General features: G+C 41.9%; 3 protein-coding genes and 2 long non-coding RNA genes across 6 annotated transcripts; 4 read left to right on the top strand and 1 right to left on the bottom strand.

The window, feature by feature from the left end:
- Positions 1-5,771: 5,771 nt before the first annotated feature.
- Positions 5,772-10,676, bottom strand: metrn (meteorin, glial cell differentiation regulator). Its single transcript, XM_085465994.1, has 4 exons — positions 10,353-10,676; positions 9,274-9,707; positions 7,896-7,955; positions 5,772-7,493 (listed from the first exon to the last, which is right to left on the bottom strand). The coding sequence occupies exons 1-4, from the start codon at positions 10,457-10,459 to the stop codon at positions 7,180-7,182; spliced, it is 915 nt and encodes a 304-aa protein (XP_085322120.1). The 5' UTR covers positions 10,460-10,676; the 3' UTR covers positions 5,772-7,179.
- Positions 10,677-24,858: 14,182 nt separating this feature from the next.
- LOC146702929 (uncharacterized) lies at positions 24,859-28,921 on the top strand. The gene is made up of 3 exons (XR_014922088.1): positions 24,859-25,170; positions 27,015-27,051; positions 28,469-28,921. It is a non-coding gene; the product is annotated as an uncharacterized LOC146702929 (long non-coding RNA).
- A 3,741-nt stretch (positions 28,922-32,662) lies between these two features.
- LOC146702928 (E3 ubiquitin-protein ligase CHIP-like) lies at positions 32,663-39,983 on the top strand. 2 transcript variants are annotated; one of them, XM_085465992.1, is made up of 8 exons: positions 32,663-32,683; positions 33,753-33,968; positions 34,116-34,314; positions 35,488-35,653; positions 35,759-35,834; positions 35,970-36,026; positions 37,040-37,156; positions 38,197-39,983. In XM_085465992.1, the coding sequence occupies exons 2-8, from the start codon at positions 33,855-33,857 to the stop codon at positions 38,320-38,322; spliced, it is 855 nt and encodes a 284-aa protein (XP_085322118.1). In that variant the 5' UTR covers positions 32,663-32,683; positions 33,753-33,854; the 3' UTR covers positions 38,323-39,983. The 2 variants fall into 2 exon arrangements, with proteins under 2 accessions (XP_085322118.1, XP_085322117.1); XM_085465991.1 differs by lacking the exon at positions 32,663-32,683 and adding an exon at positions 32,832-32,992.
- Positions 39,984-41,031: 1,048 nt separating this feature from the next.
- Positions 41,032-44,465, top strand: LOC146702927 (C-reactive protein-like). The gene is made up of 3 exons (XM_085465993.1): positions 41,032-41,214; positions 41,329-41,404; positions 43,060-44,465. Exons 1-3 carry the CDS (start codon positions 41,047-41,049, stop codon positions 43,668-43,670), a joined length of 855 nt encoding a protein of 284 aa, XP_085322119.1. The 5' UTR covers positions 41,032-41,046; the 3' UTR covers positions 43,671-44,465.
- A 5,000-nt stretch (positions 44,466-49,465) lies between these two features.
- Positions 49,466-56,835, top strand: LOC146702926 (uncharacterized). The gene is made up of 4 exons (XR_014921928.1): positions 49,466-49,640; positions 52,210-52,242; positions 56,269-56,428; positions 56,648-56,835. It is a non-coding gene; the product is annotated as an uncharacterized LOC146702926 (long non-coding RNA).
- The last annotated feature ends 14,439 nt before the right edge of the window (positions 56,836-71,274 follow it).

The following is a 71,274-nucleotide window of genomic DNA, read 5'->3' as shown; positions in this document are numbered from 1 at the left end:
GTGCACTCTGTTGGAATATAAACACACCGCCCGACTGTCAGCACATCTGATGCATAAATGCTTTCACAAGTTACACTTTTTTTCCCCCTCCCCACCCTTTTCACTCCGTCCAGCGCGAGAAGTGTTCTCGGCAGCCACTTAGCATCGCTTTAACCACATTCCAAGAGTTAAAATTGTGATTTTATGAATGTTAAAAGCAGGCGTTGGTACTTCAAGAATTTCACGCTTTCAAATGTTTGGGTTTCACTGAATTCCAGGAGCAATTTTTAGTCACGACAAGTTTCTGTGTTACGTCTCTGAGTTTAAGGATGTTTGGCTGCTGGTGATATTGTTGAAAGGAATACACTGAAGCTCCAGTTTGGACTCGGGAGCTAGACAATGCAATAGGTCTAGGCTGCTTCCCATGATACAGTGATGAATGTTTCTTTTTCATTCAACCGTTTTTTCTCAGCATGTGTTTATACACCACTCTGCATTTAATCGTTAGTTATTACTCATCTCTGGTTCTTCTCCACAGTGTGTCTCACCCCCAACTGGTCTCTCTGAGCCTTGTTTCTGCTGGAGGTTTCTTCCTGTTAAAATTGAGTTTTTCCTTCCTACTGTCCCCTAAAGCGCTTGCTCATAGGGGGTCTTCCCAATGTTGGGCTTTTCTCTGTATTATTGTAGGGTCTTTACCATACAGTATAAAGCACCTTGAGCCAAATAAATAAAATAGTTAAAACTGAATTGAATTATTGCTATAGCAGCAGAGGTATGAGAAGTGATTATGTCTCAATATCAGATTTCAAATACATTTATTTGCAAATTAGTCTTCATTTTGTTACAATAAGAGAAACAGTGGTTGGAGACCGTGGAGTGACCAAAATAATGGGTGACTGACTGTATTAAGGCTAATGATTATACAGGTGGAGGCCAATACAGGCAGCTGTAAGCGATGTCTGTCTGCGATGCCTCACCTCAGCTAAACTGATAACCAGACCTCCCGACTGGGTTTGTGATGTTGGTACCTGTGGTTGGAGCATTCTTAAAGCAACTAACTGACAGGTGGTCTGACTAAATAACAATCTAAATAAATCGAAATATTTGTTCTAGTTTTGCTGAATAGTATTTTTTTTGTACATTAGATTAATTACAGTAAATAAATGAGGTCTCTGCTTCTTTTTTAAAATATCACAGTAATTAACTTCTTTAAAAATCTATTGTTAGAAAGTGGGTTTTTCAGCTAGCTTTCAACTAGCGAAATGCTAGAAGTGCTCATAGTAAGACTAGTATAAGATGGTAAGACTAGATTTTAGTGAAGGATTGTACGTATGAAAAAATGATCACTTGGTACTAGACTCAGTGTTTTATAATGAACCCCCACCACACACGCACACACACACGCCTTTCTGCTGAAGAACCTGTGCTTTCTGCAGGTTTAGTTTTTAAAGCATGACGTTTACATTCACACCTACCTTGCATCGTGTCTGGCTGATGGTGCAAAGGTATTAGTGTAAGGAGGCTTTGAACTTCTCTGTCAAGCTTTGATTTAATTTTTTTCCCTCATTTTAATCAATACTCAGCTGTTTCTGCTTGTGGAACACAATCGACCCCTAACATGAAAGCGTCTGAGGGTGTGCACCACTATTCTCATTTTTTGGATTATTTTGTCTACTGCCTCTCACGTGATGGCCGGCTTCACCCTTCCCTCGAGGAAGGCTGTTCTGAACAACTATAAACACCATTCAACTTAAAGAGACGACCTTCTGACTTTTAGCTTTCCAAATACTAAAACATAGAAGATGTAACATTATGTATTAATATGCCCTTATGTTAAAAGCTGGCTATTTTCTGTGACATGCAGGACAGAGGTTGGAAATCAAAACCTTACACCAAAGCTAGAGAACCTCGAGAAGCAAGACAAAACGACAATTTTTCATTATTTTTTGACTGATATCGACTAAATTTCTGTGTCAAGCTACTTGTTTTTCCTCAGTGAAAATAGACAGGTTTTACAGCCCTGTGCACCAAATGTATCTGCTGACAAATCCTGCCTCGAAGCTGTGTTGGGCAAGAGAACATTGCAAGGAGATACTAGTAACACAACAAAACTGCAGTTTCGCTCCTGCCTACCTCTTTCCTTAATAAACAGTTCGAACAATAGGTATAGTGCAATACGTCTCTGAGGAGGTAACCCAAGACAGCTACTCCACAGAGCAAGATAACAGGCGAAAAAAGCCCAAAACAAAATAAAGAGCAAAAGGAGAGGCAGGCAGTGCTGCGCTGCAAGATTAGATGGGAGAAAGATAGAGTGGGTGGGCACTTTGTGAGAGAAGAATTCAGCTAATCTTCTGGGGAAGTTTCTCCCTTTTGTGTTGACAATCAGAGAGGTTTTTGTCAGAAAACCATAATCCTGTTGGTTAATTGGGAGCGTTTAAAGGCCCGGCTGAAAACAGGTGTATTTGTCTTTGGTGGGTCGACCCTCTGTCTGGAGTTTGTTATGAAGAAGGCTGACGTCAGCTGCACGAGGAGGAGAGACAAAGACATCAGTCGTCCTCGCCTAACACCGAATTCTGCTGCTATGTGAGGTTATTCCAGGAAACAACTGTGCAGAAATGCAAGTCACACCTCAAGCATGATCGCATCATAGTGAGAATATTTCAAAAAAGGACACTGTGATGTCATCTGCTGCTTGGCGCGCTCTTGGTTTGAAGCTGTAAGGCTGTCTTCCTGTATAGACTTCGTGCCATAGGACACCAGTCTCAGAATAAGCCTCAAGTGGCCATTTGAGGAACTGCAGCTATTAGCTCCGGCGCTATAGTGATTTGAATTCAGATGTGAATTTTGTTCAAGTGCAGCAGAGGATGAATCCTAATCAGTCCATCTGCCATGTTTCTCGTCTTCCTTGAGCACTGAGTGACCCTAAGTGGCATTATTAAGGTGTGATGTCAGTGTGTGGAGGTTTTTGTGGTTGTACCCCCTGCCGGCGATGTCAGCCCCAGCTGTGTTCAGCTCGACGCGGTGCTAGCGAGCCTTCGCTGGAGGGGGTTGCAATTCATTCCCTCTGTCTTTTCTTACAATACTTTCTTTTTTGGCGGGAAAGCACCAAAGACGCTTCTTTGACCCAACTTGTGTTTCTTTGCGGCAGGGCCCGCCTCCAACCTCATACACCATGTCCACCCTGTCTTGATTGATTTTCAGTGCACATTTTGGAAGGGATTAAAGCCATCTGCAGCCTCTCGAGGAACAAAGGGTGCTACTCGCTCTCCACCCTTTAGCACTTCAGAGGGATAACATGGGCAGAAAAACATGCTCTTGCACTGCTAAACACTTGTTCTCTATTTTGCTTTGACCTCTCAACCCACCCAAACTGCCTACTCTACGTTTTGTCTCCCAAATGTCGCTCCGCTCTGTGGACTTACCAGTTTTTCCAAAGTGCTCAGTGCAGAAAGATCGTGATTTAAAAAACACTGTTGCATGTTGCTGTAGAGGTTTTTCCATGCGTATATCAGCATGGCATGAAGTGAAGTTTCCTTTTGGAAATCACCTCTTCCAGCTGTTACGGGGTGTTATGGGAACAAGAAATTGTCAGCTGGGAATCTGGGAAGCCAAAATGTGGTCATAGAAGTCTACAAGGACTCATCCTCAGCTGGTGCCGAGCTGATGGAGAGGCAGCAGGAATCACAACCACCGAGTCAAACAAAGAGGTGGATGGACCAAGTTTTGTACGAGCTAATGTTCAGTTACCGTGAACTATGGAACAACCATTTGCATCTGTGGGAAAATAAAGCACATTGAAATCCCTGGCTGTGTCTTCATCACTTCTTTGACCACCTAACCTGTGCAACAGTGTAACTCATCACCTCAGCTTATACACCAGATAAAAAATGTAACAGCCTTTGGGATAGAGGCCGAAGAGCTTCAGAGGTCATTTAAGAGCCTTCAGCGCCGTTTGGCACAAAGAGACTGAGGTTTGAGATCGCTGTCAAGTGTGTGTCAGAGCATCGCAACCACTGTTTTAGATCTACGACAGCACAACAACCAGCAGCTGTGGACCCAAGTTATGGAAAAGATTAGATGACGAACCCGTGAAAAGACAGCTCCAGCGAGGGAAAAAGGATCCAGATGAAGGATTAGTGTGAGAAGCCGCACTTAGAGATCTGGCAGCGAGCGTACCGAAAGTTTGTGTAAGAAACGCAGCTGATGATCTGGCAGTTACACAACCACAGAGAGAGAAGCAAAGCTGGTTTCAGCTCTAATAAATAGCCAAAAACAAAACAAAGAAACAAGAAAAAACTACGTTATAACGCCGAAAGCAGTGCTGTTGCATATATTTAGGCCTTATGTTGCGATTGTGTCAAAAATCCCCAGAATCATTTCACATTAGGAAAACTGCAAAACTACCTCCGGGTTTATTATTAAGTTTGAGTCATCCTCAGATTTTTTTTTAAAGCTGGATAACAGGAAGAGCTTGTGCTGAGCCTCAGCAGTGGGTGGGGTGTTCTGCTGTGCCGTGTTTGGGCGCACCTTTCCCCCCGTCTGCACTCTCATCTCTGGAGCTTTGTCTCCGGCCACTTCCCTCTAAAGTCCGCACCCTGGAACACTCTCCCACTGCTTTGGATTCTCCTTTCTTGAGTGCTTCCTGCTTTGCTAAGCTGAGCATTGAAGGAGTCGCTGCCATCAAAAGAGGATATTTGACGACAATCCCCAAAGTCTTATTGGGATTTTTTTTCTGTTTGTGTGCATTTAAACTGAGCAGTGTAACTGTGTTGTGTAACTGTGTCCTTTTAAGGGGTTCAACCTGGGGTCACAGACAAGTGACAACAATGCAGGAAATTGAGCTTTGTCAAAATGTCACATGATGTATAGGTAGGGAATATAATTTGAGTGCTCTTTGTTTTGGCTTATCAGCTCTGCAGCAGTAAGCTCAGATGGACTGAAGGGGAGGGGGCTGAGTATTTTTATGTGTGTGTGTGTGTGAAGAGCCTGGCAGCTCGAGGCCACCCAGCCAAAGGATGTTATAAAGGGGCACTGAGGCAGTAAATGGTCGGGGAGGCTGGAGGTTCACCCACATCAGCTCCTGAGACAGTGGCGCCAAACCTGTGCCTTTCTACGGGAGTGCAGCCAGACATGGGAAGCATTCTTTTCAATTAAACTTAAGCACCAGGTTAATTCCCCCAGCTGCTCTTTTCCACATGGCTTTACAGCTCACAGTAAATCTGAGAGTTTTCTGGAGGTGTTTATGCAGCAGTGATCACAGTGATTCCTCATCTATCCATGTTCCAAGCAACTCGACCTCTGAGCAGAGTGGAAAACACATTGATTCAACTGTCTCCTCGTGCACACGCGGTCAGGATAAAGCAGGCGACTGTGTGGCACCTCAGCTCAGCCGGGCCTGCCGTGCCACTCCCTTAATGGCAATTTATTGCTTCCTGTCCTAAAAACGGGAGGCCGAAGACAACAGAATTCTTCTCGCTGTTTTTCGACCTTCCCTTCCCTTCCCTGTCCAAATACCCTCAGGGTCCCAAACAGTCCCTAAATCTCTCCACCCTTTCAGGCCCTCTCGCTCTCTTCGGCCACGCCATTTGTTCTGCGCTTTCAGGAATCTGATTCATGAGCACTTGGAGTGACTTATGTTCTGAGAAAAGGTAGCCACGGAAGAAGCCTTACATGCTCTAATGGAGGCTGACCAGTTTTAATGATTTGGTTCTAAGAGGATTAGGGAGCACGAAAAGCTCAGTAGAGTAAGAAAACCTTAAAAAGTTAAAGAAAAACACTCAAACACACACATCTGAAATCTGTTTTTTTAACAGAATATTTTAATAACACAGACAAACATAAAAATAATCCACAATACTGAGACAATACTTTTTTCATGCTTTTGTTTCTAGACTTTCTTATGAACATATTTACAATCACATTATATTCACATTTACACACAAAAATGGCAGTGTACGCATTAAAGGCATACCGTGTCAGCCGATTATGGTCATTTGGTACGAACCCCTCCTCCTTGGTGATATAGTGCACATCAGATCATTCTTTACAGAACTCATTTCACACATTAAATGCATATTTTATTGTTTTCTTGAGCTAACCTCGTCCAACCAGAGTAATGTCCTTCCAATGAGAGGTTTTTTACTTTTATCATCAGTGTATGAAGTTTGCTGATTATAAAGAGTCGAGTAGCATTTACTTTCCATCAGTATGTGAGAGCAGAAAGCAGAACGCGATAGGACAACAGTCAGATTTACATCTGCTTTGGCAAGACTCAAGCAGCTTTGCTCTTTACGTTTAAATACTCTTCAAAATCAAAGGCAGTCCAGTCAGCTGTAGTTTTGCAGAAATATTGCATGCAAATTAAACACGTCTTATCTTACATGACTTATAAAGTTTGCGTCTCCTCACGGAAGCAGAAACGAATCTCAGACAGGCTACAATAGGAAGGTGCTCTCAGCACTATATCGAGCTGTGAAACCTGCTTGGGTAGCCATAGCTTTGTTACTGTTGTACGTGCTCGCATTTATCTGAACATATATTAAATTCTCAGTTGTTTCACTATGCTACATATAGTTGCTTTTTTTTTTAAACATTTATTTGGTTTTCAGTGCTTGCGGCATCACACTTTCTAGATCATTCCCTTTCATTCAGTGCAAGTTGTTTTTAATGTTTCTCTTAGCGTGGACTTATATAATCTCCTTCATAAAACTAACACTGAAGACAAGTATCACATTGTCCTGTTATTATCTGATAAAAGACATTATGAATAGACCGCAGCAACACCTGTGTGGCGTACGCTCCACAGGATGTCAGCTGATAGCCTTGAGCTTTTTATAGAGCTTTTCTTTTTTTCCCTAAGTTTCAATGCGATGACTCTCAGTAGGCCTGAATTAATGGAAAGCTTTTTCATCATTACATCATTTTACTTTGACCATCTTTATGGCATCACTGCTTAAGCTTCGTTTCAGCCGTGTCCCCCCTCAGTGTCACGAAAACCACTGGGCTCTTTGCAACAAGTGACCGCGTATTGCACTGAAATGGTGTCTGAAAAGTCCATTTCACTCCTCAGGCCTTTGGGAAGGCTACGCGAGCCGACAGTCGCCCGTCTCGGCTTCTTCCCGAACGTGGAACAGGGCTGAGTTTGGCCTGGCGCTCAGCACAGCTTCCAATTTTGCGTAGCAGACGAGCTGAGTTTTTGTCTCAGTCTACGGGCAGCTCGCATGGTATCTGCTGGGCTGCTTTGGCTATGGTGTAAGCCCTCTGGAAGTCCTTGTAGCGCGGAGCGCAGCCCAGCCAGGCCTCGCCGAAGTGGACTCGGCCGGTGAAAAGGAAGCTCCCGGGTCCGGGTTTGACGCCACACTGGAGCAGAGTCCTGATCTCGCCCCGGCTGCTCAGGCGGCTGTTCCCGGTGAACAGTGTGTACTTCTGGCGAAACACGCGGGTGGCGCTGACCTTGATCACGGCCGCTCTTAAGTTCTCGTCCTCCTCCACTGACTTGATGTTGCCTCGCACCACTGCAAATTAGGAGGATATTCAGGTTAACATTGAAGCTCATTTCCAGAATAATTATCCAATGCATGTTTTAAGCCTTGGTTCAGAGTCTGCGAGCTACCAACAGATAAAAATCCTTAAGAAGTCCCTGACCTGCGTACTAATCAATGAACTTTTGTTCAGTCAGCTCTACTTCTCCTCAGCCCTTTACAGCTCAATCAGAGGCCTGCAGATTAGTCCACTACTCCTTCTCTAGGGGGGTGATGCTGGGGTTAGTCCACTATGGTGCCTGTGGGGGGGGGGGATTTGCTATTTCACCTTTAACCTTTCCTTTTTTTAAGGGAACATTTGGAGGCAACGTCTTTGAGCCAATCTCACGTCATTAAGATGCAGAGGTCTGGTTTGATGTATATGTAGTGACTTACCAAAATCACTGGTGCAAACAGCCATCAGAATCTCAGTGTTGTTGCAGGGTCTGCAGGCGTCTGGAGGGACAAAATAAAGAAAAGAAAGCTGGAGTCATTTGGTGACCTTAGACAAGACTCTCAACTCCTGAAAGAAACCTGTAGGCTAATGTGCTTGAAATCAGGCAGTGCATTTGCAGATCACATGCAGAGGAATGTGATCCAAACCATTAACTGTGCAAAAAAAAACCCCAAAAAAACCCCAGCAACAAAGGGGAGAAAAACCTGTAACAAACAGCTGCTACTTTTCCAGTTGGCAGCGGAGGTCCAGAGGAGCTGTAAGGTGTGAGGCTCTCCTACCCCAGGCCAAATGAAACTTCCCCCCGTAAAGCCTTTCAGGGTGTCTGCAGTCACATCTCATCAAAGCCTAGACAGAGGCCAGGGAGAGGGGGGAGGACTTCAAAGAAGCCCGATCCAACTTCTTAGAAAATCCTGTACTTTTCTGTGGAGGCTTGACAGCTTTTATTGAGAACTAAAAAATACTTTAAAAAATAGTTTGGCGCCTTACTAAGACACTAAGATTCATAGCGGGATTTACTGATCAGGCCCAGAAAAGCTTCAGACCAAAACTGTTTGCACTGATTCAACTGTGGAAAAAAAAAAAGTTCTGGCATTTTTTTAAAAGTTCTCCTTGTGGTTCTTTGGAAAACCTCTTGATAAATGAGATTCCTTCCTCTCCAGTCCACAGCACCCCCCACTTCCAAACCTAATCAGTGTGTGCCCGTGTGAGTGTGTGTGTGGAGGGGGGGGTAAAACTCCTACAGACAAGAGGCAACTCAACAAAAGAGGGGAGCATCTCAGCTGGGCAGAGGCCTCCCTGTTGCCTAGACAACGGCAGTAATCCCAGAATACTCATGCGCCAGCCATTCAAAGGGCTCTGGACTCTGGAGAAAGCCCCACATACTGGGCTTTTGTACCCCTCCTCCCCACTTCACCGCTCCCCTTCTCCTACTTCAAACCCTTTGGGGGAAAAGTTTGGCCACTTCCTTCTCTCTGCACGGCCGTGGAAAGTCCATGCAGACCGCAGAGGCCTGTTCCCAGTTATGAATCATCCTCAAAGAGGATTTTATGGGGTAATAATATCGTCAGTGGTGAATCACAAACTCGCATCTGCCAATTTTACAGAAAGGAAACAAAAGACCTTTTACAGATTTAAGAACTGCATGCAGCTAAAGTACTATTTTGGACAAACCTGTGAACTTTAAGGTGTTACGCAGCCACTCATGGAGGAAATGTTGATTCATAAACACAAATAATATGAAGAAAGGTTCAAGCTTAAGCAAGACCCTCTTCAGCACCAACACGGCAGACCTCGTGCAACCTGCTCTCACCTACTCACCTTCAGTGCTAATAGGGTGGGAGTCCAGGGACAGGCGAGCTGTCCAGTCCCCTCTCAGCTCGTAGCGAAATGAGGCGATCCTCCTGCTGATGTCCTGATGCGGTGTAGCCTGCAGGAAGAGGGCCACCCTCTCCCCAGGCAGGCGGCTGAAGCAGCGCACCCTCGGCGGGGGGGAGGATTCCAGGCGGTCTCCTACCAGGAGCTCGAGGACCCCATCTCTCTCCAGGTAGAGCTGGGCTCCGTGGAACTCCTCAGAGGGCTTGACGCAGGCAGTGATGAGCCCAGAGCTGCTGCCGCTGGGGCCCACCACCATGGAGGGCAGGCGCGGAGACAGGGTGAGGCGCAGGGCTCCTTTGGGATAAAGCCAGTCCAGTGTGCCCTCGGAGCAGTGGAGAGAGATCTGCTCCACGCTGCCCTGCTGCTGGGACAAACCGCTGTGAGCAGGAGGAAAAGGGAGAGGAGACAAGGTTAAATAAAGTTTTTTTATGAAGTTTGTTCAGGCCAAACTTTCCTGAAACATCTGCACACAGCTGCAGGATGGAGGGAGAGGGGATTAAATGTGATCACTGCACATCAGCAATAAAAGTTTGATGTCTGGTGAATAAATGTCATTAAAAGTCAACTTTAGTTTCAGACAAGGCGCTGCCTACTGGCAGATCTGCAGAGATGATGACCCTGAGTGGCATCTACACTCAACTGTAGTGTTTAGAATTTATAAATATATGTAAAAAAATTATATATATATATATTGAAAACATGTCTGTAGTAAAGAGCAGCCTCCAACAGCTGCACATGTGTATATTTTCTCCATGCATGTGATTTAATCTTTCAGTCTCCTGCCCGTCTGACCCTGCGTGCCTCCCGCAGACACCCCAGAGGCGCAATCGCAGCAGAGCCCCGCAAACATTTAAACTGCACCGCAGTGACAAGTCTCGACTTGTCGCATTCACTCAAACACCGACCACACGAACAGGAGGCACCTGTAAGCGTCTCTGAGCGGTCATTTTTAAATCCTCTTTTCCATCATGCCCAGTGAACACACACTCACACACACCACAGATCAAATGTGAAATACTTGCCTGCCTCTCCAGCTGCATTGGTCTTCGGAATAGTTTGAAAGGCTCACGTGGAAAAGGCAAAAAAGTAAAATCCACACTGCGTAAATCCAAACCCCAAAGCCGGGCATGTTGGATGGATGATGCAAAGTAAGGTGGAGGGGGAAAAAAGGATTATTCCAAACTGCCGATGTCCTAAATCTCAGTGAGTAAAAAAAAGTCTATAAAACAAATAATAATCTACCTCTGATAACCTCCATAACTTTGTACCCTCTTATCCTGATGCGTATGATAAGAGAATACAGCTTCTGCACTCTCCGGGGCCGATGTGAGCGTGGAGGTGCGGAGCTCTGAACTTATCCCCCCTCAGGAAAACTTCACGGACCAATCAGAATGCAGCGACAGAAACTTTAAACCACTCGCCCAGCAGAGGGGGCAGGGAGGGAGGTCTGACCCTGAGAGTGAGTAACTGTATGCAAGGATGGAACCGAGTAACAATTCACTATTGTGTCTGCATACAAGATACAAACGAACTGGCCTGAGTGAGGAGTGAGTGTACAGAAAGTACTGCAGTTTAAAAACACCCCACCCCTCCTCCTCCACACACGACTGAGAAGTTTTATGACCTCCATTAGTTTCACTTCATCCTACATCGTCACTTCTGCTTGTACTTCATTTAATATTTAATATTCTAAATATATATATATATATACATATGAATAAAGTAAGTTTTTAGTGTATGTGTAGCTCAGAACAATGCTCTTACTTTTAAAGAAAGCTCTGCAGTTTTATTTCTCGGCCGAAGAACAGACACAACTCATGCGAAGTAAAAGTCGGCGGATGGATACAAATATCGATCATACCAAAGCTGGTTTTGTGTTAAATTTTCTTTTTTGGAAAAGAAAAACTATACCTCAAACATGCACCATTAACCTTTTGTGTTGACTGCAGTGCCTATTTTATTTATAGCTTATAGCACATTTAAACAGCAGAAGAAGAAGTGACCCCAAATCTTTAGCGACATGCGTATTTACACAAAACCCAGTTTCAAACTGCACGGAAAGCTGAAAGGTGTGTTTTGTTGTGTTAACTAATTATTGTAAATTTAAAAAAATCACAGGGGTCATTAAAATGTGTTTGAATTTGAAAATTAATGATGATTTATAGATTAGAAGTATCGGTATACTGGCCCTGTTTTTACTTGGCACAGCACTGACGTTAAGGTCAAATATTTAAACGAGGCGGGATAAAAACTTGGCTAAAAGAAACATAGAAATAACGACTACTTTGTGAACGAGTTGAAAAGCTTGGTTTTGTGCAAAAAAAAAGAAAGAAAAATCCCACTTTGTGGTGAAGCCATGGTTGTAAGATTTAAGCAAACACAGAACATGTTTATTCAAAGTTATAATTAAGTATATTTGTCTACTAAAAGCTTTTCAGTGCTCTGATTTATATTGTAGTTCAACCCTGCCCTGGCCCACTTCAAAGACCTCTAAATGTGCAGCCAATATGTAACACCTACTATTATAGAAGTAAATATCAGTTCAAACAGGGCAAAAGGGCAGACGTGCAGAGTAGTTCAATAACGCTGCCCCCATTTTCACACATATATGATGGTGATGAAGATCTAGCCACCTCTGCTGGTTGTGCCCTCTGCCCTCACCGCCCCCCCGCCGTGCTTCTCTTTCATGTCGCGGTACTTATAACCAAATCAAATATTCTTTTGTGCCAGTGCTGCCATCCATCTCCCTGAGCGAGTAGCTTTCTGTGGAAGTGCATGCATTCTTGCGCCCCTGTGTGTGTCTGTGTGCGTGTGTGCGCGTGTGATAAATGTCTAGACCCCTCCGATGGAGTTATGACAAGGCCTCAGAGCAACACAAAGGCACATGTGCAGAAATCCAGCTGCTTTATTGTCTGTGGCAGGACGGAGCTTTGCTGTCTGTCGGGCATTTCAAAGGAGCAGAGTTTAAAGCACAAAGCGATGGTGGTGGTGGTGAGCTGGTGGAAGACACATGAATATATTTAGTACCTAAACTTCAAACTTCAAAGACGTGCCACTGCATCCACGTGTGCACAGTCAGGTTTGCACACTTCCACATGTACATGTCTGTTAAAACAAAAGCTACACACACGCCTCGTGACCTTGTTATGACCTCAGCTGGAGTTACATCCAGCCTGGATCACATTCAGCGCTTTTATGTGATGTGGCTATATGTGGTTTTCTTTTTTTCTTTTTTGATGTGCAGCACTAAAATAAAACCAACAGCGTGAAATAACTCGAGCTGTGTCCAAAGCTAAGATTTTGGCCTTTTGATTTTCATTCTGTCTCCATCACATATTTTTAAAGTAAGCACTTAACCTGTGCGGCAAAGATGTGGCATTACTCGGCACGCCGATTTCACAGGACCCTTGTGTTTGACGCACACAGCGAAAGAACAACAAATTACATAAGCTGCAATCAAACCGTGTGAGCGAGTTACGATTAAAGGTCACGTTGTGTACGTGAACCGACCGACCTGGTTGCTTCCGTCCTGCATCCAGAACAATGCCATCTTTGACTGTAATGAAACACTGCCTGTTTGTCCTCATACTTTAACCACTGAACCAGATTCCCGCAATGGTTCCTCTCCCTTCTCTCCCTCTCTCTGTGCTTCTGCTGCTGCGTTCTCACCAGCATGCCAATGTGAATGTCTTCAAACAGTGCTGTTGTATAGATACGAGACTTTGCGTGCATGTGTTAGTCCTGTGTCTGTTTGCTTGGTAATCCTGTACTCCTCTGTAAGGGGGGACTTCCCAAACACAGAGAGGATGTAGTGGCAGTGTGGTGTTAGTGGTATTTACGGGGCCTTGACATTCTGTAACTTTCTCTCACTGTCTCTTCTCGCTGCTACGGACATAATGACAGGGGTTTAAAAAAGAAGAAGTGAGCAAGAACCACGTAGATGATGTCATATTGGGATTCTAGTGTGAAAAAAAGGGGCCTACAGATTTACAATAGGAGGAAAGTGAGTGTAAAGTATGGATAAAGCCTGTATAAAAGCAGAAAGACACACAGCTTAATCGACATCTTACAAATTTATACAGCTTTATCACCACTTTCAACTCGTTTTGATGACTTTGATCATATTGGAGCACCACAAGAACCCTGAGCTTTGGACGTTGGTGGTAAAAGAGAGTGATCACAATAATGTTGTTCAAGTTTGGCGTAGCGGCAGTAGTCTCTGAAAAAGACTTGATATGAGTCGAAAAGTTAAAGCGTCCTTGTTCCCAGACTATTCTGCAGCTTCCCATGGCACCTTGGTTCTAATCTGGTTGATCTGAAATCATTGCTGTTTGTTTTCCTGCACAGCGCCTGCTGGTAATGAGATCTAAGACCTTGTCAGGATGCTCTGATAATAAGCCTACGCTAAGGGAGGCAGTACAAATATGCCCCTCTCTCCACAGGATTGTGCTGTGTGCTGTGTTTTGCCTGGAAAATTTGTTAGGTTAGTCATGGGAAACGGTTTTAACATAACTTATAGTCTGGGACACACGCTGAGAAAAACCTTGAGACGCCAAATGTCCAAATGGATGGTGGATGGAAACGTCAAGGTTACATTGTAATGAGGGAAAAGGAGAAGGAAGAGGTGAAGAGCAGCTAAAAAAAAGTGGGGTGATGGTAGCCAAAGAGTACAAGAATCAATTTATAATAAAGCGAGCTTGTCCCGAGCTAGTCCCAAGCTAGTCCCACTGATATATTATAAGCACAGTATTGAAATAGATGCTCTAGCACCAACCATCACAGAAATCACTCTTTTCACTGGTTGTGTCTCGCTGAGGAACTCCTCCACCATATTTGACACCAGTCCCACGGACAAGTCCAGGGCCAATCTCTTTGGTATCTGTCTATCTTCTCCATCCTGGTGCTTGCAACACTTGTGTACATGTTCTGTGACTCCTCTTCCATGACTGCCCACACCTCCCGTCTTTATGCAGTGTGAGCAGGTGTGGAGATTTTCTTTGATTAAGGTGTGGGTAGGAAGCCAAAAAACCCCCAAAAAACCAAATCTATGGAGCTTGAATGTCAATATTTAGTATGAACACCTTTACTTTTCTTTACAGCCTCAATTTGCTTCTTTTCTTGTAGTTCTACAGTCTTTTTGAAGGACATTTAAAGCTCTTCTTAGGATGTTTGCTGCCTTTTGATCTGCTTTCTGTCAAGATGATCCCACACAGTTCTGGAATCTGGGGATGCCAATCCATGACTGATAGTGCTCCACTGTGTGTTTTTCTATCCATCACTGTCATGCTGAAAAATGAAGCTGTTACTAATCAAACACAAAATCTGACCGAACGTTTCTGCAATGATGTTTCCATCAGGACGTGACATGACTCAGTGAGAGGACTCATTATAGTGGCGTTTCCCCACTTCTCTATGCAGGTGACGGGCTCCTGTTCTGGAGTCGGAGTCGAATTGCGGCCCGAGGCTGTGAGAAAAGCCGTCGCTCGGAGCTCAGAAAAAACTCGTGCTGATTTTTTAACCGTCCGGGCCCTCATGAGAGCCGCATGTGAAAACTGACACCTGCTCTCTCATTGCACTTTCTCAGGGTCCTGATTGTGTGTGTGTTTGTTTGTATGACAGTAAATTTCTCATTGTGCCTCTCATGTTGGTTGCATAGTGTGTGTGCGTGCTTGTGTGTTAGTGTAAAGCCCAGTGGGAAACAGAATACAAGAGGATCCTACACCACATAAACAAAGTCAGGCAGGGCTGATAGCAAACGCAGCTGGAAACGCACAGAGGCGCCCTGAGAACGCTCTCTAATGCTTCCCTAAACATGTAATAGATCACTTAGCTCCACTGTCACAATCCTCTCGTACTCTGTGTGCTTTAACGTTCTCTGTTGGGATCTCACATAACGTTTACATTAAGATAAGTATTGATATCATTTAATACTGAAACACATAATGTTTCAGAAATATGATTTTCCCTCTCCGCAGAAAGCTCTCACCTAAGAACTCCTTTTGATTCCCTCTTTCTTTTGTGACCAACGCACCCGACCCCCATGCTTTTATTTTAGCTTAAATACGCTTTTTAAAAAATCAGATGTATCACTGTCATCCATGTTTGTGTCTCTTTAAGGCACTTTCTGCAAATTCATTTTTTAAGTGCTTTTAAGATGTTTCCTTTTTTTCAGCAACTCCAAATATAACCTAATTATAGTGTCTGAGGTCAAAGGTCACAGCTGGGGCCCCTGGGGGACATTTCATTAGCAAAATGGAGGGAAGAAGCTGCTGCTGTCTAAAAGGGACGTCTCCCTCTATTGTGCCGAAATTTGAATTTTAGCTTTTGTTTCCTTTTTTTCAAATGAGTATTTTTTTAAGCAATGAGTAAACACTTACAAATAAATGCATTTAAATGGGTTCTTTTTTTTTTTTTCTTTTTTTTTCTTTTATTAATTTTTGATGCCAAATTTGCTAGTCATTATTACAGGTTTCTGAACATCCCGCTTTATATGTACCTTAAAATTATCTATAAGTAGAAATAATCTGAGTATCATGAGCTGGAACGTCAAGGGCCTCAATAATCCCATTAAGAAAAACAAAATATTGTCCTTTATAAAATCTAAGAAGTGTGACATTGCATTTGTTCAAGAGACCCACCTGTTGCCTCAAGATTCTCAGACGCTATGCGTGGGTTGGGTGGGATATGTAGGGGCAGCCAGTGGTACTAGTAAAAGCAGAGGAGTGGCCACTTTGATTGGTAAACATTTACAGTTTAAATGTATCCAAAAGAGTAAGGATGACGCTGGGAGAAGGATGTTAATGTTGTGTGAAGTTCAAGGGAAGGCGGTCATCTTAGCTAATGTATATGCTCCTAATGTAGATGATCCATCCTTTTTTGGACAATTAGAGAAAAAAATATCTGACATGGGGGATTACCCTATTATTATGGGAGGGGATTTTAATGAGGTTATGGACCCAGTACTGGATCGGAGTTCCAGATCAGTCTATGCTTCTAGGGCTCATAGGGCCCTAAAAGGGCTGACTGAAGCGTGTGGCCTCATAGATGTGTGGAGGTTACAAAACCCCTCTGGAAGGGACTATACTTTTTTCTCCCCCCCTCACCACTCCTTCTCAAGGATAGATTTTTTTTTGGTATCCCAATCACTAATGCCTGCTGTTGTATCGAGTAATATTGGTACCATAATCCTCTCAGATCATAGCCCTGTTTATCTCCTCATGCTACTATCTAATGATACAGCTAGGACGCCTAGATGGAGACTTAATTCGACCCTTCTATTAGATGCAGCATTCAGAGAGTCTCTTCGATTACAAATCAATCTGTATATAGAGACGAATGTCCCTACTGCCCCTTCAGCAGGAGTAGCATGGGAAGCACTGAAAGCTTTCCTGAGAGGCTATATAATACAGCATGCCTCATTTAAAAAGAGGGAAAATATTACTAAACTTCAAAATCTAGAACGTCAAATTAAACTTGCTGATTTAAAATTTAAAAATGATCGTTCTTCATTGAATTTGAATGAACTGACCAAGTTAAAATATGAATTTAATGCAATACTGTCACAAAAAGCTGAATTTTCTCTATTTCGTGCTAGACAAAAACACTTCGAGGAAGGGGATAAGGCCGGAAGGCTCTTAGCGAGATATATTAAACAGAGAGAGACTATGGCTATGATCTCAGCTGTTAAAGATAATAATGGACGTCTTTTCTTTAAACCTAAAGAAATTAATACAATATTTAGTAACTTTTATAAAGATCTTTATAGCTCGGAATCAAGCATTTCAGAGAGTGATATAAAGAAATTTTTGTTATCTTTAAATCTTCCTAGGGTGACAATGGATCAACTGAAATATTTGGACGCTCCTATTACCGTTGAAGAAATAGTGGGAGTTATTAAACACTTGCCCTCTTGATAAAGCACCAGGCCTGGATGGATATACGGCTGAATTTTATAAATCCTTTCCAGAAGATCTTGCGCCACTGCTTTTAAACACTTATAACGAATCTTTTCAAGAGGGTAGGCTCCCACCTTCACTATCTGAAGCCATCATTACACTTATCCTAAAGAAGGATAAGGACCCCACTGACTGTAAAAGCTACAGACCGATAAGTCTGACCTCCTATGATAGTAAGATTTTATCTAAAATTCTGGCTAATCGATTAAACTGGGTAATAACCTCTCTCGTACATGTAGATCAAGTTGGTTTCATAAGCTCACGCTCTTCAGCTGATAATATTAGGAGGTTAATTGATATTATGTGGGCGGTTCAGGACAGCCATTCTCCCATAGCTGCGATTTCGCTGGATGCCGAAAAGGCATTCGACAGATTCGAATGGAGATATTTATTCGCTACTTTAGAGTGTTTCGGTTTTACCAAAAGCTTTATTAATTGGATTCAGCTTATATATGTACACCCCAAGGCATCAGTACTCACAAATGGAATAATAGGGCCTTCTTTTGAACTAGATAGAGGAACCAGGCAGGGGGATCCCCTCTCTCCACTTCTTTTTGCTCTGGCCCTTGAGCCGTTGGCAGTGGCTATTCGTAGAGAGCCCAATTTTCCAGGTGTCAGTATAGGGAGAGACTGTCATAAACTGATGTTGTACGCCGATGACATTTTGCTTTTTATATCAGACCCAGAAAAGTCTTTAAACTCCTTGCAGGCAATAATAAATACGTTTTCAGCTATTTCTGGTTATAAGGTGAATTGGACCAAATCAAAGGCCCTTCCGTTAACTAGTTATTGTCCTAGGTCACTTTTTCAAACCGGTATGTTTTCCTGGTCACAGAAGGGCATTAAGTATTTAGGCATCACCTTCCCGCCTCATTTGTCAGACCTGATAAAGATAAATTTTGAACCTTTACTCAGCGATATGAAAATTAATATTGATCGTTGGTCTCAGATGTATCTCTCAATGTGGGGAAAGGTAAACGTAATCAAAATGGTATGTACACCTAAGTTCAATTATTTGTTGCAGGCTCTACCAATCCATGTTCCTTTGAAATACACCAAACAGTTTGACCAGCTCTGTAAGTCATTTATATGGAATAATAAAAAGCCTAGATTGAATCTGAGAAAACTGCAGAAACCAGTGGACAGAGGTGGGTTAGGGATGCCTAATCTACTTTTATATCATTATGCTTTTTCTCTTCGGCATTTGGCACATTGGTTCTTACCCCCTGAGAAAGCGCCTCCTTGGTTTTCCATTGAAAGTACTGCTTCCTCGCCATTTACACCATTATATAGCTTTTTTTTTTGGGGGGGGGGGGGGATGGAAATATGCATTGATGCTCAATTTGTTCTGTTGTTGTTACTGGGAATGTCCATTCTGCTATTTTTTGGGTGTTTTTTTTTTTTGGGGGGGGGGGGGGGGTCTGGGTTTTTTTTGTGTATATTAAAATCTAATAAAGTTTGAGTCATAAAAAAATAAATGGGTTCTTTGCTATAATTTTATAGTACTTGAATTACATGTTACCATTTTTTGCTACTTAATCCTTCTCATCTCTTACATTTCTAGAGGAAATATTCTTCTTTGTGCTACACTGGACATCTAAAGTTACTACTGTTGCGACCTGTGGGCTTTAAATTGTGTGAGATGGTCATTATGGGAATTTTTCCGCCTCCACCTGTATTTCCATGTTCTTAAATGGATCCAGATACTGGTCTAGAGTGCTGATTAAAGCAGTAAAGGCTTCATAATGATACCAGTACCATCCGGTGTTATCTAATAATAACTTTGTTTTCCATAACCATCATAAATGTTTCCAGACATTCGGTTTCACTGCTATTAGATAGCCTTTGTGCACCGCTGGGACAAAACCACCAGCCTATCATTAATTAATTTTATTCATTTAAATGAAATGACACGTGTAGTGGCTCCATGGTGTAGCAGTTTGCAGATTTGCCTGGTTTCATTTCAAGGGGATGGAAACAACATATGCCAGCTATAAATATGTGGACCTGCTGTGGTGAGTTATTGTGAATGAGGGAATAGCTGAAAGTGGTTTTTAGTGTCTTGTCCCTCCCAGCTCCTTCAAAGTGTTAACCTGTAAAAGTGTCAGGGTGATAAAGAGTGATTATCCTTAAAGCCTGATAAAGATTCCACCTCTATCCTTCCAAGCAGGTCAGATCCAGCTGCTTATCTTAGTGTAAATACATGACGATAGTGTCATTGGACTGAGAGTGATTTAAACAGGCAGAGCGTCACTGCTGCGGCCAGCCTCGATGGCCTTTGTGTAGATTCTCACATTCTTTAGTGCTCAAACGAACACGAGGGAATAGCTGAGCTTGGGGGTAAACAGATTCCTCTTTAAAGTGGTTTTTAACACAACGTCGCCGCTGTTAACTCTTTTCTTCTTTCTTTTTACTCTTTTGATTGTAAGCAGCAGGGAGGGAAGAAAAAGGGCCAAATAAAAACACATCGTAGCCACCGAGGAATCCAACAGGAAGTTTCCTGTGGTACGTGAGGTTTGGTGGTAATTTTAGACTACAAAGCTTTTGGAGACAGCGCCACAGCTTTTGATTGTAGCCAGATTAAAGCGAACTCCTTTACAAATACTACATTCCTTCATTAGATCACAGTGTGTGGGTGGGTGAGCTCGTCTTGATTGTTTGGCATTTATTGGCCAAATCAGGTCTGCAAATGGTTTGCTTTGCCTGTTTTTTGGAGGGAAACCCACGTTAGTTGTTAGCTTTTAGAGCACAGCATCTTCAGCCTCTTTCACTTTACGTTTATGACTCTCATTAGCTGCAATTACCAGTGCATCTCCCAATCCCATTCTTTGTAGTCCAGATGACAGTATTGTTATCAGCGGCCCAGTGGCGCTATAATAGCGCATCAGGCCAGGATGTGTTTGATGGGCAGTGTGTTTGCTGGAGCCCAGCTGGGGGTCAGACAGGGCAACCCCGCTGTCGGTGTTAGCGTGCCGATTCTCTACCCCCCACACTTCTTCTAATTGGCCGAATAAGTTTGGAGGGAAAACTTAGGAAGAAGCAGGATCCCTCCAAAATTCACAATACGTGTAGTGTTTTACATATGTCCACGGGAAAGACAGATGTTGTCCCACTTGGCCACATCCACATTTGAATACCTTTATTTGGATACAATGGGGGGAATATACAAAGGGGCTATGTTTTGGCGGTCAAGGCAGATGCATAGCAGTCGAGAAGAGTCCACGCTCCGAGTGGTGGGGATTGCTTTCACAGGAAATATGCACTTTTAGATTTTCAGATTTTTTGCTCCACCAGGTATTACATAGATACAACGTTGTCAGTAGATCGCAGGACAAGTTCCTAATTTTGAAAATGGGCTATATTCCAACATAAGACATGTATTTTTGTGTCCTTACATTAAGGAAAGTCATGGAAATACACTTTATAAACTACTTTAATATTAATATTAATATTTAATATTAAGGAAATAATATGTTTTAAAGTTTCTATAAGTAGTTAGCTCAGTAGTTAAGTAGTTAGTTAGCTTACCTTAGTTAGCCTAGCATAAATTCCAGAAAAAAAAGGAAAGTCTACTCTTTTTAAAGACATGAAACTAACACTCAGTACCTCTGAATCTTTTTAAACCTACCATAATCTGTATAAAGATCAAAGTATAAAAAATGATTAATTCAGCAGGAGTTTCTAGACTGTAGGCTAAGCTAAGCTAATTGGCTGCTGGCTCCAGTATAATTAGGGGAGGGTCATTCTTCTTTTCAAACTCTTGCCTCTGAAGCAATTAAGCATAGTCGAACTGTTCCTTTAATGGAACTCACAGACTATATGTGCGTCACCAACAAAGAAATGGCAACAAATATTGTCTTTACACCCCAGAATATCTCACTCTGCTTCAGTTTTATGCGATATTACGCATCAAAAGTCCCCGCTGTATCACTCTCAGCTCACTTTTACACAATCACAAGGTCTCAGGATATTTGAGCAGATCAGAAACACGTGTAAAAGGCTGAAAACGTCCAAACAAAAGAACTGAATGGTCAGGTTTTTTTTCTTTCTGCTGCTTGGCTGTACTTCAGCACCTCCTCCTCCTCTTCCTCCTCCCCTGCACTCCGTCCACTTCTGAATTGAGTTCGGTCAGCCCGGGTCATCCTTGGCTGGGCAGATTATAATTAGTCTGCCTGCACGCATACAGAGACACATACAGACTTTAAACTTTAAACCCCCTCTTACAATGGCCCTCTCAGACAATAGACACATGCCAGTACCACAACCCCCTCGGCTATCTCTCCGTGCACAAAAACGCCACGGTTACCCTAAAAAACCCTCCACCATCAGTGCTCGGCAGAAAAAGGCAAAGAGATGTGACAAGATTACATTTTCGTCTATCACATTTGACCTTGTAGCACTAAAAATAATGAAGAATTTAACAGGTGCTAAATCTCAGCTGTGAAATGTTGCCATCACCTCGATGTCTTAAGTTTCAAGTGATAAAGTTGATTAGGTGTCACGGTTTCAAAGCTGGGATGCTGTGAAGTTTGCACCCAAAGATTGTTTATTGAGCTTTACGTTCAATCAGCACTGATTATAATGATCTGAGGTCGCTGCTGTCTGCTTTTCCCCAGTGTTATCGAAATCCCGCTGCACGCACTGTGACATGCTGTGGTTTTATTGTGCATTAAAATGTGATTATTCACTCTGAGAAAAACATCAGAGGATGGCAGGTGACAGTAAAAGTGACCGCATCAAGTAACCGTAATTCTAAAAGAATGAAATTAAGTGATTTACGGATCAGTCGTCCAGCCTTAGAAGTAACTTGAGAATCTTCGCATTTCAGCCCCCAGGTGACAATTAAAATCTCTGAAAAGAGCCTCAGTAGGGGCATAACTGTGCACCGAATCAGCATCCAGAGTTTCCTTTATCTCTCACCATCTTTCATCAACTCCATTCAGACTCCTCGGTGACCTGCAGCTCGTCCCCCGAGTCCCTTTTGATCTAATTTTTTAAAAATGCCATTGCACATGGCCCTGCCCTCCCCTTTGCTCTCTCAGCACCTGCGCTACAGTGTCCTCCAACTCATCAATGAACCTGCCTTTCAACGATGTATACATCTGTTGCAAATGAGCTTGCCTTTGTTGAGGGGAGGAAGCCCTTGAGGGAACCGCCAAAAACAAAGTTTGGTGTCTCCCCGGCTCCAGTAAACCCCGACATCCCCCCTCCACGTCTCTCTCACATACACGCACACCTCTTACTTCAGGGGTATCATATCACCAGCCCCTCGGGGTATAGCTGTGCGCAGGCCTCGGATGTTCTCGTGGTAACAGGTGTATTTGAATGTATACAACAGGTGGCAGAAGGGTTCAGTTTTTTAGCTTTAACACAGTTTTTTCTTGGTTTTATTTTTTTAAAAAGTCTATTTTTATGTCAAATATTGGACATAATGAACAATATGTTTACACTTCATACAAGAAGATGGGAACTTTGGAGGATATTATGAATTCCACAAAGCATAGCTAAGGCGATAAATATTTATCTCACAGCTCCAAGTGGTTATTTGCCTGACCCGCCACTGATGAACAGTGGAAGCTGATGGAGGGGAGGGGAACGACCGAAGACAAAACTGAGTCTGTCCTCTCACTGAGTGACTCCTCAATAGACATGGTTTCTTTCTGCAGTCAACTGTGCAGGGCAGATAAGTGAGAAAGCAAAGAAGGGATCGAGAAGAGGAAGCGGGAACTTGCTGAATAATTAGAAGCGTGAAGTATGGTCCTGAACTGCCTGACACATTCATGCGTGCACGCATATGCATGAGCTCACACACTCACTCATACTATTCCTCTTTATGCCACGAACGCACCCACACACACAAACACGCACACTTATATACGCACTAAAACACACATTCATACTTGGTCCCAACTGAAGGATTTGGGCCCTATCTGCACATGTATGCGGGTTAATCAGGGGCTCTTAACAGACAGAAAGCAAAGGGTCACTCGGGGTGAGGTGTTTGTGATGGAAATTTGGACGGCAGGCGTAGGAAAACAAAGCTAGAGACAAGACGCCCCAGAGACGACATACTTTACACATGAGATAACACACAGTGAGAAGTTACAAAAAAAACCCAAATCTTCCCTTAAAATACGATCACAAAGGCTTTTTCATTCATTCTACTGATAAGCATCGCTGCAGTGGTGCTTATCAGTCAATCATTGACTGCAAAGCATCTCATCGGGTTATAAATATCTTACATTGGAATCCACACGGACAATTTTGGTGTGGCCTCCACGGCTCAATATATGACTATGAAACCAGGTTAGTTGCTCCCCAGGTTGCCACAGTAATTGCCACAAACTTTGCTGACTCCAGGATCTGTGCCGAAGCTACGATGTTGGCCTGCTCATTCCTTCACATACAGGCCACGTCTCGCCTTCGCTCGGTATAGATGGTGCATTGATTGGGGACGACCAGTCCAAGGCTGAGAAATTTCACAAAGATGGGATTTAATGGCCCTTCGATTGAGCAGTTCTGAAAAGGTAACCTCTGACCCTACCCAGCCTTAACCCCCAGCATCTCCGCCCATCCTCCAGGGTCCAGTGCTTGTCATCGGTCATTTGTCAAACTCCTCGCACTGATCTGATTACCGTCCAATTTAGGATCTGCCGACTACACACTTCTAGGATCAAGACAAGCTGCTTTTCAGCAACTTTACATGACAACAAATAGCTGGATTGTTATGGGAAGACTAAAGAGACGAGTATTTGTTCTATTCACACAGAAAACTTTAGATAGAGGCCAAACTCGGTGTCTGCTAATGGCCATGCATTCTTCATCTAATGAAGAACTGATAGGCAGTTTGTATTAACCTGGTTAAGAATGGAAAGTATTGTTACCACAGGTTAACAGAGAAAAGATGGATTATGTAAAAGATAGAGGGGGAAAACAAATCAGCCACTTAAAGAATAATCCAGAGTTTCTCACACTGATTCCATCCAAATCTAATGATTAACAGCTGACACAGGAACATGTTGTGTGTTCATCATTCAGCTATGCTGGTGTTTATATTAGTCCACACCAGCACAGTTAATTTTACACTCGAGCAGTTCTGAAATGACTCCCAGCATTTCCTGAGTGTCTGAAATGTATTTATTTTATGGTGTCATCCAAACTTTCCTCTATCACAGCAACATTCCTTTCTTTGTGATATCCACTTTCGGTTAAAAGCTGGCTAATTATTGTTGAATTCTTTTTTACTCAATCTTTATTTAAGTATGTAACTCTCATGGTGGTTGGTTATTTTGCAAGGGAGACTTGGTACGACTGTGGTACGTTTCAGGGCAGGAAAACAAATCATCAGGTGCATGAAAAAAACAATAATGAAAGCCTGGGGACAATGTGTAATGGCTGAAAGAATACATCATTAAACGTGTGTTTTTAAGGTGTGTCACTGAGGCTAAAGCCAATCACTGTAAACCATACTTTGGCTTCAAAATTTTTCTCTGTGACTCATTGTGGTTACAATCCTAAACTCTGAGCTTCCTCCCAAGTGTGTTGGTGTTCATTTTGGACATCATTTCTCTAACAATCAGATATGTTGGCTTGGGTTGCTGCATTGTTTGGCTCCTCAACCACTTTGTCTCAGATGTCCATTTAAAGAAACATTTTTTTTTTTTCAGGCCTCTTATTCTAATGTGCAAGTCTCTCACAGGATACCAACACTAAATAGTTTCATTTTTGTACCCAGTAAGCATTATGTAGCTTGCCACTAATAAGCTGATAGGCTTCAGTCTAAAGATGAGGTGTTTTTTTCTGTAGTGGTGAAAATGCACAATGAAAAACACAGCATGATCATAAGCTGCATTTCTGAGGTTCAAATGGGCAGCAATGCAAACCAGTAAGTAATGCGAGTAATGCTCCCTTTTACCATTTTTAGTTATAGTGTGTGACTTCAGTGTGTTCATATGATTTAAATCAAAAACATTAAAATATACTTATATACTTTCCAAATTTTTTCAACATGTATATATCAGTTTTCCATAGGAGAAACTAATTTATCCATCTTAATGCCTACAACAGCATAAAAGCAATCGTGTATACTTTCAGGGTGAGCTAATATTATGTTGCTAACAAGCTAATAACTAACATGCTAGCTAAAAATAAACACTAGTCAGTCAAGTTCTTGTTCTTGGCTCTGGCTGTTTATGGCTGTTTATATCATTTAATTTCAGGAACAGTTTCATTACACGAGAAAGAAATATTCAGTCTAATTTTGTCCTTTCTTTATTTTATTTAATCTAGTAAAAGTTATTGAAGAGTAATCTTAGCTAACAACGTTAGCTGTTAGCTCCTAACTATTCTCTCACATTCACTGTAGCTTTGCAGAGGTCAGTGGGTTAAATCTAGTTTGTGAAATTTCTTAATCAAATCCACAGAAAAGAAAAAATGAAACTGGAGCTTTTTAAAAGCTGCTTAAGAGCTATGTATAAATAAACAAATATGATTCTCCGTGCATGTACTTGTCTTTGTATATAGTTCCAGAATAAACAAATGGAAAGCAATGGTTTCCATTTCTGTGTCTGAATTTCTGTGTCTGACTCCTCTGAAAGGCATCTCCATTTCTATCTTTATTGTCACTTTACGTATATACAATGCGTTTTCCAGCCCCCTACTATAAGACTATCATAACTAAATGTATAACCCTGATTTTAACACAATTCTAACCCCTGTGAGTGCCCAGTTTGGGACCCCACTCATATACTAAAACAAGCCCGAACACACACACATGCAGCACATGCGTAGCCCCTGGCTCATTATGGCTGCTTTAGCTCCTTTGGATTGTTTTGGATAGGGCTGTGGGGGTGGGGACAGGGTGGAGACCAGTGACCCCGGAGTGCCTGACCTGAGGGGATATTTGAAGAGTTAAGGGAGAAGCTGCACAAAGGCAGAGACAACCACCACACAGGGAGGGAAAGTCACTTTTTGGGTACCCCTGCTGGGTCCTTCTCTCCTGTGGAGATCCCCATTGGTTTTCAAAGTTAGAAAATACAGTGATTAGTCATCACTGGTAACCTGCACAAGCTTTACCAGAACAACTGCTTTTCAGTTGATAATGTAATGAATTAGCCTACAACTGTGAAAAGTTAATTATAATTAAAACAAAGTCAGTCTGTCCCTGTACAGCCTGTAATCAGAAAAGAGAAAATAAAATGTTATTCCTAATTAGATGCCAGCAATGCTGATAGTTAACGCGGTGCTAAATTAAGAGTGGATGAATTTCCCAGTGCATCCCCGCAGTAGTCTGAGACAGCAGGTTTGATTTCCCTCCAAAATCTCGGTCCTATTATACAGACCACTGAGCAGCTGCCTCCATCCCCAGCCATCACACATCAATCCACGGTAGTGTGTGTGTGTTTTTTTGTTGTTTTTTTAAGTGAGGGTATTTCAGCTAGTCAGCTGTTAACCCCCCAGGGTGTGAAAGATTGTTGGACTAACACTGCAGATTTCCAAAACAAACTCTTTGATTTCAGCGTAGTTGAGTAAAATGATGAGAAAAACGTTGAATATATGGAGATAGTTGCAACTAGTCTGACAACATGAAAAACATGTGCTATTTAGAGTTTTAGTATTTGGTTTATTAAGAGTTTAAAAGAGTTTTTTGGTTATTTTTTTAAACTTTGCAATGATTGATTCAATGCTCGTTAATAACGCACATTCTGTTCCCTGTTTGTGTTTGTGCAGGACCCGGATCCAGACACAGGATCCATCTTTTTAGGAGGTAAAGTTGATGAGCTGTTTCACCCCCCCCCCCCTTTGTCAGAAAGTTTAATCAGGGCTGCAGAGGTGTGTGGATGACCTTTGACTCCTCTGGTATCTCTGGCTTTTCTCTTACTTGCCTGTGGGGCAGCAGTAGGATATCCCTCATTTAACTCTTAACCTGAGGAGGCAAATTTAGCAACTTTAGCATGTTTAGAGTTAAGATGCATTAAAGGCACGTTTACAAAGCCAGCTGGTCTTTTTTTTTTTTTTTTAATGATTACAAAACTATTGACAAGGCCAGAGGAAAATACCAGAGGAAACCCAATGCAACCCACATTTAATCCTATTCAAATAACATAAAAAAATATGGTGCTTCACTGGTATCAAAAATAATTTTGGTGGCAAGCGCTAATGCAGCTCATTTTATTTTGTATTTTGTTATTAGGATCACACTCAACAATGACCCTATTTTATAAGTTATTGGCACATATAACTAATCTATATTTTTTGGTTGTTACAGTATCAGTAACGCCTAAATTACTTTTCACTAAAATACGTGTGGGACTATGCAAGAATTATGATGATCAGGATTAACTGAGCTGAAGGCCATAGACCATATGGGAGTATATGCACGCTGTATATCCAACACATGCAGGTGGAAGACCATTTAAGGCTTTAAACACAAACAGTGCTCTTGGATTCTGTACTCCACTGTTAGCAAGCTTGCTAACAGTGGAGTAATGTGATCTCTCTTTTTTTGTCCCAGTCTAAGGAAGAATCTGATCTTAACCACTTCATTTAATTGTTTGTCAAATGAAGATACGTCCTGCACACAGAGGGCCACTCGTACCAAATTTGTGAAAAAAGGCAAAAAATAAAAATCATCTGTGTTATTGTGGGAATATAAACTTCTTACAAATTGATCAAATGTGTCTCAGGTCAGAAAGATCCAGCTGGGTGAAACAGGAAGTGACGTTAAATACCTGATGGATCTTCAAGTTTATGCATTTGACCAAAGGAGCAGGCTAATTCAATGGACATGAAGAGGAAAATTCTAACAGAGAGCTTGATGTGTGTTCATTTATGCATGAATAAGCAGTCAGAATGCAGCGTGTTTGCAAACATTTTTAGACATATATCTGAGAACATGAATAATTTACTCTTTTCCTGTGTTGATCTTCTTATAGAAAACAAAGTAGAACTACTTTTTGTGCATTTATTTCTCTACTGTTTTGTACACGTTGCATTCAGACCCACTTGAAGAAACTGCCATAAGTCTATAAAACGTTTGTCTGTTCAAAATGAGCAAATCCACCTAAGAGCCACCACTGTGGATAAATGCTGCTTTTGTGTCTCCCGTTTTGAACCTGGGGTTTCGCTCAGTCCTAAGGAGAGTGTGTTCACCCCCCTTTTTTTTCTTCTTTTTGTCTTTTCAGGCTTTTTGGCGCTAAATAGTGGAGACCACTGCCAAATGGGAAAACGACTACACACAGAGAAAGAAAGACCAGACTCAATCAGGAAGTGGCAGCTTTTCAGCTGTGCCAGAGGAGCCGGGCAACTTCCTGGTCTCGTTGCCAAGGTGACTGGAAGCGCGGCCAGCTGGTGCAGTGGGCAGCCGTTGGGTTTGATGGTGGGGTTGACGACGGTTGGTATATTGGATGGGAGGAGTTGGTGAAAAGCTGTGATGGAGGGAGTTTAAATGTAAGCAATGAATACTTTAAACACAGCGGACCATTTTAATTGATAAGCACCAAATCTATTCACTTTCTCCCACCTTTTTAGCATGCAACTTTGTTTACATAGATTTTTACACCTGGGAAATGCACAGAAAACTGATCGAGTACTTTCTTACGGCCAATCCCTTTCAAATTTCCTTAATAAAATTGTCTGAAGAGGGTGTGTTTATGTTTATTCTTGCAAAAACTCAACAATGACCAAAGCATTTGCAAATCAAATGCACTTACATTTCTGGGAATGCAGTCCCAGATATGATTTATTTGCAGTGTAGGCCTAATTTTCCAATGTTTATTTTTGCTTATTTGATAAGTATGCTGGTAAGGACAATTAATAAAAAGACAACTGAACAATAAAACATCCATCATGCACATCAACACAATGAATATAAAAATAGAGATGTAAAAAGGGAAGATTATGGCCTGTGCCATATTGGGCTCTAATATGGGCCGTATTAGAAAGTGTTACTGTCCCTCATCATTTTGCTCCAGGGTAAAGTAACGAGCCATCCCTGCTGTACAGACAAACACTACAGATATATTATAAGAGTATAATTATCATCTTTTCTTAAAAGACAGAATTCTGATGTGCATTGAGAAAACTGGACTGGGTGCAAATAAAGAAGGAATCTAAGTAAATAAGAAAATACATGTGAAAGAAGGTAATACTGATTCCTCACAAACCTGTAACAGTGCATACAACAGATTTTCTTACATAAAATTATTGCTGACATGTAACACCTATTTTATTGTGGAAAAATCACACAGTTAAGATGTAAGTGCAATTCATTAACATTTTAAATAGACTCTCACTTGTTAAAAAAACAAACAAAAAAACTATTACGTTGAGTTTATTAAAGTTTTTTTCCCGCAGTAAACTGTGAAAGTTTTTCTGATATTGTGTCCATTTCAATTAAAATCAGGAGGGAAGACTTTTGTGTTCTTGTGACCTACAGATTAGTTAGATAGGTGGGTGTTCTGAAGGATCGGGGGACCAGGCCGGTGGAGATAGGTAAACACAGCTGGGGGACACACAGGGCTTGGTGGTCCTGTGTTGTAGAGGCCCCCTTCACACATTTATCAGTGTGTTTGCTCAGGAGATGTGGCTTAATCTTCACACACTGATCTCTGTGTGGAGTCTTTACAGAGGCCCAGCAGGCTAGGATGAAAGTGACCCTGTCCTCAATCGCATCTTGCTAATTCCTCCACTGCTAAACTTGAATGTTGTGCATATGATAAAGGCCCATAAAGGTCATCTATAGCCCTCTCTGTGGGTGGGATGTCAACTCGCATATATGCCGAATTTATTTCCCTAATCGGACCCCTCCTTGAGCATATTAAACCACAACTGTGATGAAAGGTTTTGAATATTTTTGCACATCACGTATTACTTTAATGTTAGTACAATTTTACTTCGTTCACTTTTATTTTAATTTTCTCCAATACCAAAGAAACTTTTTTAACCATTAAAAAGAAAAGATGTTTGGAAGAAGTTTTATCATCCAGCGCCTCCTGCTGGTGATTTGAGGTTGTGCTTCTCTTCTTCAGCCACATGATGCATGTAGGCTGTACAGTAGGCAGAGAAGAGTAGTGCAGTAAAGAGTGCAAAAATAATAGGGGGAAAAAACTGAGGGATCATTGAGGAATTAAATTATATATATTTTAATAATAACCAGAAAAGAATGAGTGGAAAGTACGTCTGAGATTGAGATGATATTTTGATGCACTGATATCTCATTAGCCAATCACATGACAGCATCTCAATGCATTTAGGGATGTAGACGTGGTCAAGACGCCCTGCTGAAGTTTAAACTGAGCGTCTGAATGGGGAGGAAAAGTGATTTTGCCACACAACCATTTCTACATTTTACAGAGAATGGTCTGAAAAAGAGAGACTATCCAATCAGCTGCAGTTCTCTGGGTGATGTCAGAGGAGAATGGACAGACTGCTTTGAGTCTAATTTAACTAGTTGTTACAGCAGATGAATGCAGAAGAGCATCTCTGAATGTATAACATGTCAAACCTCTAAGCAGATGATCTACAGCAGCAGAAGACCACACCAGGTCAACAGAAGATTGGAGAAATGTTGCCTGGTCTGATGAGTCTCGGGTTCTGTGGCAACATCCAGATGGTAGGGTCACAGATGGAAACATGGTTCCAGATCTCAAACCCACACAGCACCTTTGGGATGTTGTGGAACAGGAGATTGCCATCATGGATATGCAGCTGACAAATCTGCATGAAATGTGCGATGCGTTCATCTCAGTATGCACTAATGTTTCCAGGAATGTTTCCAGCACCTTGTTGAATCTGTGCCATGAAGAATTAAGGCAGTTCTGAAGGCAAAATAGGGGTCAGTGAGTGTAGGTGCCTTCCTGAAGTTTATGGAAAAACATAATCTTAACAGTTCTCTGTTGAATTGATATGATATGCTTGCAGGATTTCTTCAGGATAATGATCTAACTCTTACAGAGGCTGGAGCAGCTGACTAGGAAATAATAGACTTCCTTTTTCTGTGTCTGTTTCTTGCTGGCTCACTGATTCACAACATGTTCAGTTTATATGAACCAAACTGTACACTGTATCTGTATGTGCATCCCAGGGAGAACACACATAAAGATGAGGAGAACTCAACTCCAAGTACAAACACTCACAGGTGGAGGTGCGGGGAGGAGATTTTTTGAGAGAGAGGTAAAGAAACAGCACAGGAATAACAGGAGAAAGATAGAGTGGTGAAATACAGAAAAACAGAGGGGGTAAAAGCGTGAAAGAAGGAGGAAAGAGAAAGAAAGACGAATAACATAATGTGAAAGAAGTGGGTAGGAAGATAGGGCGAGGGAGTGATAGAAAGAGAAAAGGTGGACCGGCAATAAAAACAGATAGAAAGTGACAAGGTAATGGAGCGAGAGTAGAGAGGAGGTGGAGGAAGGATCTGGAAAAGGCTGGACACAGAGGAAGCTGCTGATGTCCATGCTGGGCCACACAAACAGCATCCTTCTCCACCCTCCAGTCCCCGGAGCACTTCTTATTCCTGTGCCAGCTCCATAAGTCTTTCATCTTTTCTGTTTCTTTCATAAGCACACACAGGTCTTATGTATTTGCCTGCTGAGGTGCATGCACACAGTTTGACTCTATAGGGAGACAGAAACTGTGCAGCCGGTTGAACCTCCAGCTTTCAGGTCTGCAAAGCCTCTACACTGCAGATTTAATATAATACATATTTTATCAAGGATGGGTTAGTCTTCATCAGCCCTCCTCTCAGTGTCAGCTGACTCGGAGAAGCGCTTTTATTCTTGTATTTGAAGTTGAACTAAACCAATTTCTTTGGCATTTAAGTGCAAAATGTTTCATGGTTTTGTTTTCTGGAAAAGAACTTGTGATCTTATCACTGTGACAGCATTGATTTTTATGTATGAACTTTATGAATTAATATAAGTCATCCAAGATAATCAGTGTGAAATTTCTACTTTTTAATCTTTAATTTGCTCTGCGCAAAAGCAGTCATTCTTCTCTTCTCAGTTATTAGCTTTCTTTATTTTTCCCACAGTGGAAGTTCAGAAGGCTGTAGCAGTCATTTAAGAGCACACTGGAGACAGAATGGGTGGATATATTACCTCTTTCATATCATCACAGATGCAATTTTGAGATGCTCAAAGGTTTGGTCCCTTTTTGTTAACTGTAGATTTTGATGATTAATTTTCACATATAATATTTTTTAAAAGGAAATGTATTCAAATGAATGTAGATTGTTAAAATTAAGCGTGTCTCCTCTGAAGTAGGCTAGTTAAGAAGTGAAAGAGACAGGAACCAACAATAGGAACTAGAATAGCACAAGAGATGGTCAGATTTCCATTAGGAGCCTAAAGGGAGCAAGCGGAAGAAGAAGAAGAATGCACACCTTAGAAGACCGATTGCATGTATGCAGCTCGTAATTATGCTTATAGAAACTGTTTATACAGTTAGATGGTCGTATTTAATTGTCTGTTTAATCGGAAGTTCATATTGATGTGGTGTGAACTGGGTGAACTTAAGGGTATGCGCTGTATAGACATGAAGCTGGACTGGTCATACTCCCGGCTTCCGTCGAGTTCGCGTCAAAGCGCTTGACGTCAGCATAACAACAACCTGTCATGACAGCTCGTATGGGGGAAAAATTAATCGATTAAAGATTTGATCTTGAGTTACATAAAACTGGTTTCTCTTGGATGTGGGATTCCTGCTGAAAGGTAAGAGTTGAAAACCGTATAACCGCGAAACAAACCCTGTACGGGACAGAAGGTAAACTAAACCTCAGTGAGCTGTGTGGAAAATAAGCTAACGTAGCGTTAGCTGGTTTTTCTTTTCTGTGGTTAACAAATGTCGAGACGACTCTTTCAGTCCCACAATTGTTACAGAACTAACCTACTAACTAGCTGCTGGTTATATCGAGTGAGTGAGCTTTACTGTCCTCAAACTAGCCAGCCACCCGGCATTAAGCGACAACATCGCTTACTGAGCTAGCTTAGCCATGCTAGCATAGCAGCGATCTCTTGTCTGCTGGTGACCAGAGTTGGCAGCATTGTCCGTGTGTGTGCTTGTGTAACGGCTGTATTTCAGTTTTAGTGAGTAAAACAATAGCGAGTATTAACAAACTATTGTTTGTTAATACTGTTCGTCTACAGCTTTCAGTGTAACACTGCGCTTAAATGCAATGCTAAGGACCGCGGCTATGTGATGTTTGGTGATAGCCAGCTGTGCTGCTCATTGACTCGCCTCTGATATCCGTCACATGAATAGTTAACTCGCCGGCGGTGCAGCCACCTCGCTGTAGTTTTCAGCTGTGAGCGCAGTCAGCAAATTAAACGGATGCCTTTTGGGTGGCATCAACCCACTGCACCTAATTCGCTCAAGACGCGCATTGCAGGTGCATTGCAGTGAATGTTCACTGAAACTGTGTCTCTGTTCTTGTTGTTGTGTGTGTGTGTGTGTGTGTGTGTGTGACCTCAGGAAGGACGGGGCATTCTTAAACCTGTCGTTTAGCCAGCCGAAGAGACGGGGAACAGGATAGGGAAGCAGGGCGAGGCGGGCCCCGCGGAGCCGGTGGAGAAGATGGCCGGCAGCCCGGAGAAGAGTTCCACCGCGCAGGAGCTGAAGGAGCAGGGAAACCGGCTGTTCCTCTGCCGCAAGTACCAGGAGGCTGCTACGTGTTACAGTAAAGCTATTGTGAGTAATTTCTGACACAAATGCTGCAGTGATGTCTTTGTTTTCTTCTTCTTTTATTAAAGCTAAGTGAAACGAAGTGGATGCAGATTCCCTCTGGATGAAAAATGAGGTTACAATGCACGTTTATTGTCCTCTGATTCTCTACAGAACCGTAATCCATCCGTGGCAGTATACTACACCAACCGAGCTCTCTGCTATGTGAAGCTGCAGCAGCATGACAAAGCCCTGGCAGATTGTAAGCATGCGCTGGAGCTGGACAGTCAATCAGTTAAGGCACACTTCTTCTTGGGTCAGTGTCACCTGGAGCTGGAGAACTACGATGAGGCCATCGGGAACCTACAGAAAGGTCAGAAAAAACTCCAGAATGATGGTGAAAATGCTGCTGGTGCATTGCGCAAATTTACTCGTGCAGTTCCTCATTCATGTGAAAGTTAATTGTTAAGATCAGTGAGGCCTCACAGGGTTGGGAGCTCTTCTCTGAGGCACAGCATATGTTTGCATGAGCTGTTGTCAGTGTAATGATATGTTAGAAGGAAGGAAAGCTGGAATTTTGTCTCCACTCAGTGTTATGGTTGCTTCTCTTGGATGAAGCTTCACTATATGAAATGATGTATGAATGTATGGTTATGAGACTTTACAGAAAGTAATTCAGTGATAATTGAAACGCCAATCTAACGCTAACCATGATTTGTGACTACTAGTTTCGCTTAGTTTATAAAAAACTGGAAGCCCGCCTATTACTCAGTCGTGAAAAATGGACCAAAGTAATTCCACAACTTAATGAGAAATAAATCACTTTTCAAAAGTGGAATAACTCACAGTATAGGAGAGCCTTTCACCAGTTTAGCAAACTTGTTTTGGGATGCTCCTCCCTGCATGGAGAGCCTGTATCTTTGGCAAGTTTGGCTTGCAGATATTTCTACAGGTCGAACTCTCTGCAGACTCCCTGAGCGCTTTATCGCAGTGCTTCGTGCAGCTGCTGACTTCCAAGTCAGCCCATGGCTTTGTTGTGGGCTGCAGCTGATCGATTAAGAAGAAAAGTACACAAAATATGTTAGATAAGTGCAGGTCATGGTTACTCACTGTTAATGCAAACACTGATAGTGAATCTTAGGTGGCTACAGTTTAATCATGAACAAAAGAGAAACTCAGTTTGTTCTTTGGAGGAACTTTTTTTTTTAATATCAGCTTTTAGCAAACTGGCATTCTTTAATGGTTACACATGGCTAATTACATTATTATTACACATGGCTATTGCCAGTGCTATTTCCCATATGTATTTACATACCTGCTCTTTACAATAACATGATACGTCTGGCCTGTCTGTAACATCAGTACGCTGATTAGTAATAGAGCTGCAAGTCAGAGGGTTAGTGGGAACACTGCTGGATGTTTGTATTGTGGATTCAGAACTGTCGCACTCCTAATTAACATCTTTGAATCTACCTTGTTTAGATATTTTGAAGGCAGCATTTTAACTGTAAAGCCACGTTGCTGTAGCTGTGTTTTTCTTTTACAGCTTATAACTTGGCAAAAGAACAAAGGCTGAATTTCGGAGATGACATCCCCAGTGCTTTGCGCATTGCCAAGAAAAAACGCTGGAACAGTATTGAGGAGAAGCGCATCAACCAGGAGAACGAGTTACACGCCTATCTGACCAAACTTATACTGGCTGAGAAGGAAAGGTGAGGCTTTGAAGCACCACAATCTCATTTTTATTTTGATAATTTGGCATGTAGGTGTCATTTTTCTTGCATGGATAAATTTAAATTAGCTCCTTATTTTTGCAGAGAACTAGAAGAATACAAAGAAAAACAAGATGACAATCAAAATGGAGGCGACGCTGCCAAGATCTCCTCAAAACATGTATGTTTTTGCATTTTGTTTACTCTTTGTAATTAGTGTCACTCTAATGAACAAATATTAAACTGGTGTGTTTTTTAAAATGAAATTGAATATTCATTCATATGTCCGGTTGTTCTGAAACCCTGACGTGGAAAGGACAAGTATCTAATGGATATGGATGAGCTCTTCTCTCAAGTGGACGAGAAAAGAAAAGTGAGTACGATTTTTAACTAATGCTTCGTACTCGTGCAACGCTGACAAATCCGTGATTAGCCTACAGCTTGGCTAACACAGACAGATGCTAACAGTACACGCATACCTACTGTAAATACACACATTTGTTTCTGTCTGCAGTCAGGCTACATGTTGACATAAGGCTTGTGATCTCTTTAAAAATCCACTTGGACTTCAGATAAACAGCTACTTTTTGTTTTCGACTGCTGCTGTTCCTATGGTAACGGTCACTGCTTGTGTGCCAAGGCTCTCGCTATAGATAGTTGTCGGCTGTGGCAATTGTCATGTAATTGAAACGACACCGTCGCGTCTGCCGAGTGTTTCTCTCCCGTCTGGCTCAGAAGGTGTTCTGCTTAGAGAAAAGTTGACTCAAAGAGTTTCAACTTCAGTAGCTTCGGGTTTGTGGCACTTCTGTCGACAGTCTTTAATATATAATTGGTATAGAAAAAAGCTGAAAAGGGTGAGAAAGGAAAACGGATTACTGTGGCTATAATTTGTTACCATTTTATAGCAAGAAAAAATTAACAGTTTAAGCTGTGACTCTAGGCTCTATGAGAGTTTACACCGTGGGCCACATAAACCCACTTTCATATTAAGTGGGCCCAACCATACGAACTCTCTCTCCATCAGTCTAAGAAGTTAAACTGAAAATTACAAAAAAATCCCAGAAATTTCTATTGTAGAAAGTGAAAAAACTGGAACTTTTTTTCTCATCTAATTGCTTATTTCTTACTCAGTTACTTTAGTGTAATATGAATGGCCATGTTTAGGAAATGTTATAAATGTTATAAAACTTGTGATAATACAGTTAAAAGTCCAATATTTACATTTTCTGATGCCATCCATTGGACGGCTCAGAGTCTTTGCCGGGCCAATTCTGGCCCCCGGGGCTTGTGTTTGACACCCCTGATTTTAGGGGATGGAGCCATGAACAGGATCTCTCAGTATTAGGTCAGAGTGATGCTTCTTTGTATTTTGTTTGTTCCCGTCAGAAGCGAGAGATTCCTGATTATCTTTGTGGGAAGATCAGTTTTGAGCTGATGAGGGAGCCCTGCATCACACCCAGTGGGATCACCTATGATCGCAAGGACATTGAAGAGCACCTACAGGTGAAATGATTGTTGCTTACAGTGCTGTGCAAAAGTCTTGAGCCCCGCTTCTTGACTTTTTTATTTTTTAAGCCGTCTTAAGCAATAGTTCTTTAGGCTTCCTGAAGCTCTTTCAACTTTTGTCTATGGGGACCTGCTGCTTCTTCACTCAGTATTCATATGAATGCCTTTTTTGTTTTGTTTTCTTTTTTTGTTTAAGCAACATAAAGCATAGAAAAAGCACCTAACTCAAAGGACGAACCAGTGCTGTGTCTAAATGGTAAATGGCCTGTATTTGTATAGCGCTTTACTAGTCCCTAAGGACCCCAAAGCGCTTTACACAACCAGTCATCCACCCATTCACACACACAGTGCGCCCCACCCTGGGAAAAAACACTATTTAAATTGTATCTTTAAGCTCTTTTTCACTAGCAGCCTGTCTCATAAACACATCATTTGTTCAAATTCCTGTGGTTGAACCTATGAAACATGGTGAATTAATCCATCCATCCCATCCATTCGCTTCCGCTTATCCTTTTCAGGGTCGCGGGGGGCGCTGGAGCCTATCCCAGCTGTCATAGGGCGAAAGGCGGGGTACACCCTGGACAGGTCGCCAGTCTGTCGCAGGGCTAACACACAGGGACAGACAACCATTCACACTCACATTCATACCTAGTGGCAATTTGGATTATCCAATTAACCTATCCCCACAAGTTAATCCAAATTTCCAAATTTTTCTGGTTCAGATTGTCATCAGTGCGTCTTGACGGCTACTTAAAGAAACGACAAAAGCTGAGACTGTGTTCAGACTGTGCTGAAAAATAAAGATGGTCATGCCAAATATTGAAGTTCGAGCTCCCTAGAATTGTACAAACTCTCTTTGGCCTTCTGTCCTGTATTTCAACGTATGCTGCACATTTATAATTAATGTATAATGTCCAGCAGCACGTTTTCATTCTGCCAGAGTAGCATTTCATAGCGCAGGTGTGCTTCTTTTTTTCTTATTTTCATAAAATCATCCATTGACGCTAACACTGTGTCTTAACGTGTTCCCTGTGCAGCGAGTTGGTCATTTTGACCCAGTCACCAGGAGTCCCCTGACCCAGGATCAGCTGATCCCCAACCTGGCTATGAAGGAAGTGATAGACGCCTTTATCCAGGAGAACGGCTGGGTGGAGGACTACTGAGGAGAGAGCTCCCATTTCTCCTTCATGCCCCCAAACCCAACTCAAAGCCTGGATAACACAAGACTATAGAGAACAGATCACCCCTTGCCTGGATATGTGCTTTACACAAGCAGGAAAAGCCACACTAAGGACTACCAAACGGGAGCCACGTATCTTGGTCTGCCTCCTCTCTCTCCCATTTTCTCCTCCCTTATCTTCACCGTCTGAGGCATCCATGGCCTGCCGCTCCCTTTAAAACCTCCTTTCATTCTGCTCCTTCTAGTCTTTCTCTCTGACTTCCTCTCTGTCACGATGTTTCTGGTCTTTTCAAGCCCGACTCCTTTCTTTACTCAAATATGGGCCTCTCTCTCAGGTCCTCCCTCTTCTTCTCTCTTTCTCTGAGTGCCACAGTCGTCGGAAAGCATCACCATTGCACTCCAGTGTTTCACACAAACCATCAATTATTTTAAAAAAAGAAGAAAAAAAAATCCACACTTTTGGTGGCAGAATTGATGAAAACATTGGCTTATTTGATGTTTACTCTAGTATTTTCTAGTCATCTTTTTCCATTAAGTAATTTAGCATTCATCCACTTCTTAATGTACATTTATCGAAGTGGTAACTAAAATGCCAAAAACCTGTCGCGAACGAGGGTTGTTTGTATGCAAGTTTTAAAATAATCGATAATCGGAAAGGGAAACGAGTCCCTTTCTCATACGGCCACCTCACCACAGTGTACGTTTTTATTAGTTTGTTTAGTTTTATTCACATATCAATCACACCCCATTACAGACAATTGAGATGAACTGAATGTATTCATTATATATTCCTTAGGTTTGGACTTAACCTTCAGTAATTCAAGATGCTTTTTTTAAGTATCAGGACAATGTTAAGGTTTTCATGACGAGCCTTGAACTGAAAGGCCTTTAAACTGGAAGCAGAAAACAAAATGCTGTATTACAAAAAAAACCCAATAAATGTGTTCTTTTTGCTGGATAATAATTTAAAACCGTTAAATGTTTGGATTGGACCGATTACATCAGCTGCTTTGAGGACTGGTCCGTGCTGTCTGTGTCTCGTGCTGTTTACCTGGTATGACAGTGGACGCTCGCATCAAGCATGAAGTGAATTTTGTTCTCCTTTGTATCAAAATACAAAGATAAGCTGTGTTTCTGGGTTTTTTTTGTTTTTCCACCTTCTCGCTGTTGATTTTTATGCACCTTCTCCTCACAGTTTCGAAGAAATCGGCCGCAGAAGCTTGCGGAAACCAATCGCCTGTGTGAACCTAACTTTAAAGTTTAAGAAAGTTAAAGTTCCCCAGCATCGTGGCCCCCCGACCCGTTTCACAGAAATGCTGGAAGAGTTACAAAACCGTATCTCATCTGTACCTCAGTCTCTCTGTAAACTGCATTTTTAGTCGAGTGCTGTTAGTTTACAGGCTTTTTCAGCTGAATGTGTCTGTGTTGAATTAGGCCTGCTAGTGGATTGTATTGGGCTGCAGGTGGTGTACATAATTTGTTGGTGTATTTCAGGTTTTGTTTCTTGATATTCATTTTTTTTGTCATGTTCTTTTTTTTTTCTTGAACTCTTAGAGCTTGAGAAACTGTATTAAATGTAGATATGTTGATAACATAAACACCTGATTCAGTTTTTGTTTGTCCCCATTAAACCGTGAACTACGAGGTCGTTTGTTCTGGTGTTTCTGTTTATTTAAACAAACAAAATTCATTAAACAACACCACACAAACTTCAGCTTTACAGCTCGTGATTTTAATCCTGCAATAAATGCTGATTTGGTGAATCTTATATTTGGTTTTTATTCTTTAAGGCATCACTGTGCGTTTGCGTCTGTAGTAGGCTGTAGTTTGATTCGATAGTGGTGGTTTTTTGGGGGTTTTTTTTTTTTTTGTTTGTTTTTTACATGAGAATGAAAGATGTTTAGATTTTCTTCCTGCTGCATTGTGCAATTTCCCTGTTTTTGAATTTCAGATAGCAGCTTTCAGTGTCTCTTTAAAATTGTGAAATCTGCATTAAAACCTTCATAGTTTTAAAGCTGAGGCTGATAATTTATCCATTTTCTACTGCTTATCTTGGTCCAGATCACATGGGTAAAGTATTTATTTAAAGTACTTTGTTAGTTACTTTTGGAAACTTGTGTGTGCTACTGAAAACTTTTTTTGTGCCATTTTTAACTCAAGTCTACTCATACAAAGTGTCATGCGCATTAACATCTATCTATGTGCTGTTGACTTGTACTTCCAGCAGGTTTGTGCCACGCAACGAGTGTACTGCCAGGAGGCTGAGGGGCAGTAACTAACATCCACTGCTCTGTCACAGTTCTTGAAAAACCTGTTTATCCATCTTTTTTCTTCCAGTCAAAGGGAAAACTATTCCAGCTGTCGTAAGAGGAGAGGTGGGGTGCATCCTGGAAGAAACTAAATTGCAGTGTTGCAACACACCGGCAACCTATCCAGGGGTGCCCAACTGCAACCCCGACCTGGTGAGGGAGGAAAGGAAGGAGTTACAAATTGTTATGAAAAATCAACAAATAACCAAGTATTTCACAGTCTAAAGCCCGTGTAACAACGAATGGACCACCAGCTGAAAACCTTTAAGGTTTGTCTGATGCAAGAGCTGCTGTAATTTTCATGCGTTCATGCTAGAGGCTCTGATGTAAACACTTCATGCTGGTTGATGGTGATGCAGACAGAAATAGATGAAACGATGTGAGCGTGGCTCAGTCACATGTACAGACGGTGTCACTCAGCCCTCACACACCAGGCCTATTGTCAGAGCATCGTTGAAAGAGCTGACGTCAGGGGCTGTGCAAGGAGGGAAGAGGACCAGGCACGGGTCACTGTTGAGTGGGAAAGAGTTGGCAGCAGAGAACATCAACAACACAACATTAAAATGGTAAGAAAATCAGTTTTTCTCGGTAATTTTGCACATACTTACATTTTTTTTAATATAGTTCAGTAATTGATATCAGTCCGGAGCTGCTGTCAGATGCTTGTTCGTGTGTTTCAGAGCGACAACGCTGTGAAGTTTGGTGAGGCTCTGCTGGGTGTTTTATTGCTTGTGACTTTCTCCTCATCCACACAAGGTATGGATTTAAAAACGACGTTTTATAGGCCAAAAAAAAAAGTCATTTTACCAAAGTTTGTGAACAAAACCCATCGCTAGAGATTGATCAAGCTATTTATTCCTTTTAATCATACCTAAATTTTCCATAAACAAAGTCAGTTTTGAATAAAATAAACAAAGGTTTTTGGTAGTTTCTCATAAGCTTCCAATATTCCCAGCTCGTTTCTTATACTTCAAACTGAAGGAATAAGAACAGGATTACTGATTTGCTGGAAAGCGTAGTGATGACCGAGCTTTGGTGTGCAGGCCTTAACATAAGAAATGCTGTGAGTCCAGACAGTCACAGACTGGTTTTGTCTTTCCATACAACTGATTGCCAGATGTCCACAGACATATCTCGTTTCACGTTGCATCTTTAAATTAATGTCTGTGCTCTAAAATTAAAGTGAGTTTTTTCTTCCTTCAAATCTCCAACAGTAGAACATTTTGTTTCAGTCGTTTTCAGCCTTTAATGATCAAATTTGTTTGAATCGGGTACACCTGCTATCTTTTAAAAACTATTGCTCATTTAGTCCAGGTTTACAAAAAAAAAGTTTTTTGATGAACTCACTTGCCACTTTATTAGGTACATCCTGTTAGTTCCAGGTCGGACTCACTTTCATCCTTACTGCCTTAAGCTGAAAACGTTTTGGTCCTTACAGACATGACAGCATCATGCTGCAGATCCATGATGCTAATCTTCAGTTCCACCACATCCCAAAGGCACAGTTTTGGACTGAGATCTGACTGTATTTAGTCAACTTGTGGTCATGTTCAAAAAACCAGTTGCAGATGATTTGTGCTTTGTGACATAGAGCGTATTCTTGCTGGAAGCAGCCATCAGAAGACGCGTACACTGTGGACATAAAGGGATGGATTTAGTCAGGAACAATACTTAGGTAGGCTGTGGTGTTTAAATGATGCTCAGTCAATACTAAGAGGCCCAAAATGTGCCAAGAAAATGCGCCCTCTGCTTTAAGATTCAACATGTTGGTCATTAAGATGCTCTTCTGCATACTTTAGTTATGACAAGTGGTTATTTGACTCTCTTCTTATCAGCTCTAAGCTGTTTGGACATTCTGATCTGATGCCTGACAACAACAAGGCATTGTCACCCAGAGAATCGCCGCTTGCTGCATATTCTCTCTCACTCTCGGGCATAAAATCAGACCACTCTCTATAAACCCTGGAGATGGTTTTGTGGGAAAATCCCAGCAGCTCAGCAGTTTGTATAAACACTTAGACCAACAAACACGTTCAAAGTCACCTTTCTTATCCTTTCCAATGCTCAGTTTGAAATTCACCATGACCATGTGCACATACCTAAATGAAATGAGTTGCAACTTTGTGGTTGGTTGATGTATTTGCATCAAGTAGCAGGTAACAGGTGAACCTAATGAAGTGGCCGATGAGTGTATATGTTGCATTTATTTGAACTAATTCGCGGTTGATTTAAAGCTTGAGAATCTGGTAGCCTTGTGTACTGATAGGCAATTTAAAAACAGCAATAGATTAAAAACAGCTTAAAAAATTACTTTTATTATCTCACCTTCATTGGAACAATTAGAAAAGCTTTGCATAATCGTACCTGTATGTCATAATAAACTCACAGATTTATCGTCTTGTTAACCGCAGTGGGTCTGAGCGACAAAGTCCTGGTCTTCCCCTATGAGACGGACTTCAGCTACGTGGCCTTGATCCCGCAGAAGGAGATGGGGCTGAAGGCCTTCACCCTCTGCATGCGTGTGGCCACCGAGCTGCCGGAGGAGCGCCAGATCATCCTGTTCGCCTACCGCACAGCCGACTACGATGAACTCAACGTGTGGCGCGAGAAGGACGGCCGCATCTCCTTTTACCTGAGCGGCGACGGCGTCTTCTTTCACCTGCCCCCACTCACCACCTTCCGCACCAGCCTCTGCCTCACCTGGGAGTCGCGCACCGGCCTCGCCGCCTTTTGGGTGGACGGGAAGCGTAGCACCTACCAGGTCTACAAACCCGGCCACACCATCCGTCCGAAGGGCACCGTCCTCCTGGGGCAAGATCCAGACAAACACCTGGGAGGCTTGGAGGCCACGCAGAGCTTTGTGGGGGAAATGACGGACCTGAATATGTGGGACTATGTGCTCTCCAGGAGCATGATCCAGGGCTGGCACTACGGACACAAAGTCCCCAAAGGGAATATCTTCGACTGGGCCACCATGGAGTACGAGGTGACCGGGAACGTGATGGTGGTGGATGATGACTGACTCAATTTGAAGTCCAGAGCAGAGACGGATGAGGCTTTGGAGGTCGGTGTGGGACTTGCGTGTCTTCTTTTCCTTCTTAGATTTAGTGTTTTATTTTGTGACCATTTAACTATTCTGACGTGAAGTTTTTCACATTAACATTACATTAAAAACAAGGTAAATCTCAAACTCAAGAGTTGATGTTGCCAGATATGTCCATAAGGGGGCACTCTATGCCAGTTCACACCATTACAGCAAGCTGTCTAAAATTAAGCATCAGCTATATATCATCATTTTTTTTAATTAATAAAATCCAGATTTATTTAAATGTGTCAATCTTAGTTTTGTTTGCATATTTCAAAGAGAAGTGCCAAATGACCAAGACAACGCCTTACACCATAATGCTTTCAGCAGCCGTTAATAATATAGAATTTAAACTCAAAGCTGCAATGCAACTTCAAGTTAAGACAATTATTTACAAATAAAGATATGTATCTGCAGAATTAAACACGCCGTAAGAAAAACACATTTGTCAGTCTGTAACGTTGAGGTTAAAACCGTGGAGGAGATACTGGAACAGCGAGCAGAGGCAGGTATTATTTCTGCAGGAGACCAAATGATTTAAAGCACACCGAGAGACAAACAGCAATCACTGTGTTTGAAATCCGTTACGTTGCCTTTGGTTAGCGCACTCACTCATGAATTTTCCATGTTTCAGCTGATGTAAGAGCGCTTTTGGGTCTGAAATAAAAGGCGTGCCGTGTGCATAACTAATAATGTTTGTTATTAAAGAGAGTGCTCCATCTTTGAACTCTGGCAGCTTCCTCTTCATAATCGTCTGCTTCTTTTTCCACACAAAGAGTTTTTGCTCAGCTCATATATGACGATATGGTTCAGCTCCTGATAGCAGGGCAAAAAGAATCACATTTTTATAGAAATGACATATGTGCCTCTCAAATCAGTGTGTTACCATTCTCCTGTACCCCAGGAGTAAAATCTCACTTTTAAGCTTAAGTGACAGCTTCTCACGTGGCGTTTAAAGTTGACATTTTTAACAATGGAAATTTACAGCACGGCGAACAAACCTAAGTGTTACTTGCAAAAATCGAGTCGTATGGAGTTGCTTCACTCACAAAGACGCCTCAGAATGAGCTCGGGGTCAGATCTCCTCCATCCAAGTGTAACACAGTAACCCTGAGTTCCAGCGCGTGCTGGCCCTGCCTGCCTACACCACCGCCCTGACCTCCTTGCAGAGACGGCGGAGAAGTTTCCAGCACTCAAGCCCATGCAGGCTTCCTTGAGGGTGGGAAAGTGCTGTGTGTGTGTGTGTGTGTGTGTGTGTTTATTTTGACCAAACCAGCCGTCGGCTCTCTCGCAGCAGCTAAATAAGGAGAAGGCAGGGCCAATGAGTTCTGACTGCGGGTCAGCAGCCAAATGTTCCACCTTCTTGGATGTTGCAATGCATCAATCGCAGTGCCCACTCACTGTGTGGTAACACCTTTGTAGACCATCTGCCCATGCCTGGCTTCTTAGCCCTCTGGTACGTGTACACACACACACACACACACACACACACACACACACACACACACACACACACACACACACACACACACACACACACATAAAAAGAGCCTGATTTTTCCTTCTTTTTGCATCTCTACCCAAGAGGGATACTTCTTCTTTTATAGATACTTATAAATTTCTACTAATATAGTTTATATTGATAGAAATTCCAGTTTCAAAACTTACAAGAGGTTACATAGTGGCAGTGATATGACCCCTAACAAAGACAGACAAACAGGTCTTCAGTTAGTAAGTGTTCATTTCTCCTAATTTATCTCCAATTCAGCACATTTCCCAGCCAACATGTATATATGGGCCCCACCTGGTTTTTGCTCGGGCTGGATGGGTACCATGTGGGCATGGGCTCAAACTGGGCTTTTTGTATGGGGCCTACTTGGGTTCTTCACATTAAACCCATATGGGCCATCCCAAGTGAGCACTTTTAGTAGGTCCTAGCTGGGTCAAACATGGGAAACACTTAACTTGGTCCAAAATGGGAAACACATGTAGGACCCACTTGGGTTTTCCACCTGGGATAGACATGGGCAAACACAGTCATTTAAGGATAGGCTGTTGTTGTGTGCCCCAGGTGGGGCAAAGTTAGGTAATCAGTATATGTTTTAGTATCGATGACACAGGTGGGCCCCACCTGGTCAAACTAAATGGGTCGCACATGGGCAAATGCAAGTCAGACCCTGAAAACATGTCTATGTGGGCCCCAGGTGGGGCAAAGTTAGGTAATCAATATATTTTTTTAGCACTGATGACATAGGTGGGGCCCACCTGGTCAAACTATATGGGTCGCACATGGGCAAATGCAAGTCAGACCCTGAAACATGTCTATGTGGGCCCCAGGTGGGGCAAAGTTAGGTAATCAATATATTTTTTTAGCACTGATGACATAGGTGGGGCCCACCTGGTCAAACTATATGGGTCACACATGGGCAAATGCAAGTTAGACCCTGAAAACATGTCTATGTAGGCCCCATATGGGTTATGTTAAGTTAATATGGGCATATATTTTATGTGGGCTCAAGATTGTTTAGTATATATGGGACCCACTTGGGTTTCTCACATGAAAGCCATATGGGCAAAACCAAGTGGGAACATATAGTAGGTCCTGGCTGGGTCAAACATGGGAAACACTTCACTTGTTTCAAAATGGGAAACACACGTAGGACCCACTTGGGTTTTTCACCTGGGTTAGACATGGGCAAACACAGTCATTTAAAGAAAAGCGTTTGCTGTGTGCCCCAGGTGGGGCAAAGTTAGGTAATCAGTATATATTTTTTAGTACTGATGACACAGGTGGGGCCTACCTGGCCAAACTATATGGGTCACACATGGGCAAATGCAAGTCAGACCCTGAAAACATGTCTATGTGGGCCCCATATGGGTTATGTTAAGTTAATATGGGCATATATTTTATGTGGGCTCAAGATTGTTTAGTATATATGGGACCCACTTAGGTTTCTCACATTAAAGCCATATGGGCAAAACTGAGTGGAAACATATAGTAGGTCCTGGCTGGGTCAAACATGGGAAACACTTCACTTGTTTCAAAATGGGAAACACACGTAGGACCCACTTGGGTTTTTCACCTGGGTTAGACATGGGCAAACACAGTCATTTAAAGAAAAGCATTTGCTGTGTGCCCCAGGTGGGGCAAAGTGAGGTAATCAGTATATATTTTTTAGTACTGATGACACAGGTGGGGCCTACCTGGCCAAACTATATGGGTCACACATGGGCAAATGCAAGTCAGACCCTGAAACATGTCTATGTGGGCCCCAGGTGGGGCAAAGTTAGGTAATCAATATATTTTTTTAGCACTGATGACATAGGTGGGGCCCACCTGGTCAAACTATATGGGTCACACATGGGCAAATGCAAGTTAGACCCTGAAAACATGTCTATGTAGGCCCCATATGGGTTATGTTAAGTTAATATGGGCATATATTTTATGTGGGCTCAAGATTGTTTAGTATATATGGGACCCACTTGGGTTTCTCACATGAAAGCCATATGGGCAAAACCAAGTGGGAACATATAGTAGGTCCTGGCTGGGTCAAACATGGGAAACACTTCACTTGTTTCAAAATGGGAAACACACGTAGGACCCACTTGGGTTTTTCACCTGGGTTAGACATGGGCAAACACAGTCATTTAAAGAAAAGCGTTTGCTGTGTGCCCCAGGTGGGGCAAAGTTAGGTAATCAGTATATATTTTTTAGTACTGATGACACAGGTGGGGCCTACCTGGCCAAACTATATGGGTCACACATGGGCAAATGCAAGTCAGACCCTGAAAACATGTCTATGTGGGCCCCATATGGGTTATGTTAAGTTAATATGGGCATATATTTTATGTGGGCTCAAGATTGTTTAGTATATATGGGACCCACTTAGGTTTCTCACATTAAAGCCATATGGGCAAAACCGAGTGGAAACATATAGTAGGTCCTGGCTGGGTCAAACATGGGAAACACTTCACTTGTTTCAAAATGGGAAACACACGTAGGACCCACTTGGGTTTTTCACCTGGGTTAGACATGGGCAAACACAGTCATTTAAAGAAAAGCATTTGCTGTGTGCCCCAGGTGGGGCAAAGTGAGGTAATCGGTATATATTTTTTGGTACTGATGACATAGGTGGGGCCCACCTGGTCAAACTATATGTGTCACACATGGGCAAATGCAAGTCAGACCCTGAAAACATGTCTATGTGGGCCCCAAATGGGTTGTGTTAAATTAATATGGGCATATATTTCACATGGGCTCAAGATTGTTTAGTATATATGGGACCCACTTGCGTTTCTAACATCAAATCCATATGGGTGGGCATCCAATGTAGGTCCTAGTTGGGTTAGTGATGGTAAATGTGTACATTGGTTCAAAATGGTAGCACATGCTTATGTGAGGATTCTTCTTCTGTGAAGAGCCTGAGAAAGTGTTATTTGAATAAAGGAGGATTTATTCCAAACAAGCCCATCACAGATTGCGCACAACCCAGGGAGTTCTGAAAGTCAAATTGTAAAAATAATCTCAAAAGAAAGTATGAACATAACTCTCTTTTATAACCTGCAGACGGCACCCATGTGGTACCATTCTCTAAGAAATCACCCTAACTTTAACATATTTGGCACAACCTCAGTCTATCACTTTTGCTACCCTTACGTACAGTCAGATGTTCTTGACCCTTCATTTTTGACCCTCTCAGTATTTAGCCTTGGCTAGCAAATGTACTCAAAGTCCACATTGAGACCTCACGATGTTATGTGTTATCAGACACTACAACCCAGCTGTCAAGTGAGACTATAGGAACTTTGGTGTTTTTGAACATTCAATGTTACTCAAAACACTCTGCACACTATTCCAAATAACTGGTTTGAAACTGGTTACTTTTTAATTTTAGATTTCATTTTATGTACTTAATGTGAACTCTGCATGGTAGGCTGCATGGTGAGGCTCAGATAAGATAAAATAAGGACTTCATGATTCTTCTTAGGTAAATTCACTTGTCACAGCAGCAATAATAAGTGATTAAAACGGACACAAGAGTAGAAAAAAAGAAAAGCAAAAAATACGAATAAAAAACCTAAGATAAAAGTGAATTACACAGACAAAATCCAGATTTGGCATTTGCAAATTAAGGATTACTGGTTGTTCAAACAATTAAGACTATTTACTTGAGCAAACATGCAGTTGAGGATTTTTAGTAGATCAGACACACTCTACTGTATTAGAGAAAAGACAGTTAGTTACATGGAAGATGGAAGTTTTGGTTAATCAGATCCAGTAAAGCTCCTGAAGTATATTACCGATCTGTTAAAATGTTACTCTTCAAACTTGTGCCCTCAAATTATATAACCAGAAATAATTTATATTTTCTTTGAACTAGTGGAAAGGAGAGGGAATGGGGTCTTTCAAGCAGTCACACTTCAACTGTGAAACTCCCTTGTCCTTATGGTGTATTGACACTATTGAAACTTTTCAAAACCAGTCTAATGTTAGAAGAGCTTTTAGGTAAACTGTTATTCTTCTTCTTATCATTATTATATTTTTATTAATTATATTTTTATTATGATGTTGATTTGGGTGACAATTTTTGATAAATATTATATATTACTTTTTAAAACATATTAACCATCCCTATGCTTAAAAAACTTTTAAAAATAAAATTGTTCTTTTAAACTTGTGCATTGTTTGACTTTTAAAATTTTTGTATCAGGTGTAAAACGACTTTTTAAATAAAGTTGTTTTTAATGTGAGCAGCTCCTATTGGCTCGTTTAAAAAGAGGGAGGAGCAGATTGCACCGCCTAGCGTCTAGTCTTCGCGGTCTTTCGTCTGTTGCGCCTTTTCTCTCCCTGGTGTTTAAGAACGTGGAGGACAAAAGGATACCAAAGAATCGAAAACTATGACAAAGGTAAATACTTAAAGTTTGATACGTTTTCATCAATGGTTATTTTAGTAACTTTCTATAGTCGTCCTAAACGGTATAAGGGGGAGAAGCATAACATCTTTAGCTAGCAGGTAGAACTGGGTTAATTTGCTGCATTGTCTTTGGCAAACATAATTTAAAGTTAATTAAAAAACTCTTACTGCCTATATTCTACTCAATAAAGTTCATCTTATCTTATTCTGTTTTCATTGCACCATTCTCTCTATACAGTTTTTGAATTTACGGTTGTTCAGTGATGACGCGACGGATCCTACTTCCGGGTCTAAAGTAGTCTGCGTTTAATATGGCTTTTGTGTTGTTAACATGTTTAATGTTATGTATTTTCTTCTATTTGATCTCAAAAAGCTCCTAAAACAGTCAGTGATCACTGTTGACCTCCCTCGGCTTTTATTACCGCTAATCATTTATTTAAGCTCAGTTTTTAAAACCTTAGGATGTAACTACAGCCCAGCCCATGCAGCAGTATATGAATGACTAACCTCGTATTGTGGATGGATTATCTCAGTTGTTCTCCTGGCTGAAGTTTGGTCCTTTTACAGCATCCTGCCATGCGATTACATTTGTTCCTGACCACCGAGAACACTCACGGTAACTTTTATCGAGTGGAAAAAAAGTTAGCTTGTTTATATTATGCTAACGTAGCTGTGTCGCTAGCGGTCACGCAGCACATCATTATATACCAGCTAGCCCAACTTCAGTAACCCTACAAACGTCACTGCTGTTTAGTTTTCTGTCTTCATTTATGCTGGAAGTGATAACAGAGCTGTACGTTTTAATTTGTTTCCAAAACCCCGCAGTCAGGACATGCTATATTGTATTTAGATAGAAGCTAGCGAGCTAACTCCCTGCTAACTTCTAACTCCTTTAAATGTCATAAATTCCGTTTTCATGGATGCCTGGATGTTAAACTCAATTGTTACACCTGGTAGAGCAGAACGCTGATCATTTTATTAAAGATGAAAGACTTTAGACAGTTTTTCAACTCTCAGTAATGCCATATGATCGTTTGATATATGGACCTGCAGCAGAGTTTAGACCCAGACACGGCTAGTGACGTCAGACTGAACAACCGGATAACGTACACGGCAGTTTTTTTCTGTGCTTCTGCAACTGTTTCTTGGGTTTTCCTATAAGGTTTTTGTAATTAATTTAAAAAATTTATATTATTTTTTTGGCTTTAGTGGATTCCTGCTCAGCTAACTCGGCCATTATGCACTACCCAGTAAACAAAATGGCTGAACAGTATTTTAAATGTCTGAACATGAGCTAGTCATACCATGTTACGTAATATTCATGTGCAGTGTAGCAAGGTGATTGTTTAAATTACAGGAGTAGATGCCTGCAGCTGAAACGGTTTTCTGATCTGAATACGGTAATGTTACCAGATATGCATTGTACTATGGGAAAACGGTGGTGGATCAGTGTGTAAAAAGCCCCCAAAAGAAACACACAGCGTCTTTAGCTCAAACACTGTCTGATCACTCTTTTAGATACTGTGCTGTTCCATCTAGTTATTGGTTACTGAGAAATGTTAGGTCATTAATTAATTAAGAGAGTGCAGCTGTTCAGATCAGATGGTGAAGTAGGAAAATGCAGAACATGTTATTATAGCTGAATGCTGTGTAAAATACTAGTATTAAATCTAACTCCCATTTATGGCTTTTACTACTGTGGGGCTAAATAAAAAATTACAGACATAATGAAATCTGCTACAATTACAAAGCTTAAGTTTAAAACAATTATTATATATTAAGCATTTTTTTGCTCTTTTTTTTTTTAAATTCTTTTTGCTAATAATGGACTCAATTTTATTATCAACTTCAAAGACCTATTAAACTTTTAAACCATTAAATCCAGGAAATTAGATGCCCGTAAATGTACGAGACCCTCTTTATGTCTAGTATCCCCAAATATTTAATAATCCTTTCTAAAAGTACACAAATTTTGTTCTTTTCAATTAAATATTGCATGTTCAATGTATTCTTGAGCAGGTAAAAATTCCACTAAATTAGTTTTTGCATATTTTTAAGTATAATCAAATTTTTATAGTTTGCGAGTACTTTTAATTTGGAGATTTTGCCACTTGATTTGAAGTTTGGATAGTGCTTTATAGTCATTTGTAAATGTTTTGAACTCATCTGGCTTCTTAATAATTTAATAAAAAATTAACAAGCCATGTAATAATTTGAAAACCACTAGGGACCACTTATAAAAAAGTAATTCCTTTTTTACTTAAAGGAATTTAGGATTTATGTCTGTCAAGTCATTTGTTCTGGCATAAATCACCATTTTGATATATCTTCCTGTGACTTTAAAGTCTGTCAGCTAGTTAGATACATTTTTGCACTGCTAGTGTTTGCTGCTTGAATTAGTCAGTTTATCATATAAACACATGCAGTGCCTTTCAAACTTTTAATTACACTGTTCATTTTGTGCATTAGTAAGAGAATCTTTTATATTGAATTATCCTGGGAAAAAACAAAAATGTTTGTATTTTCTCATGCACTTTCTTTCATTTCCTTATCACGTTTAGATTCTTCAAGATCACAAGCACCATCTTTGACATGTAAGTAACTTTCATATTATTTGTATTACTTATTATTATTATTATTATTTTTGAAAAGTGATGGTCTTTGGGGCATCCTTTTTTTTTTTATTGGTATTAAGTATATATATTTATTTAGGCACAGGAGGCAATGATCTATTTTAAAATTTAACATTTATTTAATTTTCATCTTTTATGCTAACAATAATGCCAACAGTGTTCTCTTCACTTGACCCACAACTCTGACAGTTTTGGTCCTCTGCTCTCCTCACAATTGGCTGATTTCCATCTGAGCTGCTACTGTCAACTGCATTAAACTGATTTTACATTGCCTTGTTATTCTAATCTTTATCTGCGTTTTGGACTCCAAACATTCACACCTGCTGTTAGTAACCAGAGCTCACAAGAGTGTAAGGCGTGTAGTTCAATAAAGTGATCGATGTGTTCACTAGCTGATTTCAATAAACCGGTAACTTATCAAATCCATATTTTATAGGAAGTACATTACTGATAAAAGTGGTAATAAACACGGTAACCAATAAAAATTTAAATTTCCAGTTATAAAAAAAAATACTGCAGTGAGCTCGGTTTTCTAACACCAGGTGTGAACATCTACAGTCTTTAAGCGCTGGTAAAGATTTAAAAATAAAAGCATTCAATAACATAACATTAAACAGTAAATTAGTTTGATGGTGTTGACTGCAGCAGCTCAATGTTAATCAGCTGATGGTGATGGAAGCAGATGAGCGTTTTTCATCATGGTTGTTAGTGATGTGTTGGTCAAAACGAAACGGCTCTTTGAAGTGAACGACACAAGCGTGTTTTTTCTCTCTCTCTCGCACTTTTTTTCCGCTTCACTCTGCACGCGAGCCTTGTGCTTTGCGCTGGGAAGAGGGGGGAGGGGCGGTTGTTACACACGCAGTAGCACAGTAACAGAGCAGGAGGGAGAGAGAAAGAGCCAGGGACAACAACGTCACATTAGAAAGGTATAGTAATCATCCACAACTATTTTCAATTGCGGATGATAAAGGATTCAGAAAGTTTATTCATGCAGGCCCATATGACAGAGAATGTGCATCTTCTGTTTGTTTTCATATTATAATTTATATTTAATTGTGTTGTGGTTTGCAGTGTTTTGTGTTGTTTCACTTTAAATTTGTTTAAAAGGAAAAAGCTGAAAATTTAAATAGTTAAAAGTTGAAATGTAAATAGTTGTTTTTTTTGTATTATATGATTTATTTATTACATTTTATGTGGAGAGAATAAATAAAAGTATATTTACGGTGGCTGCTAGAGACAAAGCACGTACAAACCCCAAAACACGTAAAAACTCCATAGCACGTACAAACTCCAAAGCACGTACAAAACACAACAGAAGTGCTCCAGGATGCTAGGCACAGTGTTGAGATTTTGTTACCTAGTGGCTACACAAGCCAGGAAGTACCAACGACCGGATTTGGTGTGTGGTAGTAACAGGTAAATGAACAGCTTTTGGAATTTTTTATGAATATATATGAGTGCTTGTGTATAAATACACAAAAAATACACATATGATTTCAATTGTGTAAATTAAGTGATCTAGATAGCTCTGTTTTGGAAGTTCAGTTGACGCTAGAAATGGGTTTTGGAGTTTGTACATGCTTTGTCTCTAGGGGCCACCATATATATTTATATATAAACATATATAAATAAAACCACGTTTCTTTTTTTACATTAGTAATTCCTTTGGTTCATAATTTTATATTGTTGTTAATAATAAATTAATTAAAGCAACAAAACAACCTGAAGAGCCGGTTGGGAGCCGAAAGAGCCGGCTTTCTAAAAGAGACGAAAATCCCATCACTAGTTGTGTAATATGCTGGTATTGATATGATCAAAAATGAACTGAGTTGTTTCGTATTCTATAGAAATTGTACATCTAATTAATAACAAGGCTTTCTGCTGATGTTATTAATTAAAAATTTATTGTTTTATTTTTAAGCAACAACTTTTTAGCATGCAATCAGTCCATGCTGTACAGGACAGATTTGTAAACTGTGCATACAAAAATAGACTATTTTACAAAATTGCTCTTTCAACAAATGTAAATCACAGCAGATTTTTTTTGTTGTAGGTGCACTGTCACAACTAGAAATGTGGGGGGAAGTCCTCAAAGTTGAAGGCAGAACAGGAAAATACATGGAAATAACAATTTTCCTTTAAATGGTAAATGGCCTGCATTTTTATAGCGCTTTTCTAGTCCCTAAGGACCCCAAAGCGCTTCACACTACATTCAGTCATTCACCCATTCACACACACAATCACACACTGGCGATGGCAACCTACATTGTAGCCACAGCTGCCCTGGGGCGCACTGACAGAGCACATCAGTAAAGGTCGATCTGGATACTTGATAACTGTTGGTATAGGTATGACATGAATTTGAATCTCCATTATCACAGGTTTTAATTGGGAGGGAACATGCAGATATACAGGAGGACTATAAACAGCAATTCCTATTGCATACAACTGTTTTAGAAAATACCAACAACACTGTTAATTTATCACTTGCTGGTCTATAGACTTTACAGTGTGGATGGATGGAAAATCCATCTGGCTCCACTCTGGCTGAATTGGTGCTACAAACAACTCTGCGCTCGGCTTTCCTGGCTGTGTGTGGATTTAAACTTACACATCCAAATTTTGACCCTATTTTTCTTCCTTTCAGCTGATTGGTCAATTTCATGTCAATCACCAATTAAACAATCCAATCAGAGAACATCTCCAGAAGTTGATTCTGTTCATCTGGACGTAGCATTTTCAGTGGGAGAAAATGCTGCAAGCGCTACGTCCAGATGAACAGAATCAACTTTTGGAGATTTACTTACCTGGATGATTGAGCATGCATCAAGACAATCAGAGAACAGATAGGTTTGGCTGTTGGAGGGCTGCATTACGGAGCTTCAGGTCCTGGAAGAATAAATTCCCTTTTACATACCAGACCAGCATTTTTCTTCATTAGCACGAAGGAAAACAGTCTGTGCGTGTCAGAGTTCTGTGGTTTTTGTGTCACAGGGCTTATAATATGTGTAAAAATCTGGCCAGGGACCATCACATCACACTGCTATCATATTTTTCTGTTGCTATCATGTTTCTTTTCTGAGATGTTGTTACTTTTATGACAGATGTAACGAGAAATCTTCCAGAAAGTTAAATTTTTTATTCTAATCAAATATTTGATTCTGATAACAGATAAAGATTTTTTTTTTTACTTTTGTTCTGCTATTTCATAGTTTATACAAATTTTGGCCAATTCCTATTTATTTTAACCCTTTAGCCCCCAAAAAGTCGCCAGCGACAGGTTTTTCCAAACCTGTCTCGTCAAACCTGAGCTCTGCCAGGGGCCCAACACGCCTGGACTTTTAGAAGAAAAGAGATGTCCGAAAATAAACCACAGGGTCAAATACTTAATTTTGTTCAGTGTTTTAGAGTTATTAATTTGAATTGACTAATTTAAATATTTTATTCATGTACATTTTGATTGCCTTTAGTAAAAATGGCAAAATTTCAATTTCTTTTTTCTTTCTGTTATTAATCCTTGATTACATTCATATAGTATACAGTAGAGGAAAAAACCTACCAGACCTACCAGTTATCCTGCGTAACATTATTGGGGATAAAGGGTTAAGGAAGCGCAATTAATTTTTTTAGTTTAGCTTGTGTTTACTACCATTTTTTTTTTTATCACCACACAGTAAACATTAAGTAATATGTAAAGTGTCCATTTATCCTCCATTCCGGTCCATTATCTTAAGCTTAGGCTGCTGCCCCTCGACCCAATCCGGTACTAAGTAGAGAGGCCCAGACTTCGCTCTCTCCAGGCACTTGGCCCAGCTCTTCCGGGGGAATCCCAAGGCATTCCCAGGCCAGCCGAAAAACATAGTCCCTCCAGCATGTCCTGGGTGTTCTGGGTCTCTTCCTGGTGGGACGTGCCCAAAACACCTCACCAGGGAGGCATCCTAACCAGATGCCAGTATCTAATCTGTCCTTTTTGTATGTTCCCCTCAGGTTGCCATGGTAGCAGATACAGGGGAAACAAGTGTAGACGATGCCACAAGAAGGATGATGAAATTCCTCATATCACCTGAGCTGGCTGTGGAGTACAACATGCTTGGCCGACATGGGGAAAAAAAGTTCAGAGATTTGCGTCTTTTTAATGTTGTGTATGGTAAGTTAGTTTCACTTGAGACATTTGAACTTTAGAAAACTAAACTTTTTTAATAAAGTGTTTGAAAGTGTAACTGAGATTGGTTATCATGCAATTTGTATATATTTTTTGAGGCAATAAAGTGAAATAAACATTGTTCTTTGAAAATCATCACCAAATGAAGTAAGCTAAGATTAACTTTACTTTGGCTTGCCCGTTTTTCTTCTTCTTCATTTGCAGAGGCACTGAAGAATTATTTAACATCAAAAGTCAACTTGCAAGAAGCAGAGAAGGCTCTGTCCAAGTGGTTCAGTGGAGCTAAAGACAGAGGAGGACCGAGGGCTGCAAGGGTACAAAATAGACTTACGGCTCTGTAAAAAAACAAACCCTGCTGATTCAAGATAAGCTTTTGAGTTTTCATCTGACTTTTTCCCATGTTGCTACAGTTCCAAATATCTAAGGAATTTTGCTGTAGTTTGACATTTCTAGTTTTTAAACGTTTACGCACTTTGGAATACAGTTACGTAAAATCACAGTTGTTGGACAAAATAAATGTGAAAAATGTTGTTTTGTGTACCCTCGTGATTTTTGAAATGGTTTTATTTACAAACTAGATTTTGTTTGCGGTCAGCTTTAATATATTTGGTGTCTTTGTGTCACAGAACCCGTATTAGCCGTCTGAAAAATTGATTTTGTGACTGTTTTACTACATGGGGCCCACTCAGTGCCAGAACTTAGTCAATTCAAACTAGAAATAAGATGCAAATACAGAACCCACTGCTAATGCCATTCCAACTTTTTAGCTCATGTTTTCCTCATGTTGTACCCACTAAGAACTTGAAAAATGGGGCCTAGGTGGGTTTCAGTGTACTTTGCCCAGTTGGGGTCCATTTAGTTCCCAGATTTTACCTATATAACACCGAGATGGGCTTATAAAATGGGGCCATTATGGAACCCGCGGACAATCCCACTTAAAACCCACTTTTTAGCCTATGTGGTACTCACATGGTACCCACAAAACAACTTGAAAGGTGGGGCCCGGGTGGGTTTCTGTGTACTTTGCCTAGTTGGGGCCCATTTAGTTCCCAGATTTTACCAATATAACACCGAGATGGGCTTATAAAATGGGGCCATTACGGAACCCGCGGACAATCCCACTTAAAACCCACTTTTTAGCCTATGTGGTGCCCACATGGTACCCACAGAAACTTGAAAGATGGGGCCTAGGTGGGTTTCTGTGTACTTTGCCCAGTTGGGGCACATTTAGTTCCCAGATTTTACCAATATAACACCGAGATGGGCTTATTAAATGGGGCCATTATGGAACCCGCGGACAATCCCACTTAAAACCCACTTTTTAGCCTATGTGGTGCCCACATGGTACCCACAAAAAACTTGAAAGATGGGGCCCAGGTGGGTTTCTGTGTACTTTGCCCAGTTGGGGCACATTTAGTTCCCAGATTTTACCAATATAACACCGAGATGGGCTTATAAAATGGGGCCATTATGGAACCCGCGGACAATCCCACTTAAAACCCACTTTTTAGCCTATGTGGTGCCCACATGGTACCCACAAAAACTTGAAAGATGGGGCCCAGGTGGGTTTCTGTGTACTTTTCCCAGTTGGGGCCCATTTAGTTCCCAGATTTTACCAATATAACACCGAGATGGGCTTATAAAATGGGGCCATTACGGAACCCGCGGACAATCCCACTTAAAACCCACTTTTTAGCCTATGTGGTGCCCACATGGTACCCACAGAAACTTGAAAGATGGGGCCTAGGTGGGTTTCTGTGTACTTTGCCCAGTTGGGGCACATTTAGTTCCCAGATTTTACCAATATAACACCGAGATGGGCTTATTAAATGGGGCCATTATGGAACCCGCGGACAATCCCACTTAAAACCCACTTTTTAGCCTATGTGGTGCCCACATGGTACCCACAAAAAACTTGAAAGATGGGGCCCAGGTGGGTTTCTGTGTACTTTGCCCAGTTGGGGCACATTTAGTTCCCAGATTTTACCAATATAACACCGAGATGGGCTTATAAAATGGGGCCATTATGGAACCCGCGGACAATCCCACTTAAAACCCACTTTTTAGCCTATGTGGTGCCCACATGGTACCCACAAAAACTTGAAAGATGGGGCCCAGGTGGGTTTCTGTGTACTTTTCCCAGTTGGGGCCCATTTAGTTCCCAGATTTTCCTAACATAACACCTATATGGGCATTTAATATGGGGCCATTACGGAACCCGCGGACAATCCTATATGGGGCCCATTTTTCAGCCCATTTCCAAACCATATGGGCCCCACATATAAATGTTGGCTGGGTTGTTTGCTTTGCAGATGAGATGACACGTAGGGACCGCACCCTCGCATTTCTGCAGCAAAGGAGGACTTGACATGAGGACAAAATCAGTGGCCTCCCCACAGAGAGGATAATTATTCCCTGTGTCCCCGTGCGTTGCATGTATAATCCAACTGTACAAACAGTTGAGGGGCCCCTCGTCCCGCTTGCGGACAGCGCTGCCAGCTCGGGCCCACGAGATCTGCATATTGGCCCACGGTGCTGGGGAAGCTGTCGGAGGCGAGGCGATGCCACTGAGCGCATGTTTGTGTGCACGGAGCTGGTGAAGATGTTTTCCACGCGAGAGGAGATAGACGGCAAGAGGGAGCCCCGTGCGAGCCGGCGAGGGGGAGACAGAAGGAGGGCCGTTCTGGCTTCCTTCAAGCAACTCCAAATAGATTTCCAGGCAAAACATATCTGCACACGCAAGACAGTGCTACGAGCTATCCGAGTGAGCTGTGGCATGTGTGCACTGAACAGATGGGTAATTTTTTTAGAGCTTTCTTGCAGAAATTTCAGCCCATTAAATTGAGGATCTTGGGCATTATTCAGCCTGCTTTTTTTTCTCTTCCTTTTCATAAGGCGCAGAAAGAATTATCCCGCTTTGTTTGACAGATTTAGTGCATGACGTATGAATCAAAAATATGACATGAAATCTACAGATTCTCAACATAAGCTTGGGAATTCATTCACTGACAAAAGCATATGACATATATGAAAGTCTAGCAGAGGGCGGAGAAAACTGTCACTTCTGCAAAGACGTCTGTCACTACAAACTTTACAAAACTGAAAAAAAAGCTTGGGGGAAAAAAGTGCACTTGGCCACAATAAACCAAATAAGCATGTGCACAACCGGGTTTTTATACAATCGTATGATTTTCAAATCTATGACCAAAATCCTGATGTGGGGGCTGAAGATGTGACCTGATTGTCAGGTCGCTCTTTCTTTCTCTCTTCCTCTCTCTCTTAGAGGTTGTGATCTGCCAGAATGGGCGTTAAGTCCTCACCCTCTGGGCTGTATGAAAAATTCACCAGGCCTTCCCATTAGAGTCAGTCTGAATCAGGGAGCAGGCGTTACAGCGGCCACTCGCATGACACTTTTATCACTCGGCATTTAGCGACGCAGATGTTACGTTTATAAAAACACAAAACCACAGCAGAGGTCGTTTCTTCAGTTGAGCCGAGCGTCTTCTGTGTGATCAGCGGTGGAGTGATGCGTTAGAGTCCCGGTGCAGGATTTTCACACTGATGGTGCAAGACCTGACCTTTTCCAGGAGTGAGTGTGTGAGAGCAGTTGTGATACCCCCAGGCGGGACACCTAACACCGTACCGTCTACCTCTGAGTGCAGCTCGTGTCCTATGTCGCTGTGTTTAAGGTGGAGGTGGGGGTGAATAGGGGTGGGGGCGTACCTGACAATAGCCCTTTAATATATATAATATATAATATGTTCCGACACTGTTTCAGAGGGGTCGGTCCCCTGCAAAGGCCATAAGTATCAGTGTCACTGTGTTACATTTAGGGGTAAACCTTTTAGAATTAAAGGGAAATTGCACTAAATTTAAATGTAAAGTCTGTTTTACACACTAATGGGGACTAGAGTATGTGATATATTCTGGAGGGGTTTTTTAAGTCTTTCTTCTATAAACAAAAATTAACTGTCAAATGCAGAAAAAGACGAACATTCATGCTCATTATAGTTTCAATAAATACACAGTTTTGATCTGAAAGAGGCTCAGATCAGCTGCTCCTCTGGGCTCAGCTTACCTTTGTGTTATCTGTATTATGTGACGCATTTGGGAATCTTTGGAGGGTCACTCATAGCCACAGCTTATGTATTTGAACATAAGCCGGTTGTTAAATATGCTTTTATTAGAAGCCAATTCAGTGAAGTCCCCCTTAAATTTTGTCCTTTTAAAAAAAAAAAAAAAAAAAAAACAACCCTTAAACTATTTATTGGATTTATTGCAAAAATAGCCAAATATTCACTGATTTCAGTTTCTGAAATGTGAGAATTTGTCTACCTGTGTTAAATTCATAAGAGAGCAGCACAGTTATCAGTCATATGACAGGGATGTTACTGTTCTCAATGCCACTAAATAGCCCACTTTATCAATATATTTAACAAAACAAGCAATATTCGGCCAGACATTTAAAGCATTCCTCTGAATCCGTCCACCACAACATATTTAACTGTTCCTGTCTGCTCCACCCCAAAGGAAAGCAGCATCAGAGGAGGAGAGGAGGTCGAGAGGAGCGCGAGAGGCTCTGCGGTTGAATGCGTTGCGGCTTTTAGCTGTGAATTCCCCTCCGTCGCCTCTGGGCTGGCCTCTGCTGTGAACATATGAGCCATGCCACAGCGTGTGGTGCTGGGAGATGGTCCAGAGCCTCCTGATTAAATATTACAGCCGTCTAAATGGATGGAGATTAGCCTCTGTGGGAATGTTAGGGCTTAATTTACCCCCGGGCCAGTTGTGTGTGTGTGCCTTTGTAGATGTAAAAGGCAGAGAGGATACGGGCTGTTGTTCGTGTGCCCCAGTGTAACGTGTCGGTAGGTCACTGGAGGATGTTCTGTGGTTTCACAGTGAGCAGCTTAACAGGATAAACAAGTTTAATCAACTTTAAGGTTTTATGTAATTTGCAGTTCTGCTTTTTAAGCTATGAAAATATATATTTTTTCCTCCCTTCTAGTCATGAGAGAAGCGTACCACCACACAGGATCTGGTTAAATGGGACAGTTCTCATATAGTGTTATACTCATCCACTTAAAGTGCCACATACAGCACGTCTCATTCACACAAGCACTTTTTTCTACAGCCAAGCCCTTGAAGAAATTTGGGGTTCAGTATCTTCCCTGAGACTTGAGCAGCCAGGGACCAAACCACCAAACTATTAGTAGACAACGTGCTCGACAACTTCCTGAGCCACAACCACACATCCGCCAAAGGCAGAAATTATTGGGGTTTTTTTTTTAATTAATTAAAAAATAAATAGATAAATTTTGTCTCATGAGGCTGAGGCTGCACAACTATAAAACAAGATAATAAACCTGGGCAAAAAACATACATTAAGAAAAATATTATGTTTGTTACTCTAATTTGTTTAGCTGATGTAATTTGAATAAGATTCCAATAGCTTTATGTCCGAAATGTATGAAACTTGGTGAGAAACGCACATAGATGAAAGAAAGAAAAAAACCATCATATGTTTGTCTGATTCTTTCTGGTTTTCACAACAAATGCAGCCGATACTAAAGATATGACACCCCTAATCTGGCCTTAGAGGGCCTTTTATGACGAGTCTTCTACCCTGCATGTTTTTACTTATTTATTCCATGTACTGACGCATTTTGCAGCCTGGCTTCACATTAGGACATGTAGTGTAAAAAACACGCTTTCAGTTATACCATAGTCCATTTCTAACAGAATAGCCAACACGGGCTCAGGGTTTTGGCAGTCGTGTCCTCCCTCCACAAAAGAGTTCACACCCCGGCATCCACAGTCACTCTGTTTGAGTGCAGATATCAGTCAGAGCAATTTATTCACACGTATGGAATAAATTACTGTCATCTTAATTGCGGTCTGTTCTCTGTGATCTGTTATGCCATCTCAACATTCGCTGTGAATTATTGATCACTTGGTTTTGTAGTTCACCGTGTTCAAAGTGCTTTTAAGGATGTGAGTACATGTTTTGAGGTCTTTGCATGTAAACCCGGAATTGTATTATTTATAAACGCGCATGTATGCTTTATGGAAAAAGCCGTCAGCCCGGTCTTGTCGCCTTTATTGTGCGTGCTCTCACAAACACTGTCAGATAAACATATGTTCTTCCCAGTTTTCTTCTGCAGAAGTGTGCATCAGATGTATCACTCCAAGGCCTTAATTCTCTCTTAATTTTCCTCTCGTATTGGGCAAACACATTCATCAGACTCCACATATGTGTACAGCATCCACAGACAATGACTGTTGGATGTAAACACTCCACATGTGCACACGCACACAGAAACACCATGTCACACGCGCACAAACCCACACACACATGCGCGAGCACCCTGCGCCACTGGGCAGGGACTAGCCTGAAAGATTGAAAGCAATTAAAACTATCATCTGCAGTGGCTCTGGGCAGGCCTGTGGCTGCGAGGGGGGAGCTGCCACTGTGCATCAGCCTCTCAGTCTCAGCAACGCACAGCGACATGAGAGGAAGAGTCGCAGCCCTCTTCCAAACACACTGCCACAGCTCCTCTGGTAACATACGTGCATGCATGCTCACACGGGGCTTTGTCAAACTGCCACAAAGACCTGATCGAGCTGCTGATCTTCCGCCTGCTCCCTACTCTTGCTGTCCTCTTCTGAAGCCATCCTATATAACACAGTCAAGTTGGATATCCGAGAGGGATACCTCCACGTTTAGTGGCTGGACCGAGTTGTTTTGTAACACTCTGACATTTTGAGGATTTAGTGCAGGTACACTGTAATGGCCTGGCCTGAAGCAGGAGGAATCGACGTGTCTCTAGAGGTGAAGTCACACACAGTGGAGAGACGAAAAAGTTTAAGCGATATGAAACGATGGTGCAACGTGCCTTTGGTACCCAGATAAATGCTTGGGTTTTTTTTTTTCATGTGCATACCAGCAGGAAAAGTCAGCAGAGCCTTGGGTACACGAGTTAGAAAACAGAGGAAATATCTATTGTTGCAGTAAGTACTCTTGTGCTTTGGGATTGTTGCATACAGGCGCGCACACACCTGCGCACACCTGAACACGGGGCTCATCAGTCTGATCTCATTAAGTGGGAGTACTGTAACTCCCAGCTGTTTAGGTCAAACTTGGTGCGGTTTACCTGCGTTCACACAGGAGCGGTGGCTGTCTGGTTCAGTCTGGACTGACCCTTAACAAGTCTCCTCAGGACAACCAAACCGCCATTATCAACTACCGCTACTGCTTCTCTCCCTCTTCTTCTCTCTCTCCATCCTTTCCCTCCGATCGGCTCGCAACCTGTCACTCTCACTTAGCGTCGACATTAGCACCGGTGCTTTCCTCATCCTTCACCCCTCCCTGCCACCATCTCCCCTTGGTGCGTTTGAATACATATCTCCGATACTCAGCCCCTACTTAATTTGACAGGCCCCTGTTTTGTCAGTCTGACAGGCCCATAGCAAGACACTAATAGGCCACAGAGACCACCAGCAAAGGCACCAGCCAGGGCGGCCCCTGCGGTGCCAGTCCCCATCACCCTCTATGTCTCTCGGGGCGATCCAGGCAGGAGGGAGGAAGGGGACGAGGGGGTCATGGCTGGGATGGTCAAGCAGCGGTGCTGTCACACAAGTCCACAGCAGACTGGTCTAGGCACGAGTACTGACACCCATCACTGCTCCTCTGTAGCCCCCACCACCGTGCACACACATAAGAGGGTAAAAAGAGCAGCCAATGGGGGTATCCAGGGATCTAATGATTGCACCTGCCACTCACAGCCATGGCTGCAGTCGTCACAGAGATGGTTGCTCTGCTTGTTTTAGTGATGGACCCACTGAGGAACAGCTGCGACAGAGATGTTTGTGTGTGTTTCCCTTTAGGCCACCTGTCTGACTGATTGTAACCCGCTGAACTCTGATCACAGTTAATTGGTGGCCAGTAGTGCTGAGAGGTAGTACCCTAAATTTGAGACCGTGGCTATTGTTTGTCTTTTGTTCTCTTCCCATACAGGTGCCACTGAAGGTATGACTTGATACTGACCTAATTCTCTTTAGTCGTCAGATATGCACGAGGCTTTCTGCTCCCATTAGGCTCAAAATGGATTTTTTTTTAGCCAAACTAATCTCGAAGAGGAATTATGAGAATTCCACAGAGATTTTTGGCCTGTTTTTGTATCAGTCTGCTCTGTTTATGTAACAGCTACGTATACAGCCATACGTTTGTATACAGCAGATATGTTTCCACAAAAAAGAGGAAGAATTTCTTGATGATACTATCACTTGGTAATTCCCTGACTTTTCTCCAGTGAAAATTTTAGATGAACTCAATAATTAATGCCTTTTGGTTTGATAGTGACAGCTTCAAATGTTCACACCTAGTTTTATGGCTCAGTACTTGTTTTGTCCATAGACCGTATACAAAAGATGGACATGTTACCCACAATGCCCTCCGCGACATTGTTTTGTTAAGTCCCATTTTGCCGTCTCAGATTCTTAAAGCCAGAAATGATATGGACGAGAAGGTTGAGCGCTAAGTAATCAGCTAATTATCACCTCGATTGTTAAAGTGGAAACATGAACACGAATAGAAACTTTTTGACAGTCTATCAGTTCAGCCAACCAGCCGAGCATATTAATTACCAAGTAATATCAACAGAGAAATCCAGTTCTGTGAGCCTACGATTCAAACTGACCATGCCAATTTTAAACTCTTTTGGAGCCAGTGGCATTCAACATTAAAATAACTGCAGTGTTTTGCTTTTCCATGTTGGCTTCATATTTCATCCCTGAAGCTGATGCTTTGTTTAGCCCTCATTAGTAAATATCTCCATGCTAACTCTAAGACATGGATCATTTTCATCGTTGTGCTCGTTTAACATTAGTATGTGAGTGTTGTTATAGTAAATGTGACATCTAAGCACCTACAATTATAGTAAAAAAGAAGTTACAGTGGCTTACCAGGACATAATCAAAATAATTTAGTTCTTAGTAGGTCTCAAAATGAGGTAAGTACAAATACCTCAATCAAATCAACAACAACGTATGACATATCACAGCATGTCACTATTTATCTAACCAAAATTAAGCCAAAATGCAGAAGCAGTGTGTGAAAAAACTAAGTACATCCTTACTGCTTTCATAGGAATTAAAAGAGGAAGTATTAAGAAGGTGTGAGCATCTCTATAAAGGCAGAAGGTTTAGCAGTTTGCAGGTCTGGAGCATTCAGGCGAGGAGGTAAGACATCAGTAATGATCTTACAGAAGTAATCGCTACTGCTCATCAATCTGGGAAGAGTTATTTCACATTTACGCGTTCAAGACAGTTGCCAGTCTTACCAAGAGTGGACATCCCAGCAAATTCTCCCCAAGGTCAGACCTTGCAACGCTCAGATAAACTGCAAAAAAACCCAAAAAACAAAAAACAAAACAAGAGCTACAGGCCTCAGTTAGCAGTGTGGCTCATTTGGAACGAATGCCAGGAAACCATTACAACACAGAAAGGGTGTAGCGTCTATTTCGCACATCTGTATGGACCTCTGTATTCATCTACTTATGAGCGAATGAATTCTTGTAGTATGGCATGTTGATAATATAATCTTTACATATATAACAGAATGATATGGTTGATCATGTGATTTCAGAATCACTTGTGTAGTGTTTAATATTTTAAAGGTTTGTCATTGGTGTCAACATTTTTAAAAAATAAATAAAATGATTTCTTCAGTCACTTCAGTCAGATCTCTTTGAATTCTCCTTGTCCTTGATTTTATCTGGTAACATCCTGTGATAGAGAGAGATCCAGAGGATGTCATGGCTGGGATGAGAGCCAGAGTCATGGGGTCGGTTGGGGGGGGACTCCTGGGGTCTTTCGTTTAGTGAATTATTAAGGTTTACTAATACTTCATAAATCCCCTCTTTGTCCTGTCCATTACCGGCCTGTCACATCCTCTCGCCGCTGCTAGACTGACTCACTTGCTTCATCTAAATGACAGAAGTTAAACTGTGTTCCAGAGGAGATGGGGGTGAGGGTGGTGATTGGGGGGGCGGGGGTTGGAGCTGGGGAAGCAAGGAGGGGGCAACAGCACTCTGCAAGGAAGCCCCAGGGCTGGATGGCTTGGTGAGGGTGCGCGTGGGCTCGGATTGTGTGCTTGTGTGTGCTGCTGCTTGTATATTTGGTGTTGCTTTGTGCGTCTCTCCTCTTAAAATATGGGTAAATGTGTGAAAGTGGACCTAAGGACAGCCGAGCGACTGGGTGGATCAATAGAACGAGTCGGTGTGTATCACTTCACAGGACCACGCATCCTCATTAACTCTCCACGCATCTACACCACCAGTTCATTCCCTCCCCTCCTCCATCTCTTCCTCCTCCTCCTCCTCCTCCCAAAACAGCAAACCTTGCCTCAGTGCGTGCCTGGCGGACTCTCTCCGCAGTCTCGACAGCCGAGCTGGTCGTTGCCCCGAGCACTGAGGAGCTGTCGCCTCTCGTTAGTGTCGCTGTGCCGACCCAGAGTCCTGCCTGCCTGCTCCTTGATTAGAGAGTGAGGTGGATGGAGTGAGTTTGTGTGTGTGTGTGTGTGTATTCAGTGCTACTCGACCCCCTCCTTCCTACCCACAGAGCTGCTTTTAAAGATCAGTGATTTTGGTCAATTGGCCTGGCAACTCCAATCCCACGTAAGGTCAGTGATGACTCAATGGACCAGTCAGTGAAGCAGGCTGTCATGTCACTAACAGTGTATCCATATTTGTGTGTGTGTGTGTGTGTGTGTGTGTGTGTGTGTGTGTGTGTGTGTGTGTGCGTATACACATGTGTATTTGTGTGTTTACAAGGGTTGTCAAGGCCCTCGACAAAATCAATGGCCAAAAAGAAAAATGGAAATCTATAACGCCGTGATCACAGTGCTGAAAATCCCTCAGGGTTCTTCTAACACAAAATCACACACTTGAAATCCTGCATTAGATCAGGTGGGATCAGAGATTATGTGTAACTTCACATAGAAAGATCACAGCGCTGTGACCAACATTAAACTGTACTCATTTTTTGCTGCTTTTATTTCTGGTCACTTTTTTCTCCCATCTGTCATCTTTCCCACTCCTGTACACTCGTCTGTTTGAATGTTTTATGACCCTGTAAAGCACTCTGAGCTACATTTGAATGAAATTTTGCTATACGTATATCTCAATAGACATGTTGACCCGAGAGCCTCAAATCTCTTTTTAAAGCAAACTCTCCAAAAATAAAAATAAATAATGAACCTCAACTATTACAGGTATCAACATGAATCAATAGAAAATGAGGAAAGAGAAGTAAAGTTCGGACAAACTCATCCTTTAACCTCACTGAACTAACTGTGATGGATGGTGGCTGACCTTGTGAAAAACTTTGGACTGCCAACTGTCTGCCTGTCTGCTGCTGGATACCCAGGTCAGTGAGTCCCCAGACCCTGAGGGGGCCATAAATACTGTGTGTGATTTCACTTCCTGTATGCCCTGCCCTGGGCACAGCTGTCCATCTCTGGACAATTTCTCTGCCCAAAGGGGCAGCCGACTGGCTCAGTGGACCTTGTATACACATGCTGCCCGTCTGTTTGGGGCTTTCAGAGTCAGACAACTTTGGTTGATTTTGAATTATACATGCTGATTTAGCCTGTGAAGATTTATTGAATGGAGAGAGTAATGATACACTTCTTAAATCAGCAGATTTTTTTTAACTGGAAGTTTAAAAAAGGGGTAATGTAGTATAGCGTCACATGTACAGAGGTTACATTACATTACATTGGTTATATTTATTTGTACATATATTCCAGTGCAGAGAGGATAAGTGCAAATTACTTTAATTAATACGTTAAAGGCGGTGGAGACGAGAACTCGTAGGCATTCACGTGCTGCACCTTCAGACTCAAGATAAAGAAGAACTGTATCAAAGATTTAAAGAGAAAACGTGACCAGTATCTGTATAAAACCTCCCCCTTTCCGTCTTACCTCAACTCTCATATCCTGAACTCAAGTCTAGGACACAAAAAGAACACGAAATGCTTTCTTTTCCCTCATATTGTCATTGTTACCTTTTGTCAACAGATGCCTCTCCAGACAGCTGACAACAGCTGGTTATGAGCTAATGTTATGCTAGCTAATGTTAGGCTCAAGTGTCCTAAAGATCACTTTCCTGATAACTTTTTCGATAAACATTGAATGAGAGTTTATTTACTGATTTTCCAAATCCAACAATGTTAGATCCACTTTAAAGAAAGTTTCACTCACTCTGGCTAACAACAGCTAACAGAGGCTAACAGAAGCTAGCAGCAGCTAACAGCAAAACTTACTGACAGAAACGTTCAGAATATCCTCAACAAGTCACCTCAGTATCACGGTCATCAGAAAGAACTGCGCTTCACTGACTCATCGACATGTATCCTAATCTTTTCACAGAGTTTTACAGCCTCTTCCAGAGTAAACAGATGTGGATGCTTCTCACCTAGCATCGACAGCTGAGATAAACAACAGGGTGGATCTGGTCTAAAGTCACGGAAGGAAATGGCTGCACAGAAACTAACACCATGGTACCTGAGTTTGACAAAAAACCATACATCATATAGCAGGTATACCATTGCCTCTACGTCAGCCATTCTTGTGTTGTGTTTGTGCCGCATACAAATGATGTGCGGGCTGAGATTGGTACTAGTCGGAAAGAGCTAATACTGTCATGATTATTATATTGAACTCAAACTACTGTAAGTGTTGCTCGACTGAATTTTGCAGAACCAACCTTTGGATGATTTTGCACAATTTCAAATGAAGTTCATGCCAATGTTTAGTTTGAATCTGCAGTAATAAACATGCACTTAAGGTGTGAGAAAGATAAGTTAGTTAAAAGTCAGTGTTACTGTTATAACTCAAAATAAACTCAAAACTCAGAACCTCCACCCTTTCCTCAGCACCTTCTTGTTAAATAAAGGGGGTGCTAATTCATTTATCGGCAACAGATGTAAACCCTGAGATGCAGACGTGTGCCGACTACATTAGTGCTTTTATTTTTATACCAAACTCACTCGCATTTTACTTAGGCAAGCATTTAAAAATGAAAAGAAAATAAGAGACTTCATGTATAAAACACTTCATAAAAACACGAGAAGAGTCTATCGTCCATGCACCGTGCATCGCAACTCTGACACCATTGGATGTGAGAGGACTGAGCCTGGAAGCTGCAGTGAGACTATGCAGGAACCAAAGCCAGTGAGAGGGAAACAAGACTTCCCTCTAGCTATGGCTTCCTGACTTGTTTATTTGCTAACTGGGTGGGTGGGGGTTTGGGGGAGAGGGTGAACATATGGTTTGCTAAAACATGGACTTGTAGTCGGGAGGCCAAGGCACCCTAAGGGATGGAGCTGACGGGCTTTGGTCCCTGTCTCCCTCAATTTCTCCCGCTTGGACAGCCAGAGCTGAACAGCCGTCCTCCAGGAGTCAGCAGCACTCTCTCTCTCTCTGCTGCCGCTGCTGCTCACACCCCTACACCCACCCTCAGTCAAACCCAGTCAAAGATGGTGAAGTGGGGGAAGTGAGGGGCCACTGGCTTTGGGGCCCTGGTTGCAGCTGAGAAACTGCCTGACACCATCCTCTTGTCCCTGGTCCCCGAGTGTGGTGCTGATCTGAGGCCTGTTGCTGAGGGACTACAAGTGCTGGTCCTTGCATGAGGACACGCTGGTGGTTTTGGGGTCCTCAGCATATATAATGATGTTCACTGTGCATCAGGTAACGGACGCCCTGGGAATTTGTCTGAAGTCGAAGGAGAGCGAGTCGACTGAGCGTGCTCAGGAGCTTCGGTTTTGGGAGTCTACGGTTGTCAGTGACCTACCAGCTACTGCAGCTTCTTATACAGATCACTGCACTGATATAGACAGTCACACACACTCATACACACACCCTCGAGGTCTATGTGTTTACGGACACACTCACTTGCCGGGATAAAGGCGCTAATATACACACATGGTCTCACACACCCTGCATTGATGATCGAGCATATGCACACACATACACTCCCTGTGGGTCAGTGACTTAATATGCACATTCTTGCACACACTCGAACCCACTGCTGTTTGATAGACACGCACGCACACTCGCGCACACACCCCCGGAGGTCGGCGCAGTGATGGACAGCAGTCCTGATGTGCTCTGACAGAATCGGCTGCTTCCTTTCATTTCCACTTGCTTTTCCCCCGTCAGGTGACACCCACAGGTGCCTTGGCGAGCGAGACCCGGCCTCCTGCGGGCGTGTTCGGTGGGGTGGGGGGGACGACAGAGACGACGAGTGAGGATTGAGGCACCAGCTGCTTCCCGGCGGTGTGAACTCCACCTCTCGTCACACTCAGAGATATATGAATGATAAACAGAGAATATCAGGCGTCAGCTGCATCTCGTTCCAAATGAATGCCCCCCAACACGCCCGTCGCGCTCGCTGATTCTGAGATGTCTCCGTCTGACGTTAAGGCTCAGAGAAGGGCACAGATATCTGCAGAGGAAAAAATCCAGAGAGTCATGACTGAACCTTGACATCTGCACTTTTCAGATATTAACCCAGCTCACATTCAAGGCTCCGTTTGTAATTTGGAAAGTGGCCAGCGTTCGTCTAGCGCCCCTGTGTATAATCAAGCTGAAAATGTCTCATTGTGTGCTCCCAGCACCGATCCCTGACCTACTGTGGGGGCGATTCACCTCTGAAAAGGACACTTGTCTGTCATGTTGTCAACACTTTGGATCTGGACTGTGGTTAATAAACAGCAGCCATCTAAAGGAGAATTAAATTAAAAAAAAAAAATGATACTGCAATACTTCTATCAG

This window comes from Copadichromis virginalis, linkage group LG8 (genome assembly GCF_057382275.1).
Source record: "Copadichromis virginalis isolate Kocher_CV1m ecotype Utaka linkage group LG8, C_Virginalis_male_GT1.1, whole genome shotgun sequence".
Taxonomy (NCBI): Eukaryota; Metazoa; Chordata; class Actinopteri; order Cichliformes; family Cichlidae; genus Copadichromis; species Copadichromis virginalis.
Note: the sequence above shows the minus strand (reverse complement) of the source record. Positions and strands in the feature narration are given on the sequence as shown.

Excerpts from the sequence above, each read along its gene's own strand:
- metrn (XM_085465994.1), bottom strand. The coding sequence starts at position 10,459 with ATGCCCGGCTTTGGGGTTTGGATTTACGCAGTGTGGATTTTACTTTTT. Across the intron at positions 9,708-10,352 it reads CAATGCAGCTGGAGAGGCAG|CGGTTTGTCCCAGCAGCAGG; the intron begins GCAAGTATTTCA and ends TCCTGCTCACAG. Across the intron at positions 7,494-7,895 it reads TGTTTGCACCAGTGATTTTG|TGGTGCGAGGCAACATCAAG; the intron begins GTAAGTCACTAC and ends CCTAATTTGCAG.
- LOC146702928 (XM_085465992.1), top strand. The coding sequence starts at position 33,855 with ATGGCCGGCAGCCCGGAGAAGAGTTCCACCGCGCAGGAGCTGAAGGAG. Across the intron at positions 33,969-34,115 it reads CGTGTTACAGTAAAGCTATT|AACCGTAATCCATCCGTGGC; the intron begins GTGAGTAATTTC and ends GATTCTCTACAG. Across the intron at positions 35,835-35,969 it reads CCAAGATCTCCTCAAAACAT|GACAAGTATCTAATGGATAT; the intron begins GTATGTTTTTGC and ends TGACGTGGAAAG.
- LOC146702927 (XM_085465993.1), top strand. The coding sequence starts at position 41,047 with ATGTACAGACGGTGTCACTCAGCCCTCACACACCAGGCCTATTGTCAG. Across the intron at positions 41,215-41,328 it reads AACAACACAACATTAAAATG|AGCGACAACGCTGTGAAGTT; the intron begins GTAAGAAAATCA and ends CGTGTGTTTCAG. Across the intron at positions 41,405-43,059 it reads TTTCTCCTCATCCACACAAG|TGGGTCTGAGCGACAAAGTC; the intron begins GTATGGATTTAA and ends TGTTAACCGCAG.